Source organism: Nicotiana tabacum, chromosome 4 (assembly GCF_000715075.1).
Source record: "Nicotiana tabacum cultivar K326 chromosome 4, ASM71507v2, whole genome shotgun sequence".
Lineage (NCBI taxonomy): Eukaryota > Viridiplantae > Streptophyta > Magnoliopsida > Solanales > Solanaceae > Nicotiana > Nicotiana tabacum.
Window position 1 is genome coordinate 17402874 of NC_134083.1, and position 72089 is coordinate 17474962.

The 72089-nt window shown below is 37.1% G+C and overlaps 1 protein-coding gene and 1 non-coding gene across 4 annotated transcripts; both read right to left on the reverse strand.

Annotated features, from left to right (window-relative positions):
• Positions 1–42547: 42547 nt before the first annotated feature.
• LOC107805600 (uncharacterized) lies at positions 42548–46247 on the reverse strand. Of its 2 annotated transcripts, none has more exons than XM_016629667.2 (6): positions 45931–46247; positions 44861–45074; positions 44687–44723; positions 44455–44560; positions 44088–44198; positions 42548–42934 (listed from the first exon to the last, which is right to left on the reverse strand). In XM_016629667.2, the coding sequence occupies exons 1-6, from the start codon at positions 46123–46125 to the stop codon at positions 42818–42820; spliced, it is 780 nt and encodes a 259-aa protein (XP_016485153.1). In that variant the 5' UTR covers positions 46126–46247; the 3' UTR covers positions 42548–42817. The 2 variants fall into 2 exon arrangements, with proteins under 2 accessions (XP_016485153.1, XP_016485152.1); XM_016629666.2 differs by having other exon boundaries at positions 44813–45074.
• A 3762-nt stretch (positions 46248–50009) lies between these two features.
• LOC107805598 (uncharacterized) lies at positions 50010–54868 on the reverse strand. Of its 2 annotated transcripts, XR_012708549.1 has the most exons (6): positions 54710–54863; positions 53835–53881; positions 53652–53758; positions 52388–52422; positions 50799–50881; positions 50010–50324 (listed from the first exon to the last, which is right to left on the reverse strand). It is a non-coding gene; the product is annotated as an uncharacterized LOC107805598 (transcript). The 2 variants fall into 2 exon arrangements; XR_012708548.1 differs by lacking the exons at positions 50010–50324; positions 50799–50881; positions 52388–52422; positions 53652–53758 and adding an exon at positions 54478–54574 and having other exon boundaries at positions 53834–53881; positions 54710–54868.
• Between the last annotated feature and the right edge of the window lie 17221 nt (positions 54869–72089).

The window sequence follows — 72089 nt, forward strand, 5'->3', positions numbered from 1 at the left end:
TCCCAGGCCATTTTATTGAGCACTCCAGGCATCCCACGGTGCCTCAGGTGGTCGTAGCCCTCAGATGCATTATTCCAACCAGCTAGCCTACAGTGCACCATCAGTTCCTATTAGTACACCTCCACTCCAGAGTTATCAGGGTGATTATTCAGGTCAACAGGGTCAGTTTCAGGGTCAGCAGTCACATCAACCGAGGTTATGTTATACTTGTGGTGATCCGAGGCACATTGCTAGATTTTTCCCTCGGGCAACGGGTAGCGCATAGCATCAGAGTTCTCGTGCCATGGTTCCGGCACCAGTTGCTGCACCACCTGCTCAGCCAGCCAGAGGCAGGGGTCAGACAGCCAGAGGTAGAGGCCAGACTGTTAGAGGTGAAGGTTAGGCTGTTAGAGGTGGAGACCAGCCGGCTAGAGGTCGTCCTAGGGACATAGTTCAGGATGGTGGGGTCCAGCCCCGGTGTTATGCTTTCCTAGCTAGGCCTGAGGCTGGAGTCATCTGACGCTGTTATCATAGGTACTGTTTCAGTTTGCAGTAGAGATGCTTTAGTTCTATTTGATCCGGGATCTACTTACTCATATGTGTCATCTTATTTTGCTTCATATTTGGTTGTGCCTTGTGATTCTTTAAGTGCTCCTGTGTATGTGTCCACACCTATGGAAGATGCTATTATTATAGATCGTGTTTATCGTTCGTGTGTGGTCACCATTGGGAGTTTTGAGACTCGTGTAGATCTTCTACTTCTTGATATGGTTGATTTTAATGTCATACTAGGTATGGATTGGCTGTCACCCTATCATGCTCTATTATATTGTCACGCCAAGACGGTGACCTTAGCCTTGCAGGGGTTGCCTCGATTAGAATGGAGAGGGATTCTTTGCCATTTTTCCAGTAGGGTTATCTCTTATGTGAAGGCTCGACATATGGTCGAGAAGTGGTTTCTAGCTTATTTGGCTTATGTCCGCGATTCTAACGCGGGGGTTCTTTCCATGGATTCAGTGCCAGTTATTCGTGAGTTCCAGAGCTGTTTCCTGCAGACCTGTCGGGGATGCCACCCGATAGGGACATTGATTTCTGTATTGATTTGGCTCCGGGTACTCAACCCATTTCCATTCCGCCATACCGCATGGCCCCGCTAGAGTTGAAAGAATTAAAGGAACAATTACAAGATTTGCTTGATAAGGGCTTCATTAGACCTAGTGTATCACCCTGGGGTGCACCATCAAGAACAAGTACCCATTACCGAGGATTGATAATTTATTTGATCAGCTTCAGGGTGCCCAAATATTTTCAAAGATTGATTTGAGATCTGGCTACCATCAGTTGAGGATTAGGGCATGCGATGTCCCTAAGACAGCTTTTCGGTCTCGGTATTGGCATTATGAGTTTCTAGTTATGTCATTTGGGCTGACAAATGCCCCAACATCATTCATGGATTTGATGAACCGGGTGTTCAAGCCCTACTTAGATTCCTTTGTGATTATGCTTATTGATGATATCTTGGTCTAGTCCCACAACCGAGAGGAGCACGAGCAACACCTTCAGATCGTTCTTCAGACTCTGAGAGATAGTTAGTTATATGCTAAGTTCTCAAAATGTGAGTTTTGGTTGAGTTCAGGTGCTTTCTTGGGTCACGTTGTATCAGTAGAGGGTATTCAGGTGGATCCTAGGAAGATTGAGGCAGTTTAGAACTGGCCTAGACCCACATCAGCTATAGAGATCCGTAGTGTCCTGGGTTTGGCGGGCTACTACCGTCGATTTGTGGAGGGGTTTTCATCAATAGCAGCCCCGTTGACTAGGTTGACCCAGAAGGGTGCCCCGTTCGGGTGGTCAGATGAGTGTGAGGCGAGCTTCCAGAAGCTCAAGACAGCTTTGACTTCGGCACGGTATTGGTGTTACCCACAGGTTCAGGATCTTATACAGTATATTATGACGCATATCGTATTAGTCTGGGTGCGGTATTGATGCAGGGTGGTAAGGTTATTGCATATGCTTTGCGGCAGCTGAAGGTTCATGAGAAGAATTACCCTGTTCATGATCTAGAGCTGGCAGCCATTGTTCACGCACTGAAGATTTGGAGGCACTATATTTACGGCATGCCATGTGAGGTATTCATGGATCATCGGAGCTTGCAGTATTTGTTCAAGCAGAAGGAACTCAATTTGAGGCAGAGGAGGTGGTTGGAGCTATTGAAAGACTATGATATCACCGTATTGTATCATCCCGGGAAGGCTAATGTGGTGGTCGATGCTTTGAGTAGAAAGTCAGCTAGTATAGGTAGCCTTGCTTATATTCCAGTTGGTGAGAGACCGCTTGCATTGGATGTTCAGGCCCTTGCCAATCAGTTCGTGAGGTTGCATGTTTCTGCGCCCAGCCGTGTTCTAGCTTGTACAGTTGCTCGGTTTTCTTTGTTTGAGCATATTTGAGATCGGCAGTATGACGATCCTCATTTTCTTGTCCTTAGAGACACAATGCGGCATGGTGGGGCCAAGCAGGTTACTGTTGGAGATGATGGAGTTTTGAGGATACATGATCGTATTTGTATGCCTAATGTCGATGGACTTCGTGAGTTGATTCTTGAAGAGGCCACAGTTCCCGGTATTCTATTCATCCGGGCGTCGCCAAGATGTATAAGGACTTGCAGAAGCATTATTGGTGGAGGAGGATGAAGAAAGACATAGTTGCATATGTATCTCGGTGTCTAAATTGCTAGCAGGTAAAGTGTGAGCATTAGAGACCTGGTGGTTTTCTTCAGAAGATAGAGATTCCTGAGTGGATGTGGGAGCGTATCACTATGGATTTTGTCGTTGGACTCCCACGGACTCAGAGGAAGTTCGATGCAGTTTGGGTCATTGTGGACATGCTGACCAAGTCAGCACACATCATTCCTGTGGCAGTTACTTATTCTTCGGAGCGGTTGGCAGAGATTTACATTTGTGATATCGTCCATCTCCACGGTGTGCCCATGTCTATCATTTCTGATCAAGGTACACCATTCACCTCGCACTTCTGGAGGGCAGTACAACATGAGTTGGGTATGCGAGTTGAGTTGAGCACAACATTCCATCCTCAGATGGATGGGCAGTCCGAGCGTACTATTCAGATCTTGGAGGATATGCTCCACGCATGTGTTATAGATTTCGGAGGATCATGGGATCAGTTCTTGCCCCTTGCAGAGTTTGCCTACAACAACAACTACCAGTCGAGCATTCAGATGGCTCCCTATGAGGCATTATATGATAGGCGGTGCCGGTTGCCAGTTGGGTGGTGGTTCGAGCCGGGAGAGGCTTGGTTGTTGGGCACAGACTTAGTACAGGATGCCTTGGATAAGGTCAAGATTATTCAGGATCGACTTTGCACAGCTCAGTCCAGGCAAAAGAGTTATGCCGACCGTAGAGTTCGTGATGTTGCATTCATGGTCGGGGGGAGAGAGTGTTATTCGTGTATCACTTATGAAGGGTGTAATGAGGTTCGGAAAGAAGGGTAAGTTGAGCCCTAGGTATATCAGACCTTTTGAGATTATGGAGAGAGTGGGAGAGGTGGCTTACAGGCTTGCATTGCCACCTAGTTTAGCAGTTGTTCATCCGGTATTCCATGTATCCATGCTTCAAAAGTATCACCTTGATCCGTCCCATGTGTTAGATTTCAGCTCTGTCTAGTTGAACAAGGATTTGAATTACGAGGAGGAGTCGGTAGCTATTCTAGCCCGGCAAGTTCACCAGTTGAGATCAAAGAGTTACCCTTCAGTTCGAGTGCAGTGGAGAGGTCAGCCTATTGAGGTAGCTACTTGGGAGTCCGAGTCCGATATGCGGAGTAGATATCCCCACCTTTTCACCAGCCCAAGTACTTTTCTATGTCCGTTCGAGGACGAACAATTGTTTTAGAGGTGGAGAATGTGATGACCCAAAAGGTCATCATATGTTTTAGAACTCGATTCTGTGCTTTTAAGCTTTAAAAATCTCATTCTCACCCTCCTCGATTTATGTGCGCAGTCCGGACATGTTTTCGGAAAACTTTTATGTTGAAAATTGATGAAAATAAAACTTTTGCCTTAAAAGTTGATTTTAGTTGACTTCGGTCAACATTTTTGGTAAACGGGCTCAAATCCATGTTTTGACGGTCCTGGTGTGTCCGTATCGAATTATGGGACCTGGGCGTATGCCCGGAATTGAATTCGGAGGTCCCTAGCTTGAGTTATAAATATTTGATGAAAATTAAAAGTTTGAATTTTTTTTAAGACGGTGTTGATGTTTGGCCTTATTGATACCGGTCCGTATTTTGGTTCTGAATACCGGTATAGGTCCAATATAATATTTATGACTTACCTGTGAAATTTGGTGAGAAACAGAGTTGGTTTGTCGTGATTCAGACGTCTAGTTGAGAAGATAGGAATTTTAAAGTGTTCTTGAGAATTTCATTTGATTTGGTGCTAAATTCGTAGTTCTAGATATTATTTTGGCGATTTGATCGTGCGAGCAAGTGCGTATGATGTTTTTAGACTTGTGCGCATGTTTGGTTTGGAGCCCCGAGGGCTCGGGTGAGTTTCGGATAGGCTACGGGATGTTTTAGATTTAAGAAAATCTGGTATTTCTGTTGTATCTGCTATGCTGTGCTTCGCAATCGCGTAGTCACTCTTGCGATCGCGAAGGGGAACCTGGGCTGGGGGAGGATTTACTCTATGCAAATGCGAGACCATGAGGGGGAGTTGCTCTATGCGAATGTGACCTATCGAATGCGAACGCGTAGCTTTTGCTAGGCTGGGTAGGGGACCTGGGAAAGTTCTATGTAAACGCGAGCCCTTTCACGCGAACGCGAAGGTAAGGCGGGCTAAACCTTCGCGAACGCGTAGAGCCATCCGCGATCGTGTAGGTTTTTAGGAGGCTGCTCTTCGCGAATGCGACAGAGTCCACGCGATCGCGATGAACACTGTCGCCCAGCACTTAACAGAATCCAAACACGGGATTTAGCCAAAAAAATTCATTTTCTCAAAAACCAAACGGTGAGAGGCGATTTTCAAGAGTCATTTCTTCCCCCAAAGTGTTGGTAATGTGATTCTAAATCATTTTCTTTCAATTACCCATTACATTTCATGAATTATCAACCTAAAATCTAGAGTTTTCATGGTAGAATTTGGGGTTTGGGTAGAATCTAGGGATTTCAGAAATTTGGGGATTTAGACTTCAATTTGAAGTCGGATTCCAAAACCAATTATATATCTGTGCTCGGGGATGAATGGGTAAATGGATTTTGGTCCGAACCTCGGGTTTTGACCAAGCGGGCCCGGGGTCGATTTTCGACCTTTTGGAGGAAAATTTGGGAAATTTATTTTATGCAATGTAATTGATTCCTTTAGCAATATTTGATATTATTGAGTCATTCTTGAATAGATATGAGTGGTTTGGAGGTGAATTCTCGAGGATAAGCTGTGATTGAGAATTAAGTGGCTTTCGGAGCAAGGTAAGTGTTGTGTCTAACCCTGACTTGAGGGAATTAGGAACCTCAGATTATTTGCTATGTGAAACTCATGTGAGCGGCGTATATGTGAGGTGACGAGTACTTATGCGCCGCCAATTTACCTGTTTTCCCTCTTTTCTTCCATTTTTTTAATATTGTCTCTTTCCTATGCCTAATTATTACGTGTTTAGACTAGTATTGTTAAATTGATCGTTCTTATCATGATTACGAATTCTCTAGTGATAATTGAGTATTTATTTCAAAGTTGAGATTTATATTGTGGAACCAATTGTTGAAGTAAGGCTTGTACTTATTATTCTATCTCTCTGTTGTTATTTATGCATTGCATTATGGTAAGGGATAGTGTTAATGCACGAAGGGCGATGTCGTGCCATGTTGTGAGTGTTAATGCACGAAGGGTGATACTGTGCCATATTGTGAGTGTTAATGTACGAAGGGTGATGTCGTGACATGATATGAGAGTTAATGCACGAAGGGTGATGCCGTGCCGTTTCTATTGATTTATGGAGAGACTGAGAGTAAAAGCACGAAGGGTGATGCCGTGCATTTTTTTCTTTACTGTATTTGTGTTCCTGTTGATTCATAATATATTGGTTGTTCCAGTTATTATTCTACTGTAGTTCTTTATCTCGTATTTTCCCCAACATGTTTCCCTATCCCGATATCTCCTGTCTAATCCTTCATTACTGTTATTTGTATATATATTGTTAAACTGTACAGGTTGATTTGTAGGTGCCTTGCCTTAGCCTCGTCACTACTTCGTCGAGGTTAGGCTCGACACTTACCAGTACATGGGGTCAGTTGTACTGATACTGAACTCTGCACTTTCTGTGCATATTTTGGTATCGGCTCGAGTTGATCGAGATTTGGCTATTGGACCGCTATCCGGAGACTCAAGGTAAATCTGTCGGTGTTCACAGACCTTGAAGTCCCCGTCTATCTTTTCTGTTCTACTGTTTCTTTCATTCAGACAGTTGTATTTCTTTCAGACTATTACTTGTAGTAAATTCTAGAATGCTCGTGAATTGTGACTCCAGATCCGGATGGTAGTAATTAATAATAGTTTTTATATTATTCCGCACTTATTATATTTCACCTTAATTAATTTGCTGTTATTTACTGAATGGGATAAGAGTTGGTTTAATAATTCTCTAGCGTTGGCTTGCCTAGCAAGTGAAATGTTAGGCACCATCACGGTCCCGACGGTGGGAATTTCGGATCATGACAATGTCACTTTGAAATGACGTGACCTCGGGTTGCAGCTCACGGAAGGCCACGTTTCCACCTTGTCTAAAACACTTCTACTCCACCTGCTCATCTAAACTTCTCAACCATAACTAACAGAGTCCGTTCATCGAGGTCGCCTAGGGTCGACATCAATAAGTGGAGGGACTAAATGTATAGGTCAAAATCTACCTCAATCGAATTTAGCATGGAGTGGTACTATGGAGTGATGTGGCCGAGGTCGACTAGTAGACAACGGGAAAAAAGAGGGGCAGTCAATAATTGCCAAGGTCAAATATCAAGGACGGTACTAACTGCTAGTTTTTGTAACACAATATTTAAGGGAATATTCCATTGAATATTCTCTGTACAGGTACTTTTAGGGTTTACTGGGGATATGTCCCATATAAATAGAAAAAGAGATAAGGGGGAAGGGCATGTAAGTTATTCGGATAAGAGTTGTTTTTGAGAAGAAGACTCTCTAGAAAAGATACAAACACTACCTTTCTAATAAGATTCTACCATCCATTATTCCATACTTTACCATCAGATCCGAGAATAGTTCAAATATTCTAGGATTTGTCTATCACGCATCTCTGCCAGAAAGAAGAATCATCCACCTCATTCGATGTTGGGTGAATCATTCTCCTTATTTACGTTTATGCCATTTATTGTTATTTATTGCTTGATATTCTTCCATCATTACTTCTCTTGAAATATTAAATGCATACTGCATTTAATCCCTCACTAACACTATCCTGCATTATTAGTGTTAGCTAGTTATAAATTCAAGGATATTATTATCAACTAGGATTAATCCCTCATTACACAAAATTGATTAGTTTTTCCGAAGATTTGCACTTTTTGGTCAAATACAAAATCCTCTTCCAGGACTCAAGAAAAACTTGGTTGCCTAAAAATCGTGAAGGCGAGGTAGAGGCCATGGTAGTATGGTACTGTCATGGGTGGCAATGGAGGTTTTCGCTGGGAACAACATCTTGATGTGAAACCCCATTCTTTATAGATATGATAAAAAAACTAAAGGATCTAAGTTTGCTATAGAAATCAAAGTTGATTGATTGAATTTTAAATTCAACAGAGAAGATGATAACGCCGGAAACAAAGGAGAAAGGGGGAAAAAAGGAAAGATATAAAAAGTTAAAAATTTAGTGGGACCCACAAAATTTCCTTGATCTTAAATGATATATTTAAGGATTAAATAATAAAAATGCTGACATGTCAATTTATTTGAGGGATCCTGAGTGCCACAATGACAAAACGTTAGGGTTGTTGGTGTTTTTTCTTACTTTGTTAATGGTAAGGTTGGACTTGAACGAAAAGTATAACGGGGGACAAATATAAACTATATACAATAGTACAAGGAGAAATTCAGACTATTTCCCTTTTAATTCCCCTCAGCGGTCCCCCCTTTTTAACGCAAAAAAACTCTATTGGAGCCCATCGATTCCACAAAAAGTATAGATTCTCGGTATTGTAGCAAGCTAATATCGGATCTAAGGCATTATCGCATAGTGGATTGCTCGTTTCGGCGCCCAAATCATCAAATCTTCACCTTTCCAAAAATTTAAAATCGAGGTATTCCGACTTTTTTTTTGTTAAAACTCATGTATTAAAAATGCCTATTAGTTGTTTTTCACTATGATATATGTTTTTTTGTGATTGTTTTGCGATTTAATTAATTTATTATTTTTTTATCCAGATTAGATTATTATTGTGCTATAAAATAATTAGTAAAATAAATAAATTATTATTTTATGAATAATTAATGTTATTAGTTGTTATAAAAAATATTTATTAGTTATTTTTTACTGTGGTATATGTATTATTGTGATTGTTTTATGATTAAATTAATTTGTTATTTCTTATCCGGATTAGATTATTTATGTGCTAAAAGATTAGTAAAATAGATAAATTATTATTTTATAAATAATTAATGTTATTTAGTTTTCTTTAGTGTTATGTTGTGCCCGTAATTGTAATGTATTGCCAGTAATTATAATGTGGTACCCTTTAGCGTAGTACAATGTAGTGCCCTTTAGTGTAATATCTTTGTAGTTATTAAAATTAATTATTTAATTATTTGTCAACCCCAAAAATTATCTCGAATACTAGTCAACAAATGTAAGAAAATAACATAAAAACAACAATATTTGTCAAACTAATTATTTTGCATATGAATACTTATTAATTAAATCATGTATTCATATAAAAATTAATTATTTAATTCTTTTATACCCAAAAATAGGTGAGTAAGAAAGAAACATATAAAATAATAAACTAACATATAAAATAACAAACTAACATATAATATAATAAACTACCATATAAAATAAGAAACTAACATATAAAATAATAAACTAACATATAAAATTATAATATAGAAAATGTATCAACCTAACTAACAATATAGTAAAAATATCTACTAAATTAATATTGTTAAATTTACAGACATCGTCGTGGAGTTCCCCCTGTGTATCCCGGACTTGCATCTCTAGAGCTACTGTTGCTACAGGCCAACCATAGGTCTTCATACATATGGGATGGGCAGTGTTTGTCCCAGACATTCCGCCCGATGTATAGACGATATGTGGGAGTTCATTAGGGACCACCCATTGCATCCCCGTATAGTTAGACGCCTTCAGGATACGGGTTTCTATAGGATCATAGAGATCGGCCGGTTGCAGTTCGACTGGGTGTTGATCACGGCTATGATAGAGCGGTGGCAACCGGAGACGCACACGTTTTATGTACCCATCCGTGAGGCTACCATCACGCTTGAGGACGTGGAGGTTATTTTCGGGCTGCCGGTTGATGGATTACTTTTAGCTTACCTGCATGCTCTCAGAGACTACAGAGGTTTGCATTACCTGCATATATTGCAGCGGTTCACCGGATTCCAGCCAGCGAACGAGACTGCATGTGATGACCCAAAAGGTCATCTTTAAATTTAATAATTATTTATATGTTCTGAGACCTCAAATAGCACTATTCATCATTCCTCGACTTGCATGCGCAATCTGTATAATTTTCCGGAAAGTTTTTATATTTAAAATTGATTAAAATGTGAAATAAAGCCTTAAAACTCAACTGAGTTGCCTTTAGTCAATATTTTGAGCAAACGGACCCGGATCACTATTTTGACAGTTTCAGTAGGTCCGTATCGTGATTTATGACTTGTGCGTATGCCCGGAATTTAATTTGGAGGTACCTAGCTCAAGTTATGGCCATTTAACGGAAACTAGAAATTTAAAGGCTAAAGATTTCCAAAGTTTGACCACAGATTTGACTTTTTGATACCGGGGTTGTAATCCAATTCTGGAAATTTAAATAGCTTTGCTATGTCATTTATGACTTGTGTGCCAAATTTGAAGTCATTCCGGATTCGTGTAATATGTTTTGACACGAGTTTTACAAATTGAAAAGTTTGAAAATCTAAAGTTCGAATTGAGGTGTAAATTGTAATTTCAGTATTGTTTGATGTGATTTGAGACCCGGAGTAAGTCCGTATTATGTTATGGAACTGGTTGGTATAATTGGACGAGGTCCCGATGGGCTCGGGTCAGTTTCAGATCATTTTCGTAAAGGTTTGCAGGTCTGGTTCTGGTGTTTCGCACCTGCGACTTTTGGAGCGCAGGTGCGACCCCGCTTCTGCGGAGAGCCTCGTCGCTTCTGCAATTTTGGATATGGGCAGCCTACTCGCTTCTGCGAGAAAATGGTCGCAGATGCGACTACCGCTTCTGTGGTTAGGCCTTCGCAAATGCGGAAGGCACCGCTTCTGCGGCTCCTTCATGCGCTTCTACGCAGCCGCAAATGCGGCTCAACCTCCGCAGATGCGGACACACGCTGGGAAAGCCTATTTCGCAGATGCAAGATTTTTCTCGCAAATGCGAGCTCGCAGTTGCGAAAATATGTCTGCAGATCCGAAAATACTGGACAAAATGCTTAAAAATCAGGAGTTAGCCATTTTTACTCATTTTTGAGTTTTGAGTCACGGATTTGGGCGATTCCAAAGGGGTTTTTCACGACTTTGAATTGGGTAAGTGTTCTATAACTAAAAATGATTATATTTCATGAATCCATGTCTATATGCATCATTAATTTCAGATTTAGATGGAAGAAATTGGAATTTTTGTAAAACTTACCTAAAACGAAAAATTTAGATTTGAAGGTCCATTTGACATTGGAATTTGATAATTTTTGTATTGTTGGACTCACCTCGGAACGGGTGTTCGGATTTCATAAGTTTTTTTGAGATTCTAGACATGGGCCCCACTGTTGATTTTTGAGATGAATTTTGGAATTTAATCCGAAAAATTAATAAATTCATATGGAATTAATTCCTACGATTTGTATTGAGTATATTGAATTGTTTATGACTAGATTTGAGTATTTTGGACACGAATTCGTGAGGCAAAGGCTTATTGAATTCTTATATTTGGTTGCAAAGCGAGGTAAGTGTCGTGGTTAACCTTGACTTGAGGGAGTAGGACTTATTTGTCTATTTGCTACGTGATTTAATGTGCGGGTACACCGTATATGTGAGGTAACGAGTAATTATGCGTTGTGGTTGAGTCAAAACATGCGGGTGGAATTTGTTTATTGTGAATAATTGCCTATTTAATTAAGATATTCCTGCTTAAGTTTATTATTGATTATTTGATCATTATTCGTGAAATTATTATTCATTTAATTATTGGTGAATATTTTGGAAGGTGAAGTCGGTATTCTGGTATTGAATTGATTGATAAGTGTATATCCCCGCTTTTAAATACTCTTCCGAATTTATATTATTATTTTCATAGTAAGGAATAGTGTAAAAACACGAAAGGGTATTGTCGTGCCATTTGTGAGTGTAAAAGCACGAAGGGTGATGCCGTTTCATTTTCAGAGAGTGTAAAAGCACGAAGGGTTATGCCGTGCCAAAAGAGAGTTAAAGCACGAAGGGTGATGCCGTGCCAATTATTATTATTATTATTATTATTATTATTATTATTATTATTATTATTTATTATTATTATTATTATTATTATTATTATGACATTTATTATTATTTATTTATCAGTTTATGAGAGGAATGAGAGTAAAAGCACGAAGGGTGGTGCCGTGCCATTTTCATATCATCAGTTGCTCATTTTATTGTTGAGGAAATATTTGGCTGCTAAATGATAATTCTCCTGCTGAAATTATTATATCAACCCCCTTCGCATGTTCCCTCCTAAATTTATAAAGTGTTATTTACTGTTTTATTGTTGCTTCGTATTTGTATATACTTGTACAGGTTGTTTACGTAGGTGTCATGTCATAGCCTCGTCACTACTTCATCGAGGTTAGGCTCGACACTTACGGAGTACATGGGGTCGGTTGTACTCATACTACACTCTGCACTTCTTGTGCAGATTTTAGAGTTGGTCCCAGTAGCGTACCATAGACGTGCTCGAATTCAGCTACTCAGAGGATACTTGAGGTATAACTGCACAACGTTCGCAGTTCTGAAGTCCCCTTCTATCTTATCTCAGTTGTGTATTATCTTTCAAACAACTTGAAATTTATTTAGACCTTTATTTGTATTATCCTAGTATCTCGTGCACTTGTGACACCAGATTCGGGGATGTATTTTAATAATTCGATATTTATTGTCTTCTACATTTTATTTCAACAATTGACTTCTATTTAATTAAATTTGATTAAAAATAATTAAGATTATTTTAACATTGACTTGCCTAGCAAGTGAAATGTTAGGCGCCATCACGATCCTAAAGGTGGGAATTTTGGGTCGTGACAGTAGGTATTAGAGCACTAGGTTACTTAGGTCTCACGAGTCACGAGCAAGCTTAGTAGAGTCTGAAGGATCGGTACGAAGACGTCTGTACATATCTTTCAGAGCTATGAAGTTTAGGAACAATATCACTTCTTTTTTAATCTGTCGTGCAATCTTATTCTATCATCGATGATTGAACCATTCTATTCTTATTCTCTCGCAGATGGTGAGAATACGTAATACATCTACCGATGGACAGGGACCAGAGCCCCCGGTGGCAACTATGACCAGGGGTAAAGGTCGAGGCCGAGGTCGTGTCAGAGACCGAGGTAGATGCAGAGGCAGAGCTCAAGCTAGAGCTCAAGCAGCAGCACCCGTAGTAGAACCTCAGGTGGATATTCAGGAGGAGGTTCTAGTTCAAAATGTACCAGTTGGACCAGTTCAGGTCCCGGAAGGATTCATAGCTACTCCAGTGCTTCAGGACGCTCTAGTCCATTTGGTGAGTCTTATGGAGGGCGTGGCCCAGAATGGTACATTTACAATGGCACCAGCCGTTTCACAAGTTGGGGGAGGAGCACAAACTCCTACTACTCCCGCTCCGGAGCAGATGGCTCCCCAGTATCAGGCTCCAGCAGCCCCGCCAATTGGGGTAGTTCAGCCAGTTATTGCGGCACAGGCCGGTGATATGGCCGCCATGTCATCTGAAGCCTTATTGAGACTGGATAAATTTACTAAGCTCTTTCCAATTCACTTCAGTGGTACACTTTCTAAGGACCCACAGGATTATCTTGACTGCTGCCATGAGGTGCTGCGGATCATGGGTATAGTTGAGACCAATGAGGTCGATTTTGCTGTATTTCAGATGACGGGTTCCGCCAAGAGGTGGTGGAGAGATTTTATGTTGACCAGACCAGCTGGGTCACCTACACTGACTTAAGAGCAGTTCTCACGACTATTTCTAGAGAAGTTCCTCCCTATCACATTGAGAGAGGATTTTCGCAGGCAGTTTGAGCGTCTCCAGCAGGGCAGTATGATTGTTACTCAGTACGAGACCCGTTTTGTGGATCTAGTGAGGGAGAGAAAGTGAGGAGGTTTATTGAAGGACTTACTCACCCTATCAGGCTTCATATGGCCAAGGATACCGGAAGTGAGATTTTCTTTCAGGCGACTGCTAATGTTGCTAGGAGGATCGAGATGGTTCTTGCACAGGAAAGAGGGCAGGGTCTGATAAGAGGCCTCGCCAGTTTGGTGGGTTCAGTGGTGCCTCGTATGGGGGAAAGGGTAATTTTGGTAGGGGTCATCCTCCCAGGCCGTTTCATTCAGCACTCCAAGCATCCTACAGTGCACCACCATCTCCTATCAGTGCACCTCGGATCCAGAGTTTTTAGTATGGTTACTTAGGTAGACAAGGACAATTTTAGCATCAGCAGTCACAACAGTCGACGTCCTATTATACTTGTGGTGATCCGAGGCACATTGCTATATTCTGCCCCAGGTCTCAGGGCAGCATGCAGTAGCAGGGTTCTCGTGCTATGATTCCAGTACCGATTGCTTCACCACCTGCTTAGCCAGTTAGAGGTAGGGGTCAGGCAGCTAGAGGTGGAGGTTAGACCATTAGAGGTAGAGGTCAGGCCGTTAGAGGTGGATGCCAGCCAGTTAGAGGCCGTCCCAGGGACGCAATTCAGAGTGGTAGGGCCCAGCCTTGATTTTAAGCTTTTCCAGCTAGGCTTGAGGCCGAGTCTTCCGATGCCGTGATTACATCTATTCTTTCAGTTTGCCATAGAGATTCTTCAGTTCTATTTGATCCAGGATCTACTTATTCCTATGTGTCCTCCTATTTTGCTTCATATTTGGTGATGCGTCGTGATTCTCTGAGTGCTCCTATGTGTGTGTCCACTCCGGTGGGAGATTCTATCGTGGTAGATCATGTCTATCATTCATGTATGGTTACTATTGGGAGTCTTGAGACTAGTGTGGATCTTCAACTTCTTGATATGGTAGATTTTGATGTCATCTTGGGTATGGATTAGTTGTCACCTTATCGTGCTATATTGGATTGTCATGCCAAGACGGTGACCCTAGCCATGCCAGGGTTACCTCTATTAGAGTGGAAAGGAACTCCTGGTTATTCTACCAGCAGGGTTATTTCTTAAGGCTCGACGTATGGTAGAGAAGGGGTGTCTAGCCTATTTGGCTTATATTTGCAATTCCAGTGCGGATGTTCCTTCTATGGACTCAGTGTTAGTTGTTCGTGAATTTCCCGAACAGAGATATAGACTTCTGTATTGATTTGGCTTCGGGCACTCAGCCCATTTCTATTCCACCATACCATATGGCCCCGCCGGAACTGAAAGAGCTATTACAAGACTTGCTTGATCATGGATTTATTAGACATAATGTCTTGCCCTGGGGTGCACCAGTGTTATTTGTAAAGAAGAAAGATGGTTCAATGCGAATGTGTATAGATTATCGACAATTGAACAAGGCTACCGTCATGAAAAATTATCCACTACCAAGAATGTATGACTTATTCGATCAGCTTCAGGGTGCCAAGGTGTTTTCAAAGATCGACTTGAGGTCTGGTTACCATCAGTTAAATATTAGGGCATCTGATGTCCCTAAGATAACTTTTCGGACTCGGTATGGGCATTACGAATTCCTATTAATGTCATTTGGGCTGACAAATGCCCCAACAACATTTATGGATTTGATGAATCGGGTGTTCAAGACCTATTTGGATTATTTTATGGTTGTATTCATTGATGATATCTTGATTTACTCCAGCAAGTGAGAAGAGCATGAGCAGCATCTTCGGAGTGTGCTTCAGACTTTGAAGAATATTCAGTTATATTCCAAATTTTCAAAATGTAAATTCTAGTTAGACTTAGTTGCCTTTTGGGGGCATGTTGTATCGGCAGAAGGCATAAAATTGGATTCTAAGAAGATTGAGGTTGTTCATAATTGGCCTAGACCTACTTCAGTTATAGATATCCGGAGTTTCCTGGGTTTGGCAGGTTATTATCATCGGTTCGTGGATGGGTTTTCATCTATAACAAGCCCATTGACCAGACTGACCCAGAAAGGTGTTCCATTCGGATGGTCAGACGAGTGTGAGTTGAGCTTTGAGAAGTTCAAGACTGCTTTGACTACGGCGCTAGTGTTGGTATTACCCACATGTTCAGGATCTTATATGGTGTATTATGATGCATCTCAAGTTGGGCATAGTGCAGTATTGATGCAAGATGGCAAGGTGATTGCATATGTGTCGCGGCAGTTGAAAGTTCACGAGAAGAATTATTTTGTTCATGACTTAGAATTGGCAGGCATTGTTCATGCGCTGAAGATTTAGAGGCATTACTTGTACGGTGTCTCGTGTGAGGTATTTACTGATCATCGTAGCTTACAATATTTGTTCAAATAAAAGGATCTCAATTTGAGGCATAGAAGATGGTTGGAGCTATTGAAGGACTATGATATCACTATTTTGTATCACCCCGGAAAGGCCAATGTGGTGGTCGATGCTTTGAGTAGAAAGGCTGTGAGTCTGGGCAGCCTTGCGCATATTCCGGTTGGTGAGAGGCTGTTAGCTGCAGATGTTAAAACTTTGGCTAATCAGTTCGTGAGGTTAGAAGTTTCAGAACCCAGTCGGGTTCTAGCTTGCACAGTCGCTCGGTCTTCTTTATATGAGCGCATCAGAGAGCGGCAATATGAAGATCCTCATTTACTTGTCCTAAAGGACACGATGAGGAACAGTGATGCCAAACAAGTTACTGTAGGGGAAGATGGAGTTCTACGAATGCAGGATCGTATTTGTGTGCCTAATGTGGATGGACTTCGTGAATTAATTTTGGAAGAGGCTCACAGTTCCAGGTATTCTATTCATCCAGGTGCCGCCAAAATGTATCAAGATTTGCGGCAACATTATTGGTGGAGGAGAATAAAGAAGGATATGGTTGTATATGTTAGCTCCGTGTCTGAATTGTTAGCAAGTTAAGTACGAGCATCAGAGACCTGCTGGTTTGCTTCAGAAGTTAGAAATTCCTGAGTGGAAGTGGGAACGTATCACTATGGATTTTGTTGTTGGGCTTCCACGGAATCAGAGAGAATTTGACACAGTTTGGGTCATTGTGGACAGGTTGACCAGATCAGCACATTTCATTCCAGTGACAGTTACTTATTCTTCAGAGCGGTTAGTTGTAATTTACATTCGTGAGATTGCCTGCCTTCATGGTGTTCTCGTGTCTATCATTTTTGATCGAGGTACACAGTTTACTTCGCACTTCTGGAGGGCAGTACAACATGAGTTATGCACGCGGGTTGAGTTGAGTACAACATTTCATCCACAGACAGACAGACAGTCAGAACGCACAATTCAGATATTGGAAGATATGCTTCGCGCTTGTATTATAGACTTTGGAGGTTCTTGGGATCAATTATTTTCACTTGCGGAGTTTGCCTATAATAATAGCTACCAGTCGATCATTCAGACGACTTCATATAAGGCATTATACGGAAGGTGATGTCGTTCGCCGGTTGGCTGGTTTGAACCGGGAGAGGCTCGGTTATTGGGTACCAATTTGATACAGGATGCCTTGGATAAGGTCAAAATTATTCAGGATCAACTTCGCACAGCTCAGTCTAGGCAAAAGAGTTATGCCGACCGTAAATTTTGTGACATTGCATTCATGGTTGGAGAGATAGTATTTCTCGGGGTTTCACCTATGAAAGGTGTAATGAGATTCAGAAATAAGGGCAAGTTGAACCCTAGGTATATTGGACCCTTTGAAATTCTTGAAAATGTGGGTGAAGTAGCCTACATGTTTGCACTACCACCTAGTTTATCAGTAGTTCATCCGGTGTTCCATGTGTCTATGCTCCAGAAATATCATGGTGATCCTTCCCATGTGTTAGATTTCAGCTCAGCCCAATTGGACAAGGATTTAACTTACGAAGAGGAGCCGGTAGCCGTTCTAGCTCGGCAGGTCCGACAGTTGAGGTCTAAGAATTATCCTTCAGTTCGGGTGCAATGGAGAGGTCAATCAATTGAGACAGCTACCTGGGAGTCCGAGTCGGATATGAGGAGTAAATATCCACAACTTTTTACCAGCTCAGGTACTTTTCAAATTCCGTTCGAGGACGAACATTTGTTTTAGAGATGGAGAATGTGATGACCCAAAAGGTCATCTTTAAATTTAATAATTATTTATGTGTTCTGATCAAATAGCACTATTCATCATTCCTCGACTTGCGTTCATCTTTAAATTGAATAGCTCCGCTATGTTATTTATGACTTGTGTGCCAAATTTGAAGTCATTCCGCATTCGTTTAATATGTTTTGGCACGAGTTTTACAAATTAAAAAGTTTGAAAATCAAATGTTTGAATCGAGGTGTGAATTGTAATTTTGGTATTGTTTGATGTGATTTGAGACCCTGAGTAAGTCCGTATTATGTTATGGAACTGGTTGGTATAATTGGACGAGGTCCCTAGGGGCTCGGGTGAGTTTCAGACGTGTTTCAAATCATTTTCGTAAAAGTTTGCAGGTCTAGTTTTGGTGTTTCGCACCTGCGAATTTTGGAGCGCAGGTGCGGCCCCGCTTCTGCGGAGAGCCTCGTCGCTTCTGCGATTTTGGAGCTGGGCAGCCTACTCACTTCTGAGAGAAAATGGTCGCAAATGCGACTACCGCTCTGTGGTTAGGACTTCGCAAATGCGGAAGGCACCGCTTCTGCGACTCCTTCATGCGCTTCTATGCTGCCGCAAATGCGGCTTAACCTCCGCATATGTGGACACACACTGGGCAAGCCTATTTCGAAGATGTGAGATTTTTCTCGCAAATGCGAGCTCGCATATGTGAAAATATGTCCGCAGATGCGAAAATGCTCGAAAAAATGCTTTAAAATCGGGAGTTAGCCATTTTTACTCATTTTTGAGTTTTGAGTCTCGAATTTGGGCGATTCCAAAGGAGGTTTTTACGACTTTGAATTGGGTAAGTGTTCTATAATAAAAAATGATTATATTTCATGAATCCATATCTATATGCATCATTAATTTCGGATTTAGATGGAAGAAATTGGAATTTTTGTAAAACTTTCCAAAAACAAAAAATTTAGATTTGAAAGTCCATTTGACATCGGAATTTGATAATTTTTGTATGGTTGGACTCGCCTCGGAACGGGTGTTCAGATTTCATAAGTTTTTCCGAAATTCTAGACGTGGGCCCCACTGTTGATTTTTTAGATTAATTTCGGATTTTAATCCGAAAAATTAGTAAATTCATATGGAATTAATTCATACGATTTGTATTGAGTATATTGAATTGTTTATGACTATATTTGAGGATTTCGGACACGAATTCACGAGGCAAAGGTTTATTGGATTCTTGAATTTGGTTGCAAAGTGAGGTAAGTGTCGTGGTTAACCTTGACTTGAGGGAGTGGGACTTATTTGTCTATTTGCTACGTGATTTAATGTGCGGGTACAACGTATATGTGGGGTGACGAGTACTTATGCGTTGTGGTTGAGTCAAAGCAAGCAGGTGGAATTTGTTTATTGTGAGTAATTGCCTATTTAATTAAGATATTCCTGCTTAAGTTTATTATTGATTATTTGATCATTATTCATGAAATTATTATTTATTTAATTATTGGTGAATATTTTGGAAGGTGAAGTCGGTATTCTGGTATTGAATTGATTGATAAGTGTATATCCCCGCTTTTAAATACTCTTCCGAATTTATATTATTATTTTCATGGTAAGGAAAGAGTGTAAAAGCACGAAGGGTATTGTCGTGCCATTTGTGAGTGTAAAAGCACGAAGGGTGATGCCGTGTCATTTTCATAGAGTGTAAAAGCACGGAAGGGTGATGCCGTGCCAAAAGAGAGTTAAAGCACGAAGGGTGATGCCGTGCCAATTATTATTATTATTATTATTATTATTATTATTATTATTATTATTATTATTATTATTATTATTATTATTATTATTATTATTATTATTATTATTATTATTATTACTATTATTATTATTATTATTATTATTATTGTTTATTTATCAGTTTATTAGAGGAATGGGAATAAAAGCACGAAGGGCAGTGCCGTGCCATTTTCATATCAACAGTTGCTCCATTTATTGTTGAGGAAATATTTGTCTGCTAAGTGATAATTCTCCTGCTGAAATTATTATATCAACCCCCTTCGCATGTTCCCTCCTAAATTTATAAAGTGTTATTTACTGTTTTATTGTTGCTTCGTATTTGTATATACTTGTACAGGTTATTTACGTACGTGTCCTGTCATAGCTTCGTCACTACTTCGTCGAGGTTAGGTTCGACACTTACGGAGTACACGAGGTCGATTGTACTCATACTACACTCTGCATTTCTTATGCAGATTTTGGAGTTGAGGTATAACTGCACAACGTTCGCAGTTCTAGAACTCCCCTTCTATCTTATCTCATGTGTGTATTATCTTTCAAACAACTTGAATTTTATTCAGACCTTTATTTGTATTATTCTAGTAGCTCGTGTACTTGTGATACCAGATTCGGGGATGTATTTTGATAATTCGGTATTTATGGTCTTCCGCATTTTATTTCAGTAATTGACTTCTATTAATTAAATTTGATTAAAAATAATCTAGATTATTTTAACGTTGGCTTGCCTAGCAAATGAAATGTTAGGCACCATCATGATTCTGAAGGTAGGGCCAGTGTTTGTAGCTGACGCCCGTCCGGCAGCATCTGGAGGTGATGTATGCGGAGATTACGGATGATTCACCACCGGAGGTTATCGACCGACACACGAGATTGGTGTTGTTGCTGATGTTTGGTGGTGTACTGTTCCCAAACACACGAGACCTAGCCAGCTTGAGATTTCTACATCATCTTTAGCGGCTAGATGATTTACCTGGTTACAGCTCGGGTGTAGCTATTCTAGGTTACCTGTATAGCCAGATGTGTCGGGCTAGCATGGCCTCCCAGAGAGACGTTGCCGGATTTTTACCGCTACTGCAGGTGAAAACATAGTCAATTCTTTTCATGATTATAACATACATAGTAAAAGAATACCTTAAATGTTTTGTCCACAATCTTATTAGGTTTGGGCCTGGGAGCGATTCCTACAGTTCCAGCCACCTCTACTACCCATCGCTCCGGATGCACCACCTCCAGCGTTTCTCCCTTTAGCTTGGAGGTGGGTTGATAGACGAGGCTAGGGACGCGAGTTCGAGGCTCGACATCATATCCCCTATTACAGGGATTTGTTGGATTTTCTTGAAGGCGCACAGGTACATGTATTCTTAAGTTTACTTGGTTTGGCTTTATATGTGGTGTTTACTCACGATTCCTGTGTTTAATTAATAGTTCTTATGGAGGCCATACAACGACGCGCTCATAGCTGGTTTGCCCGATTATTGCTCCCGCGGCCGAGCTATGTGGAGCTCTTCTGTCCCACTGATATGTCTTGATATTGTCGAGCATCATGCCACCGAGCGAGTCCTTCGCCAGTTTGGTCAACCACAGCTTGTACTTATTCCGCCTGTTTGGCCTTAGGACACATTACCAGCGGGATGATCGTTCCAAGGCTGATCAGACATACTTGGACTGGCTAGAGGCCCGGATTGAGATTTGGGACCAGAGGTATGACCTGATTACGCCACCCCCTCCACCTGAGCATACGGATGGGGAGCATGAGTATATGGGCTGGTATCGCAGCGTTACCCGATTTTCCGTCGGGAATCCCGTTCATCGCACTAGTGGTCGGTACATTCCATACGCCGGGAGGCATGGGGCACTGGTATGTTATTTATATACTTACTTATAACGTTAAATTATCCTTCCTTAATTAATATTTGACATGTTATGCAGGCTATTGGCTTACATTAGTTCTACCAGTTGGGACTGCAGATGCAGCAATATACAGGCAAGAGAGCGACAACTTTGCATGAGTATGGCTGGCAGGTTACAAATCTGGCTGCACAGACATTGAGGCGTGCCCGAGATGATGAGTGATTAGGATACGAAGTTGCTTATGTGCGCCGCCACAGGAGTACCATCATGGGCCACCAGTGAAACTTCAACGTGGTAGACATGGCAGGCGTGGCCAGAGAGGAAGGAGTGTCCAACGAGGTTGTGGTGGTCGGCTAGGACAGAGTCCCCATCAAGGGGGCGTTGAGGAAACCGTGGAGGATATTAGAGATGATCAGCCGAGTGACCACCCTGAGCCACACGATGCTCCTCATGATATGCCACCATTCGGCCTTCAACTGTCTTCAGGGACTTTGCAGTTGACCTCGTCAGCTCCATTATTGATCGCGGGAACGTCCATTCCGCGACAGGAGTGGGATCAGTATTTTCCTGATCCCCCAAAGCCATCGACAGTTGCTCAGGATCGTCCGACACGAGACGTGCGTAGTGGGCGACGACTGAGTTATGGATCATCATCGAGGAATGCTGAGGATCTAGCACATACTTCATCTATTCCAGCACACCTCGATGTTCCGACAGAGCATTGCGGTGCTACTCAGGCGCATGTTTGTTTGTATTACTATCATTTCTATTTGTTTTTATCTCATTGATTAGTCAGTAATATCTAAAGCATTTTAATTTATTTTAAAGACTTCGGCATTGCCCGTCACAGAGGCCGCATTGTGCGTTACTAAGATGCCGGAGACAGATGATCTAATTTAGGAGCCCGCTGAGACCATGGTACGACCATTATAAGTTTTTCCCACGGTTCGTTAGTAATTATTATTTCATATAGTAAAATATCTTATTATTCTGTAGGTTACTGCCGGCCCGACGACCACTTCTACTGAGTTTGCTAGCCTTACCGAAGATCATGCTGCAGCGCATCCTCCGATAAAGAGGAGATGTAATGAGGATGATCCTGATAGCGTAGCCAGGCGGGATGGGATGCACCTCAGGCCAGCCAATGCTTTAAAGCATACAGGATGTGGGACACATTGACATTTATTATTATTTGTGTATATGACATTAAATATATAATAACAACATTATTTATGTTTTACATAATTTGCGCATGTGTTTTTATTTCTCGAGATATTTAGTAGTTTAACAGTACAACACACAAAAAATGACAGATTAACATAAAATTTAAATTCGTTACCAATTCGTTATCGCCATCTGCTTGAATGACATTTGCACAATGGAAGTGACTAGCAATCCACGTGCAAACTTCAATAACCCATTGAAAGACTGACACATTTGTAGTTAGGATTTCCTATCTTCTACCACCATCCGCATGCAAAGTCCACTTGTCAAGCTCATGTCACATCAACCAACGATAGGCTTCTGGGTCTTCTTGCCTGATCAATTCCATTCGCCTCCTGAATTTACACTCTTGGTAATCTGTTGGAGCCATCCACATTAAATCATGCAAGTCCTTATTAGCATAAGCCCTCTAGAAGTTGGCCTTCAAGTGCCTAACACAGTAATGGTGGTAGGCATACGGTTCTTGCGATGAATGCAAATTCTCTACAGAACTTAAAATACCGCCACACCGATTAGATATTAGACAAATACCTGAACATTATGTGACAATGTGCTCCTTTAAATGGTTCAAAAACAATGTCCATGTCTCTTGGCTTTCATTGGCACAAATAGCAAATGCTAGGGGAAATATACTTCCATTAGCATCTACTACAACGGCGATCAACAACTTAATATCGTACATTCCATAAACATGAGTACCATCTATGGATATTACCGATCGACGATACACAAAACCACCAATGGTTGGTTTAAATGCCCAGAACACATATCTGAATATGTGTTCCGGTATTCCCGGACTCCGCTCAAGCTTCCATTCAACAATAGTCCTGGGGTAAAGTGTTTCAATGCGGCCATATACCTGGGTAGATATGCAAAGTACTTATCCCAGTTACCATAAATAATTTCAAACGCACGTTTGCACCGGAGAAATGCCTTTCTTTTGGTAATGGTACTGTTACGGCCCAAACTGATGGGTTGTGGCGAGTGCCCGAGTTCTACCTACCGAACACCCCTAAGCATACGTCTATGATATAAACATGAAATAAGTATAGGTCATGCATAATATCTGACCCCAAACTGCTGAATCATGTGAATAACATACATGATGAGACAAACCCAAAAAGACATATATATACATATACATGCGGAATACAGTAGGGCAAGCCGACAAGGTCACATACTATCCAACTATACATGACTGTCTACAAACCTCGAATAGAGTGTAAATTTGTATAAAGTACGGGACTAGGCCCCGTCATACCCTTATATGTATACAAAAGTATCGTACCAAAAACCCAAAAGCAGCTCCATATCAAATGGAGCACACTAACTCTCGCTAAGCTAGGATCCTAAGGAGGGGGGCCGTCAACCTGTCTACCTGCACCTGCAGCCATGAAACGCAGCCCCCCAGGCAATAGGGGTGTTAATACGAATAGTGTACCGACTATGTAAGGCATAAAAATCAATATATAAAAGAAATGAAAGAAACATGGAGTAAAGAACTCAACCTGTAAGTCTAAATAGCTTTGTGAATCATGAAAATATTTATAATGTCATGCGTATGCATATAAATGTCATATCATGCATATGTATATGTGTACATAACATCATCAAGCTTTTTAGGGCATCCCATCATATCATCTCAGCCTCTGTGGGAGAAATATTAAACGTATACCAGCTGATAGGTGGTGGTGCATATAAAACGTCATAACCTTTCCTTATATCACATATACATATAATATACGCGTATATAACGTCATCTGGTCATGGGTCAATGTACATGTATAAATGAATGCAATGCATAAGGAATTAAGTCCATAAGATCTCTCTAAATATCATAAGACCCATAAACAGACGATATGATAGCAAGACATATAGGGAATCAAGAACATAGGCAACCCAAGTACTTTTAGGAATAGAATTATTTGTAAACGTTACGTGCTTTCTCGTTTTATTGCATTATATAGATCATGCCAAAAGGAAAGAAGTGATAGCCTTAACATGCCAGTATGATCTCTTCCTTATTACTCAACCAAGCTCAACACAACTTCTTTCATCTACAACAAGTGAAATGATATTGCCGTTAACATTTAATGTCGTACCATCGTATTTGGCTAGTCGTATGGCTTAAGAAAAATCGGGCAGCAACTCCCCTATTTTTAATACATCCCAAATACCACTAAGGGTCATCAACATCCCAACAACAACAACTATAACTAACAATAGCAACAACAACAATATAATCCAATATGAGTTTCTCCGATTATCTTTACAACCAAATTGAGCGGCAAACTCATTTTTACTTATAACAAGATATAAATTAAATCCAAATCTTAATCCATAAATTAGTTTATAACCTTCAGAACATCATACTTGTATGTACTATATTATTTCTAGTTCAAAATATCCACAAAATGCCTTCCAAAATAGCCCCATAAGTCTAACACCTTAATTTTTATCGTCAATCACTTGTTTTTCATCTTTTCTTCTTCAATTAACTTTATTAACACCTAGAAAAGCTTAAAAACAGCAGCCACAATATTATCAAATTATTTCTTATAATTTTCAGCCACAACAAACCATCTATTTAGCCACAAAACAGTCCAACCAAAAAGACAACTACATCTCATGTTCTTTCAAGTGCTATCTTATGATTTTTCACTCAACCAACACAACCAACACAAGATTAACCTTAGGCACAATCAAGAAGATATTATACATACCTTGGACAGCAGCTACAACTCGAAACCCTGTCTCAGCTTAGCTCACAATAGCCCTCAATCATACCACAACAAAAAAGCATTCTCTTGTAGTCTTTAACACCTTTGATGATGATTTGAGTTGATTTCCCTTGAGTTTGGTTTTTGGGATCTTGGGATATGTTAGGGAGGGTTTTGAAGAGCTGTTAGAAGAAATTTGGGTGAGAAATAACCCGAAATGAGGCTGAAACACCTTTAAAAAAACGTAAGGTCAGAGGTCATCTCAAGTGGGTCCCAACCGAGCTGCTTGCGCAGTCTTGCAAAAATGCAGATATCTCTCTTCCCCGATGTCGTATCAATGAATAGTTTAATGTATTGAAAACTAGACTGTAGACCTTCAATTTGGTATATAATGTGTCCCAAAAGACCCCATATAGCAGGCGAAATTCATTGTTCAAAAGGTTCTATTACAAGGCAAATCCTTAGTCGGTTTTTCCGCAACTTTAATCCGATTTTTCCCAAACTTGATATTTTCTATCCAAACATCATATATAGCCATATTATGACTTTAAACTCATTTAAATAATGATTAGCAAGTCTCATATTCATTACGTCACCTTGGGACGCACAGGGTGTAACAATCTCCCCCCTTAGAAACATCCGTCCCCGAATGTTAAACTCCCAGAAACCTATAGAAATTTTAGTAGAGTCTCCTCTATAATGGTACTACTACCAACCTGTCACATAGAAAACCCAACAATACAAAGCCACACAGGGCCACAATCAACAATAACACCAATGGCCTCAAGTATCATATACGTACCTAAAGGTTGTGATGTCTCAGTCTGAACCTCCTCCGGAAGCGGAAACAAGTGAGGATACCTAGTCTTCATTTCTTCTTCAGCTTCCCAAGTCATATCTTCCACATTATTGTTTCTCCAAAGTACTTTAACTGAAGCTATATCCTTAGTTCTCAATCTCCGAATTTGTCTATCTAGTATAACAATGGGAGCTTCCTTATATGACAACTGTTCTGTAACCCGAACATCGTCAACTGGAATGAATTTAGAGGGATCTCCAATACACTTACGGAGCATAGACACATGAAAGATTTAATGTATAGACTCCAAGTTGGAAGGCAAGTCTAACTCATATGCTATTTGGCCTACTCTACGTATAATCTTATAAGGTCCAATATACCGAGGGCTAAGCTTTCCTTTCTTACCGAATATTATAACGACTTTCATCGGTGATACCTTTAGGAATACCAGTCGTCTACTTGAAACTCCAAGTCTCGTCGTCGATTATCTGCATAAGACTTCAGACGACTATGAGATGCTAATAGCCTTTCCCTTATAAGCTTAATCTTCTCAACTTCCTGTTGTACCAACTCTGGTCCTACTAACTTAGTTTCCCCTATCTCGAACCATCCTCTAGGAGACCTACAATTCCATCTGTAAAGAGCTTTATATGGAGCCATCTGAATACTGGAATGATAACTATTATTATATGCGAGCTCAATAAGTGGAAGATGATCATCCCAGCTATCCCTGAAGTCCATCACACAAGCCCATATCATATCCTCCACTGTCTGAATAGTACGTTCAGCCTAACCGTCTGTCTGGATGAAATGCTTTACTAAGACTTACCTGAGTCCCCAATCCTTTTTGGAAGGACCTCCAGAAATTAGCTGTAAATTGAGCACCTCTATCTGAGATAATAGATATAGGGACACAATGAAGTTGTACTATCTCCTTAATGTAAAGCCTTGCATAATCCTCTGCTGAACACGTAGTCCTGACAGGTAGAAATTGGGTTGATTTTGTAAGTCTATCAACAATAACTCATGTAGAATCGAACTTACGCTGGGTACGAGGTAATCCTATGCTGAAATCCATGTTAATCACTTCCCATTTCCAAGTCGGAATCTCTATAGCCTGCAATAATCCACCGAGTTTCTGATGCTCAATCTTAACCTGTTGACAATTAGGTCACTAAGAAACAAACTTTGCTATATCCTTCTTCATTCCGTCCCACCAATATATTCCCCTGATATCATGATACATCTTCGTCGCTCCTGGATGAATAGAATAACGAGAATAGTGAGCTTCTCCCATAACCTGCTGGCGTAACCCTGCCACTTTAGGAAAACATAATCGACCTCGATATATGAGGACTACATCTCCTGTAATCTCAAATGGTGTCTTCTCCTTTTGAGGGGTTGCATATCTGTAGTGAGCTACCACAGGATCTTCATATTGACGTTCCTTCACTTCAGTTACTAGAGAGGATGTTGTCGTGTCCTGAATAGTAACTCTGGTACCACCTGAATCTAGTAATCGAACTCCAAGATTAGCTAAATGATGAATCTTATGAGCTATATCATTCTTCTCTGGCTGTAAATATGACAGACTACCCATAAATCTACGGCTGAGGGTGTCGGCTACTACATTCGCCTTCCCTGGATGGTATAAATATCAACATCATAGTCTTTCAGTATCTCCAACCATCGCCTCTAACGTATATTCAATTCCTTTTACTTGAATATATATTGAAGGCTCTTATGATCCGTATAGATATCAACATGAATGCCATACAAATAGTGCCTCCACATCTTTAGTGCATGAATCACCGTGGCTAACTCTAAATCATGGGTCGGGTAATTCTTCTCGTGGTTTCTTAGTTGTCTAAAAGAGTAAGCGACAACCTTACCATGCTGCGTCAATACACAACCCAATCTAACGCCCGAAGCATCACAATAGATAACATAACCATCGGTCCCTTCTGAAAATGTCAAAACCGGTGCTGAAGTCAATCTATACTTCAGTGCCTGGAAACTCTCTACAATTCTCCTGTAATATCCTGCCAAACCCACCTCCTGTATATAGTAGGGAAAGCTGACAATGCCATATACATGATGGGGTTGGAGCCACACTTTCAAGCAAATCCCTCAGTTGTTCTTTCAACTCACTCAGCTCTGCAGGTACCATTATATATAGAGGAATAGATATTATATGGGTATCTGGTAATATGTCAATAGCAAACTCAATCTCCTACTATGGCGGAAGGACTGGAAGCGTATCGGCAAAAACATCTAGAAACTCATTAACCACCGGGATAGACTGAAGGGTCGGTGACTCTACTTTCACATCCTGTACCCGAACTAAGTGATAAATATAGCTCTTTTTATCATCTTCCTTGCCTTGAGATCGAAAATAAACCTACCTCTTGGCGATGCGGTATTACTTTCCATTCCAGAATTGGTTCCCCTGGAAACTAGAACCGAATCATCTTTGATCTACAATCAACGTTAGCATAACAAGAAGCCAACAATCCATACCCATTATAACATCAAATTCCACCATATCTAACTTCATTAGGTCTGCTCTTCTAGAATGACTATGAACTACTACTATACAGTCTTTATATACCCGTCTAGCTATCACTGGATCCCCAATAGGTGTAGATACCTCAAAAGGTTCAATCAACTCAGGTTCTATCCCAAACTTACTAGCAACCAACGGATTGACGTACGATAAGGTGGAACCTGGATCAATCAATGCATATACATCATATGAGGAGACTAATAATATACCTGCAACAACATCGGGTGATGACTCCTAATCATGTCGACCCGCTAATGCATAAATACGATTCTGAGGATCGCTCAAGCTAGATGCTCCACTTCTACCTCTACCACGACCAGCTGGTGCCTGTGAACCTTGCCCGGGGGGCGTACTGATGATGACGAACTGGCTGCAGATCTCGCTGACTGAACTATACCTGCACCATCTCTCATCGGACAATCTCTCATAACGTGGCCTGGATAACCACAAGTATAACAAATACCCAACCCTACAAGGCACTGCCCAGCATGCTTCTTACCTCACTCAGCACTTCGTGGCAAGGGCGGCCTCATCTGGCTTGACTCACACCTATACTGAGAACTAGAGGCCCTAGAACTCTGGTTGGGCTCTAAATATATAGAACGATCAAATCTACTACCGGCAAACTGAGGTGGTGCACTAGCCGATGGCTGGGCTGGATACCTCGGGTACTGTTATCGCTGACCACCTCGAAACTCACTAGAAGTACCTTAAGATCTCGCTCTCTTACTCTGGCCCCTATCATGCTCACGACCGGCCCTCTGCTTCTGCTTACGCTCCTCTACGCCCAGAGCGTATGCCTGAATACGAGAAATGTCTATGCTTGGCTGAAGTGAGACCGACATACAGTCATTAAGAATGTGTGGCTCCAACCCTATCACGAACCGGTGAACCCGATCCTCCATTTTAGCTACAATAGTGGGATCATACCTAGCCAAAGAATCAAACTGAAGGTTGTACTCCCAAACACTCATATTACCCTGCCGAAGGGTCAAGAACCTATCAACTCTGGCCCGTCTAAGCTCTGGTGGCAAATAATGATGAAGAAAAGCCTCTGTAAAATCTTTCCATACTGCTGGAGGGCCATCCTCACCTCTGGACAACTCCCAAGATTCGTACCAATTAATTGCAACATCCCGAAGTCTATAGGAAGCCAACTCAACTGACTTAGTTGCAGTGGCCTTCATTACCCTCAAAGTTATCTGCATCCTATTAATAAATACTTGAGGGTCCTCGTTTGGATATACTCCAATGAATATGGGAGGGTCCAAATTAATGAAATCGTGAACCCTTGCATTGATGGCCCTATCTGCATGACCGATACCTACCTCCTGGCTTCGAGCCTGTGCGGTCACTAATCGAGTCAATAGCTGAATAACATCTCTCATCTCCTGACCCGGTACATCCGGCTGAGGAACTAGGGGTACTGGGGCTGGCGCTTGAGCTCGTGCCACTCAGATCTCCTCCGGAGAGGGTATGGTATGTGAAGTCTGAGATGGAGTCTCACTATATGACTCTCCCCGAGCCCTGGAAACTCGTGGCGCTCGGCTTGTGGTCTCATCATCCACAGGCTTGCCCTTTTGGGCGGCAGTAGCCTTCTTGGGCATCGCTGAAAACATAATGTATCATTAGGAAAATGAATTCTTACATCGCACGATCTAAGATAAGAAGGGAAGGTAACATCCTATATGTCCTACCGCCTCCTGTTTATAAGTGTGGTGCACAACACACTCATAAACAAGACTCTACTAGACACGGTCTGTAGACACCCCCAGGATGGAACTGCTCTGATACCACTTTTGTCACGACCCAAACCGATGGGCTGTGACGAGTGCCCGAGTTCTACCTACCGAACACCCCTAAGCATACGTCTAAGATATAAACATGAAATAAGTATAGGTTATGCATAACATCTGCCCAAAATTGCTGAATCATGTGAATAACATACGTGACGAGACATACTCAAAAGACATATATATATACACACACACACACACACACACATGCGGAATACAGTAGGGAAAGCTGACAAGGCCACATACTATCCAACTATACATGACTGTCTATAGACCTCTAATAAAGTGTAAAACTGTATAAAGGATGGGACTGAGCCCCGTCATACCCTTATATGTATACAAAACTATCGTACCAAAACCCAATAGCAGCTCCGGATCAAATGGAGCACCCAACTCTCGCTAAGCTAGGATCCTAAGGAGGGAGCCGTCAGCCTGTCTACCTGCACCCGCGGGCTTGAATAGCTGGCCCCCAGGCAATAGGGGCGTCAGTACGACAAATGTATCGAGTATGTAAGGCATAAAAATCAATATATAAATGACATGGAAGAAACATGGAGTAAAGAACTCAACCTGTAAGTCTGAATAGCTCTGTGAATCATGAAAATATTTATAATGTCATACGTATGCGTATAAATGTCATATAATGCATAGGTATATGTATACATAACATCATCAAGCTTCTGAAGGCATCCCATCATATCATCTCTGCCTCTGTGGGCGAAATCATAAACGTATATCAGCTGATCAGGTGGTGGTACGTATATAACACCATAACCTTTCCACATATCTCATATACATATAATATACGCGTATATAACGCCATCTGGTCATAGGTCAATGCATATGTATAAATGAATACAATGCATAAGAAAGTAATTTTATAAGATCTCTCAGAATATCATAATACCCATGAACAAACGATATGATAGTAGGACATATGGAGAATCAAGAACATAGGAAACCCTAGTACTTCTAGGAATAGAATTATTTGTGAAAGTTGCGTGCTTGCTCGTTTCATTGCATCATATGGATCGTGCCAAAAGGAAAGAAGGGATAGCCTTAACATACTAGTATGATCTCTTCCTTATTACTCAACCAAGCTCAATAGAATTTGTTTCATCTACAACAAGTGAAATGATATTGCCGTTAACATATAATGTCTTACCATCGTATTTTGTTAGTCGTATGGCTTAAGAAAAATCGGGCAGAAACTCCCCTATTTTTAATATATCCCAAAGACCACTAAGGGTCATCAACAACCCAACAACAACAACTATAACCAAAAATAGCAATAATAACAATATAATTCGATATGAGTTTCTCTGATTATCTTAACAACCAAATTGAGCGGCAAGCTTGTTTTTACTCATAACAAGATATAAATTGAATCCAAATCTTATTCCATAAATTAGTTTATAACCTTCATAACATCATACTTATATGTGCTATATTATTTCTAGTTCAAGACATCCACAAAATGCCTTCCAAAACAGCCCCATACGTCTAGCACCTTAATATTTATCGTCAATCACTTGTTTTTCATCTTTTCTTCTTCAATCAACTTAATTAACACCTAGAAAAGCTTAACAACAGCAGCAACAACATTATCAAATTATTTCTTACAATTTCTAGCTACCACAAACCATCTATTTAGCCACAAAACAGTCCAACCAAAAAGATAACTACATCCCATGTTCTTTTAAGTGCTATCTTATGGTTTCTCACTCAAACAACACAACCAACACAAGATTAACCTTAGGCACAATCAATAAGATGTAATACATACCTTGGACAGTAGCTACCACTCGAAACCCTATCTCAACTTAGCTCACAATAGCCCTCAATCACACCACAACATCATAGAAGCATTCTCTTGTAGTCTTTAATACCTTTGATGCTGATTTGAGTTGATTTCCCTTGAGTTTGGTTCTTGGGATATGTCAGGGAGGGTTTTGGAGAGCTGTTAGATGAAATTTGGGTGATAAATGACCCGAAATGAGACTGAAACACCTTTAAAAAAAGTAAGGTCGGAGGTCGTCTCAAGTGGGTCCCAACCGAGCTGCTTGCGCAGTCTTGCAAAAATGCAGATATCTCTCTTCCCCGACGTCGTATCAATGAACAGTTTAATGTATTGGAAACTAGACTATAGACCTTCAATTTGGTATATAATATGTCCCAAAAAGACCCCATATAGCAGGCGAAATTCATTGTTCAAAAGGTTCTATTACAAGGAAAATCCTTAGTCGGTTTTTCCGCAACTTTAATCCGATATTTCCCAAACTTTATATTTTCTATCCAAACATCATATATAGCCATATTATGGCTTTAAACTCATTTAAATAATGATTAACAAGTTTCATATTCATTACGTCACCTTGGGATGCATAGGGTGTAACAGGTACACCCATATACCTGGTGGACAGATGTTATACACTCTTTGATCTTGTACCTTATGGACGCTTCAATGTGTGGAATCAACACAAGAGAAATTAAGTCAACATTCAAGTTAAAATGATTCCTAGTGAACGTGTCCATTTCACAATTGTGGGTGCCAATGAATTTACCCATAATCCACATATTTGTTTTCAACTTTCACGAACGCAACATTCAATTACAACCTTGAAACCATCAACAACAAATAACCTTGTATACATATGGATATGACTCATGAACCACAATATCACGACACTCGTTTTTGCTGTACATTCGGGCCGCCCTGCTTAGATGCACTTTTTCAGCAAAAAGCATGCCTTTTGATAGCACCGTTGCTCTAGACTCATCCCACATTGCTATCCGAATTTCATCAAGATCCCTTGTGAGGGTATCCACATCCGGCATACTTGGCAACTGATCAAGGTTGGGAATCTCCCTTGAATGAAACGGCACATGAGACTAGTACACTCTTGGTCTAACGGAGGGTGGAGCATGCTCCCTCATCAAATCAGGTTCATCATTCTCAGCCTCATAATCATCACCCTCATCAGAGAAGGGTGTGTCATCTCCAGACTCATCAACATTATTGTCATAATAACTATTATCTTCCTAACTCTACTCATCTACCAGATCCTGATTAAATATGTCGTCTTCGGGCAATTGAGTAAGGACAGGTCCTTCAAGTTGCTCGTTTTCACTGCACAACCAATAATATAAAATGAGTTTCTCAAATTCATCCAAACTTTACATATAAACTTTATCACTTCACTTACAAATCATAATGTGTTTATATCCCATGATGCATCCTATCTTGTTGGTTGTGACTCCCTGATGGACCACCATCATCCAACACACCAAAACTAGCCATATTCTAACTGTCCGTTGGTATATAACTTGTAAAATTCATATTTGGCTCGTATATGAGTATTAATACAAATACAATACATAAAAATAAATATCGTACCACAAAGGAAAATTGAAGCTTACCACTCGGCTTGTGGATTATGTAAACTTGGGGAGAAATTATGTCCTCGGTTGTCATGACCCAAATCTCCCTCCGTAAGATGTCGTGATGGCACCTAGTCTTAGGGACTAGGTAAGCTTAACAATTACCGAAATAATAACAATATTAAATAACGACTGACAAATGTGAAGTAGAATTTTTATACAATACTTGAAATCCCAAAACCGGTAGTATAAGTAATAAGCTCAAATGAGTTACTAGAAAGCCTACAAATACAACTGTTTGAAGTATAGATAAAATAGTGCGAGTACAATATTAGAAGGTGACTCTGAAGTCTGCGAACGCAACAACAGGTTTACCTTGAGTCTCCACAGCAAGTTTCGTACTGCTAGCGAGCGGTGAACTAACTCCACCATACCTAGCTTTGCACAAAAATGTGCAGAAGTACAGTATAAGTACACCACAGTCAGTACCCAGTAAGTATCAAGACTAACCTTCGTGGAGTAGTGAAGAGGTGTGGTCAAGACACTCACTAGTCAAATAACCTGTGCAATATAGCATACAAAAATAATATAAAACAAATAGCAGTGGTAGCAACAATAATCAACTAGTGATGTAAACATCAAGGCAACAAGAACAATATAATTATTACTCAGACGAATAAGAAACACAAGTACAACCAATTAAATAAGTCCTTCAAATATAAATCTTCAAATAAGTATCCTTCGAATATAAAACTCTTTCAAATAAATATCTTATATCATAATCATAGAATATGGTTACAATTTTAAACCAAGTAAGAATTCAACAAAGAAATGAGTTTATTTTAGAAATAGTTTGATGAATAAAATGACATTTCAATATAAATAAACATCAGATAAGCTGCTGATTTGGATGTAAAACTTATTAAATTAAAACATAATAGCAATTTCATTTATTTAAAACAACTCAATCATCAAGAACAAGTACAAACCAGAAATACAAATCCTCAGAGTCTAGTACGAAAAAGCCAAATCCAACATAATACTACAAGAAATAAAAACACTTAATATTGAGTCAAATAATACATCATGGAGAACACATGAATTTACATATTATGAAAAAATAAAATAATCAAAGGCAAGTGCAACCACAGAGAAATATCAACAAAAGGACATTCCCGAGGTACCGCCTCGTAGTCCCAACACAAATATCAACAACAACAACAACAACAACAATGCCCCTATGCCGTCACAAGTCATCACAAATCAATCCCCTACATAGCCCACCTTGTCTCACCACCTGCGCAATAATAAAGTGAATGTCCGCCTTGTCTCGCCGCACACGCATAATAATATTCTCACCTTGTCTTGCCACATGCGCAAACCCACATATATAGCACGTCTTGTCACGCCGCATGTGCATATATCAATAGTAATAACAGCATGGAATAAACCCCGTGCAAATACCCGAAATAACCTCTCAACAATATCACGTGCCAATATCACAACATATTATAAATTGCACCTCAAGTGCTCAAATATTACAACATATCACAAATTACACATCAAATACTCAAATATTACAACTTGCCATGAAAATCAATAATACATTAATTTCCAAAATATGGAGCTCATGGCTCGACCATAATGTGCATAAAATCATAACAAAAATATCCGGGAGTGAACAACTCAACAGAAAAATATTTCATAATTTAACACTGAATATGATCACGACAACACAATACAATAATTCATATCACAATTTGCCCATAGGCCACAACAAATCCCAAAGATATAATAAAATCAATAAATTTCTCATCAAATAGCCCAAGGCTCCAAACAACGTATATAAAACCTCAAAACAACAACAGAGATGGAAAAGTAACCTAGCATAGGACAACGCCTTCTTTAATCCAAAATATTAATAAATATATATATATCAATGCCTCATTTTAAACTTATTAAATAATTATTTGCAGATAAGCAATGAGGCATAACAATTCAAGGATTTACTATGTTCCAACAATTTTCCAATTACATAATGACGTCTACGAATTTCAACCGATATAATTTGCACATATAAATCAAGTATGTACTCGTTACCTCACGTACATGATTTTCAATTACACAATTTCCACATAAGACTCAATGCATAAGGGGTATTTCCCTCACTCAAGGTTAGACAAGATACTTACCTCAAACCGTGAAATTCTTTACTCCGCTGTGTCTTTCCCTGGCGAATGGGCCTCCGAAAGCCTTGTATCTAGACACAATTAATTTGATTCAGTTAATATAAATTATTGGAATTAATTCCAAATAAAAATACAAATTTTCCAAAAAATTCCGAAATTTAACTCAAAAATCTCCCGTGGGACACACGTCTCGGAACCCGACAAAAGTTACAAATATGAACGCCCGTTCAACCACGAGTCCAACCATACAAAATTACTAAATTTAGCCATCAACTCGACCTCCAAATCTCAAATTCGTATTTTGAAATCCCTAGGCCCAAATCCTTTAATTTCACCTCAGAAAAATGTAATCTAGTCTAAATACTCAATGATAATCCAATATTATTAACTAACAATGATCACACGTGACTTACCTCAAGTTTCCCCGTGAAGTATCTCTCACAAATCTCCCAAAACTGTGTGTTTAAACTCCAAAATGGCAAAATTGTCGGTCCCTTCTGTTTTTGTAGCTTGTCTGGTGTTTTCACTTCTACGGAATATTTAACCGCATCTATGCTTCCTCTTTTGCGGATTATCTATCGATTCTGCGGTTTTCCAAGGTCCCTCTACCTCCCGCTCTGTGATTAAACGACCGCTTCTGCAGGCTTTCTTCTGCGAGAAGTAGTCCGCTTCTGCGGTCACGTAGATAAGGAACTTTCCTCCGCACCTGCGGCCACTGCTCCAGTCTCCCTTTTCCGCTTCTGCGCTCCCATTCTCGCTTATGCGAGCCACTTCCGCAGGTACAGTTGCATCAGATGACAGAAGGTTTCCAGCTTTGTTATAAGTCCAAATTTTGATCCGTTAACCATCTGAAACTCACCTAAGGCCCCCGGGACTTCAACCAACTACACCAACAAGTCCTAAAACATCCTACGAACTTAGTGGAAATGCCAAACATTTTCAAAAGGCCTCATTTTCACATCAACACAGGGTATTAGTTTCAACCAGCTATAGCAACTCGTGCCTACGCACATGTCATATGTAAACCACACCTCTGGTCATAGTAGTTGTTCATAATTAATTCCATCATCCTCAATTAACCTCATATTAATCAAACCCTCGTTTCAAAATTTCATAATACCGACAGCAATTTATCCGAATTTACGAGTCACATTTAACGCTACCTGGGTACTCACATCGTGGGGGCTAAAACTCAATAATTACAGCATAATTATGGCTAAATATGCACAAAATAACATAAAAGAATCATCAATTAAGCCTAACAGGCATTACTCCATAATAGTACTAATATGGAGTAATGCCTGTTAGGCTTAATTGATGATTCTTTTATGTTATTTTGTGCATATTAGTCTGAGTCCCTCCCCCGATCTATGAAGTAGCTGGTGCAATCGAAATCAACCCCGCCTGAGCCAATGTACCAAACATGCTCAGGAATTATGCTAAGGTCTCATGAAGTCCAGGGGTAACAGTATGTGCCTCTGGTACCTGTCCCTCAATCAGAGCTACTAGTAGCTCCTCAACTACTGCTCTAGTAGGTGCCCTAGCTGCGGCACGTGCTCCCTTTCGGCCTCTGCCTCTGCGTTACCTGCCCCGGGGCGTTACCTGCCCCGGGAACAGCGTCATCGATAACTGAAGCTCGTGTCCTCACCATCTGTGAGAGAATAGAATGGTAAAACTCAAACTCCGAGATCAATAAACTCACACGATAGGAATGAAGAAAGTGAAACTGTCCTAATAGTTCCGTAGCCTCTCGAAGATAAGTACAAACGTCTCTGTACCGATCCCTAAGACTACTAAACTCGCTTATGACTCGTAGCACCTATGAACCTAGAGCTCTGATACCAACTTGTCACGACCCAAATCTCCCTCTGTAGGATGTCGTGATAGCACCTAGTCTTAGAGACTAGGTAAGCCTAAAGATTACCGAAATAATATGCAGAAGTATAGTATGAGTACATCACAGTCGGTACCCAATAAGTATTAAGACTAACCTCCGTGGAGTAGTGACGAGGTACAATCAAGATACTCACTAGTCAAATAACCTGTGCAATATAACATACAAAAATAATATGAAACAAATAGCAGTGGTAGCAATAATAATCAACTAGTGATGTAAACAGCAAGGCAACAAGAACAACATAATTATTACTCAGACGAATAAGAAACACAAGTACAACCAATTAAACAAGTCCTTCAAATATAAATCTTCAAATAAGTATCCTTCGAATATAAAAATCTTTCAAATAAATATCTTATATCATAATCATAGAATATGGTTCTCAGCCCCCTTTGATATTCTCACGGCACCTCGTACCCATATCTATATCATAACCGCACGGACAACTCTCGTGCTAAATATGTCAAAACATAAAATTTGCACGATTAATTTATTTCCAATAAAGTAAGGTTACAATTTTAAACCAAGTAAGAATTCAACAAAGAAATGAGTTTATTTTAGAAATAGTTTGAGTGAATAAAATGACATTTCAATTTAAATAAATATCAGATAAGCTGCTGATTTGGATGTAAAACTTATTATATTAAGACATAATGGCAATTTCTTTTATTTAAAACAACTCAATTATCGAGAACAAGTACATACCAGAAATACAAATACTCAGAGTCTCATACGAAAAAGTCAAAGCCAATACAATACTACAAGAAATACAAAAACACTTAATATTGAGTCAAATAATACATCACAGAGAACATAGAAATTTATATATTATGGAAAAATAAAATAACCAAAGGCAAGTGCAGCCATAGAGAAATATCAATAAAAGGGCACACACGAGGTACCTCCTCGCAGTCCCAACACAAATATAAACAACAACAATGTCCCCAAGCCGTTACAAGACATCACAAATCAATCCCCGACATAGTTCACCTTGTCTAGCCATGTGCGCAATAATAAAGTAAATGCCTGTCTTGTCTCGCCGCACGTGCATAAAAATATTCCCACCTTGTCTCGCCACATGCGCAAACCCACATATATAGCCCGTCTTGTCACGCCACATGTGCATATATCAATAGTAACAAAAGCAGGGCAGAAACCTCGCGCAACCACCCGAACTAACCTCTCAACAATATCACGTGCCAATATCACAACATCTCATAAATTGCACCTCAAGTGCTCAAATATTACAACATATCACAAATTGCACATCAAGTGCTCAAATGTTACAACTTGCCACGAAAATCAACATTACATTATTTTTCATAATAAGGAGCCAATGGCTCGACCATAATGGGCACAAAAACCTAACAAAATATCCGGGAGTGAACAACTCCACAGAATAATATTTCACATTTTAACACTGAATATGATCACGACAACACAATACAATAATTCATATCACAATTTTCTCATTGGCCACAACCAATCCCAAAGATATAACAAAATCAATAAATTTCTCAACAAATAGCCCAAGACTCCACACAACATATTTAAAACCTTAAAACAACAACAGAGATGGAAAAGTAACCCAGCATAGGACAAGGCCTTCTTTATTCCAAATACTCAATGATAATCTAGTATTATTGACTAACAATGATCACAAGTGACTTACCTCAAGTTTTTCCGTGAATTCTCTTTGAAACATTGCCCAAAATCATGTGTTTAAATACCAAAATGGCAAAAATATCGGACCCTTCTGTTTTTGTAGCATGTCCAGTGTTTTCGCTTCTGCGGAACATTTAATCGCATCTGCAGTTCCACTTTTGCGGAATACCTACCGCTCCTGCGGTTTGCCAAGGTCCCTCTACCTCCCACTTCTGCGATTAAACGACTGCTTCTGCGGACTCGTTTCTGCGAGAAGCAGTTCGCTTCTGCGATCCCTCGTGAGCATTTGCGGTCACGCAGATGCGGAATTTTCCTCCGTACCCGCGGCTACTGTTCCACTCTCCCTTTTTCGCTTCTGCGCTCCTATTCTCGCTTTTGCGAGATCGCACCTACGAGCCATTTCCGCTGGTGCGGTTGCATCGGATGACAGAAGGTTTCCACCTTTGTTCTAAGTCTAAATTTCTATCCGTTAACCATTCGAAACTCATCCGAGGCCCCCGGGACCTCAACCAACTACACCAACAAGTCCTAAAACATCATACGAACTTAGTCGAAACTTCAAATCATATCAAATAATGCTAAAACCACGAATCATACCCCGATCCAAGTTTAATGAAACTAAGAAATTTCAACTTCTATATTCGATGCCGAAACCTATTAAATCAAGTCCGATTGACCTCAAATTTTGCACACAAGTCATAAATGACATAACAGACTCCCCGGTATCAAAAAGTCAACTCCTCGGTCAAACCTTAAGTTTTTATTTTAGTCATTTCAAGCCTAATTGAACTATGTAGTTTCAAATAATTTTTCGGACATGCTCCTAAGTCCAAAATCACCATACGGAGTTATTGGAATCATCGAAACTCTATTCTGGGGACATTTACAAATAAGTCAACTCCGGTTAACTCTTTTTGTTTAACCTTCAAAAATAAGAATTGTTCTTTCAATTAAATTCTGAATCTTCCGAAAACCAAACTCGACCATACCCGCAAGTCATAATACACATCACAAAGCTGCTTGTGACTTTAAGTCGTTAAACGAGACGTTAATTCTTAAAATGACAAGTCGGGTTATTACATCGGTCCTTATTCACCCGTGGAGATAAGTTTAGATCAGGCCAAACTCTTTCACCAGAAACCTGTTCAGCTAAAACTACTCCAAAATAACCACCCGATGATTGAGGGATATTTCTACTTTGCAAAACCTCATTATTGTGAACGTCTTCCGCCTTGACATACATTTCCAAGTCGCACCCTCCTTAAAAGGAGGAAAAAGACGAGAAAATTTAGGGTGGTTTTTGAAAAGCTAATTATTAAAGAAGTCGTCGGAAAAAAAATTGAGAAAAGTTGTATGTGTGGATTAATTCAGATTTTTTGTTTCAAAAGCACTGCTTGTTTTTGGATAGAGATATAATTTCGGGAAATCAAAATTTGCTTTTTCCAACTAAACAAAATTGATTTTTAGTTTCAAAAATATGTTTTTGAATCTTTTTCCTAAAATAAATAGTTAATTCGTGTAACTCACAAATTGAGAAATACAAATCTACCATGCTCCTAGTTAACGGATGTAAAATATCTTTAAAAAATTAACTTCCTATAAAAAAATTATATTTAGCCTTTGATTAACACTGGAATTTTATTAAAACATCAAATTGCTGAAACGGAAGATCTAATATAAACAAAGTAATTAAATTTGGATGTCATTTAATCTTTTGTCTAAATTAAGCATAATTAATTAGTCACGGCGTTTAGTGTTTGTTGATCATGAAATTCTTGCCAAATATTTATTTATTTTTTACTGATAAAATCAGAAATTAATTTTTTAAATTATTTAATTTTGACTCATAAAACTAATTTGAGCTACATACAACAATAACAACAACGTACTCAGTCTAGAGATGATAGTATATTCACCGTCTTTATACCTACTTTGTGAAAGTAAGAAATGTTTCCAGATTTGAGCTTACAACTTACATAGTGTATTGATATTTGCTGTAACTCTATCTGATATTCAATAAAAGGAAACAAAAATGTTTGGCTTCGTCATTTTAAGCCTGATCCAGGCCCACATATTTCTCCTAGAATGGGGGTGATAGAAGAAAATTTTATGTAAAAATATACGTCATATTGGTTAAGGAGACAAAATGAAGGTGGAACAAGAAATTTATATTGCAATATGAAAAAGATGGACAATAAGAAAGGGATGGGGAAACTTATATTGTAATTGTTACGATAACTTCTATTATGTTGGATATGATTTATGTCTTCAATTTTTTCGACTTCAGAAAACTATTGTAGTTCTTAATTACTCTGTCTAAACATGCAGGCCAATCGTGTATGACAGTGTCATGAGCTGTAAGCCAGAGCAGCATAATTATACTGCATATGTAAGTTAAAATGATAAGTTATTTACGGGGTAAAGTTCTGCCTATTTTATTTATCAAAATTAAATAAAGACTACCATGTGTGGTTTATTTAATTCTTTTTCATTCTAAAGAATTTTCTAATAAAATAAATCTTAAAACTTAAATTTTGTGTAGAAAAAAACAACTAACCTTAAAAGCAATATTTTAATTAAATGTTATTTCTTAAATAAATTTTATAATTTAAAAATCAAGCCCTACAAAAATTTATTCAACAAAAGCGCTCTACAAACTACAAACTTTCTCGACTCTCTCATACTTTTGGTTTTATGTTTACTTTTATCAGTAAATTTTCTAACATTGTCTTTTTGTTATTTTAATTTTAATTTATAAAATTATAGTTCTATTAAAAGTTTTTTTTATGGTTTAGCTAAATATTGCGTAGTTTGATTTAAAAAATTGATACATTATTCATGGACAAAAAAAATATTGAGTTGTTTAAAATTTGAACACCCTTGACGGTATTCCTAGTTATGTCACTGAGCATATGCGTACTAGATGTATAACCTCGACAGTGTATTATATCCAGGAGCGAAGCCACCTTTTGCTAAGGGTGGTAAATTCGTCAGAAATATTACGAAAAATTACATTGTATATATAAGTAAATTATTAGATTTTAGATGTATATAACATATATTGAACACCTTTTATTAGAATATTTTTTTACTTTTTTCAAGGCTGAACACCCTTAGGAAATATTCTGGCTTTGCTACTGATTACATCATAACGTTAGGGGAGAATAATTCAATTCTCTTTTATGTAAAAGCTAAGTATTTATGAATGCATAATGTATACAAATGTTTAATCGCAGTTACAAACTTTGTCTTATTTTCGAGAGTAATTACCATATCGATTAGGTTGAAACTCCTCGAAAAGGAGCTCTAAATAATTACTTGCTTAGGCTTCATGGATAGGAACTAATGGCATTTTTCCTCCATAAATCTCTGGCAGCTGACTTTCATCAATGTCTTGAAGTAGAGTTGTCATTAGTCGTTTGTTTTCCACAAACATGATCTGATGAGAGGAAGGATAAAAATTAATTTTGTAAAGATAATTAATCTAATACAAGGTTTAACCAGGGGCGGCTCAACGGTATCCGGGGCCTAAAGCTAAACTTCAACGAGGGGGACTAAGTTTTTTCATATTTAAAAACTCATTTAATAAATTTTTATTTTAAAGTTAATTTTTCTAGCTTTTTGAGATGTAATTTTTAATAATTTATTTATAATCGATTTCTTAATTTTATTTATAATCGATTTTTTAACTAGGATTATATATATTTCTACTTTCTAGGATTATTATTCAATTCTTTTAGGATTTCCTAATTTTCTAAAAGATCTTTGTTAAACTCTTACCAACTTCTTCTTCTTCTTGGATTTCATTCTCTTCTACCTCAATTATATTAGTGATTTGTTTATCTACCATAAATTCTTCCTATTTTTGGGGACTGTATTAAAGTTTCAATTCTTCTCTCCTTTTTTGGTATTTTTAATATGGGGATTCATATTTTCTTGTTGACATATTAAAATTTTAATAAATTTAAAAAGGTAATGCATATACTTACAAACAAAAGATATATATAAAAAAAATTAGATGCAAAGTAATAAGAAAAGTATAGAACAATTGAACCTGGTTTAACAAATAGTCATGGATAACTTGATATATTACTTTTGCTGTTTCAATATTTTTGGTGCAATTCCGAGAAAGCTTGACAAAAAAAAAGTTCGCAATTGCTTTCTACTATCATATTTGACAGAATATTTTATGAGACTGTGGACTTATAAGTTTGAAAAGGAATATAAAAGATTAAGTAAAAACCAGTTTAAAGAGAAAGTAATAAAATTAACGTGGGTCATGCGATAATAATGATAATATATAAAGGATGCAAAATAAATATTCACACGTAAGTAACTATTGTTATTCCCAAATTATCTCTATTGGTCTCATAGTTCCCTTATTTATGAAAAATATACTTTTTTTATATACTAAATATTTTTTTAAAAATTTATCAAATACAAATACAACTATTTAATACAGTATCAGAAAATTTTGGGCCCCTAGATGTGGGGGTGCTTTACCATTGAGCCGCCCCTGGGTTTAACCAATAGCTTAACTGCAGCTTGACTAAATTCTAGCATTGTTTCATCAAACCTTAGTAGAGTCTCACCTTCTTTTTGGTCTTGTTATCAATAAAAGGAGACACAATTTTCCACAATGTCCAGAATAGGTAAGGAATTTTAACTCCAAGTATCTTTTCAAGTCTTTCAGGGTAGCAGTCCTGCAATTAATAGTATAGTAAACTTCAAGATTATGGACTAGAATACGGTGAGCCGTTTTCCCATGACAATTACAGAGGAAAAAAATTATAAGGATTTCATATATATATATATATATTTGCAGTGTCAAGTACTTTTACGCTATAAATGTTTTGATTTTTATTAGATAAGCTACCTTGTTTTTCAGGTTACTAATTCATATGAGCTTACAATTGTCCGTATATAGAAGTTAAACTCAACGAAAATAGATAATTAAACCTGTAAAATGGATAGAGCCCAAATGTATGCACGAGCATCGCTGTTGGCATAGCCAAAACCTTGGAGATCCACAATTACCACAAACTTTTCCCTACCTGGTGAGGTCCTGATTAATCAAGAAAATCCCAAAATAAAAATAATTACTGTATTAAGGCTGCATGATCTCGACTGCTTCTTTGAAAAGGCAAATTTGCCAAGTGAGAATATTATATTAATTAATTAGATAGTGTACCTTGAACACAGTTTGTCTAAAGCCAAGACCACAAATCCTGTAAATGAAAACAAAGTCTTGACTATAAATTAAGTAGCAGGCCAAGTACGTAGAACGGAATAAAGAGAAAGAAAACAAAAATCATACGTTTTAACTCGTCAAGACCACCTAGTTTATTCTGAAAATGTCTGCTACCTAAAATGACAGCAATAGGGCGTCCTTGTTTGTCCACTCCTTGCAAGAACATTTTGTTGTGTGCTATCTCATTTGGAGCCTCACTCGCTGAAATAGAACCATTTGGTGCAATGTGTTTCTTCCATTTAAGGCATTTCAACAACATTGCCGAAGCTTTGTCCACGTCCAGATCCATAGCATGAAGAAACCTTCTTATCTCAAAATCATCTACTTCCTGAAAACAATTGACGGAAAAAAAAAAATGAATTACAAAATGGATTTTGAACCTAACTCAATCCAAAAATTAGCTTATGAAGTGAGGATGGTTCAAAACCATATAAGGAGTTTTCAATTAATGTTGGCCAGAAAGGTACATCAATTGCATGAACAATATAACATAGGAGCTCAACATGGAATAAATCAAGAATACTGATGGGTCTAACTCTAACCAGAAGCGGATGTAGAGTGGTGGTACAAAATTCACCTGAACCCAGTACTTTCGACGCGAAACATAAATTTATGTATAAAAATTTATTATAATTGCAAAATTTATAGTTATGAACTCATAATTTAAACATACTAACGCTAAGAAACTTAAATATTGAACTCATCGAATTTAAATTCTGAATCTACCTCTAACATAGTAATTTAGAAAAATAAACATTACGCCAAATACATGCGCAAACGCCTGCTCCTAAGGTGAATATTTCCAAGACCCACAACATCTCATTCCTTTAAATAAAAGCGGTACACTTAAAAACCTCTTGCACTTGATCATTTTAACATAGAAAAATCTTGATGTTTTACTTGTAAACGGAAGGAAGAGAACTAATAAAGAGTGAGTCCTTGCTTTTCACTTTGCTTAATAGTAATATTCTTTTATTAATCTGTTTAAAAATTGATAAATTTTTATATTTCCTTAATAAAAAGCTTTTACAACATACAAATATTATTATAACTATAAATTTCAAAAGTCTTACTATAATTATACAAATGTTAACGACATGTTTAAGATTATAAATGTTAAAGTCTTTTTTTTAAAAATATTTATATCGAGTCAAACGAATTGAGAGAGAATACTATTCAATTACCTTGGATGAAGGATCTTGCTTTTCGACAAGAGCTCTCATAAGGCGAATCTTGTTCTTCTCTTCTTCACTGATTTTGTCATCGCATTGTACTTGGATATCCTGTGTTACTGATTCTTCTTCCTGCTGCAATTTTGTTTCAAAATGAATTCCATTATTGTTTAACTCCTTTGATACTGCCTTAACCTTTCCCTCCATCACTTTCTTTCTTGCACCAATAACAAAGTGATCTGCCTCAATTCATGGCTAACTTGGAGGAGGAATTTAAAAGGAGGAATATGGGGAGGCTAGAAAAATTAAGACTAATTAAGACTTTGCTGGAACCAGTAATAGCAATATGTTTGGTCAAATTTCTAATATCAACTTATTTTGAAACGAATTTTTTTTTGTAAAGTGTTTTTCAAAATAATACTTTTGGTGGAAATCAATCTGTATTTGACTAATTAATCTTAAAAGAACTTTTGAGCAACAATTAATATATGACTAATCTTTTAAAAAGTGCTTCTATATTTTTTTTTTAAAAGTACTTTTTAAAAATATTTTTTTTTTTTCAAAAGAAACTACTTTTTTCTATTTATTAGAAACTGCTTTCTTCTCAAAAGTATTTTTGGCAACAACAAAAGAAAGTCAAACACGCTATTATCAAATGGGACCGCAGTAAATGTAATTGAGTATCTATATACTTGTATTCTAGCTCGTATGGCATCCGAATATTATATGTTGTATATGATAGGATTTCTCTATCCTGTTAGAGAATGCAAAAAATTCTGATAGGAGGTACAAATCCGAATTAATTGGTTTTGGATACCATATGATGGTAAAAAAAATAAAAAAATCATGCTAGATAAAGGTAGAACTGCAATTTAAGTGCACTATATATATATATATTATTTTATTTTTATTTTTTTGGGTATGTACGTGTTTGTTTTCGTGTGTTAACTCATCCAACCTAACTTAAAATTGAGGATATTTGATATGTTCTTGGAAGAAAGATGTTGCTTTTCAACTCGAGCTCTCATCCACATGTTATATGTTAGATCAGATCTGCCTCTAATATTAATGCAATTGGAAACCATATATAAGCAGAGGCGCAGCCAGGATTTCAATCTTATGAGTTTTGAATTTTGAAACTACGATTTCAAGTGTTAATGATTGAGTTCTAAATTTAATATTATACATATTTTATGAATTCAAAATACTAAATACACTGTTTGAACAAAATTTACTGGGTTCGGCCGAACTCATAGGTCAGCTTGTGCCTCTGTCCCTGTATATAAGTCTATCCTGGAAAGATATATCGTACAAATATAGGGTTGGCTGGGAAGTGAGAGTTCACCTACTTACCTAACTCATACTAGTAGCTTTAACTAAAGAGTCTAAGACCACTTCGTCGAACCTCTTTTTGCATTCAATGTTCATGTTCTATGGTGTTGTATCTAAGGCCTATGAGTGTAAATATATTCAAAAGAGTAATCATGATAATTTTGATCTGTTTTCTATAGATCTAACGTAGATCACAACCAAGTCGCACCCTCCCTAAAAGGAGGAAAAAGAAAAGAAAATTTAGGAGAGTTTTTGAAAAGCTAATTATTCAAGAAGTCTTCGGGGAAAAAAATTGAGAAAACTTGTGTGTCAGGATTAATTCTGATTTTTTGCTTCAAAAGCATTGCTTGTTTTTGGATAGAGATCTAATTTCGGGAAATCAAATTTTGCTTTTTCTAACTAAACAAAATTGATTTTTTTTTAGTTTCAAAAAATGTTTTTGAATCTTTTTCCTAAAATAAATAGTTAATTCGTGTAACTCAGAAGTTGAGAAATACAAATCTACCATGCTCCTAGTTAACGGATGTAAATGTCTTTAAAAAATTATTTTCCTACAAAAATAATTATATTTAGCCTTTGATTAACACTGGAATTTTATTAAAACATCAAATTGCTGAAACGAAAAAACTAACATCTATAATATAAACAAAATAAGTTTCCGTTCTCATGACTAACTGAAGGCTGTCAAGGCACCCAACTATCTTCTACTCCTATTACATTAATACCTTACTGAACCACAAATAATGGTTTTAAAATATCTTATAGTATTACATTGCAAAATGAGAAGAAAAAAAAAGTAATAAATGGTAAAAGGGTAAAAACATACTCGCATCCATTATTTACACCACACCAATAAATACATATACATGACATTTATTTCCTAGCACAAGGCATCCAAGGAGATGGCAGAAAGAACACAACGTATGGAGATTTTCTGGCCAATATGGGAAAGTAGTTGAAGACGGATTCTCTTGGCAAGAATGGGAGCACGTAGCCGCACGTTGAGGCAAGTAAACCAATTTGGTAAAAGAGAAAGAATGAAGTTGGAGAATACAAGAAAGGAAAGCCCTTTGTTTATGGATAATTTGGCTAGTTTCTGTCATGTTAAAGGCACCAGGCTTTAACTTTCCATTTCAAGTTCCAAATTACCAGAAAAAGAAGCAAAATTAGAAAAAGAAAGACAAAAAAGAACAAACAAAGGACACAAAGTTAGAAAGAAAATCAAAAGGAGAACACATCATGTGCACTTAATGGCAGTTAGCTTACTGTTGGCCAGTAGAGGAAAGCAATTAATGCGATCACAATGTCGATACAATCAAATCTGCCTAGTGTAAAAAAATTATATCATTTGAAAAAGGCAAAAGGGTCAAATATACCCCCATCTACTATCGAATATTGTCTACGTTTAACCTCTGTTATACTATCCAACCAAATTTACCCCTACCATTATACTATCTGGCCAAATTTACCCCTATCATCAGCAAACATTTAAAAATTACCTCTTGATCTGTTAAGTAATCCAAAATCTCCTAAATTCATTTTATTTAAATCACTTGTTGTTTTTCTTGCTCCATTATTTTCAGAAATTTTCATTGATGTAAATGCTAAAGTTACTAGACTATACAAATTATTCATAATTTTTTTTAATTACCAATGCACCCACTTCTCTTCTTGTAATAATGAGTTTGGAATTGGTTTAAAATTTTATTTACTTTTTCAATCATATACATACCGTAGAATTCAGTGGGTTTATTTATTGTGTATTATATGCAGCTGATTATCATGTATGTACATGTATATTCAAATATATTTTGTCATTGCATGATTAGTATAGAGTTCGATCGACTAACTTAAGAGTGCACAATGTGTAGGCATTTGATTAAAGCAAAGTGGAATTCGACAATGTAAAGTCTCTGAGGAATTTCAACTTCAATCACTAATACTTGCAAAGTCTTCATACATTTGGTGCAACAAATTCATTAAATTGGGGATGTTATAAATACTTTTAGAATTTAGAAAAGTTACCTAATTTAGATTTTTCAATTTACTATACTTTGTTTATTAACAGTTGTATTATTTAATATATTTTTTTCTCTCTTTTTTTTTTTTTCCAATTCAGAAAGCAGGTAAATGCCAATTATTTCGAAAATAGTGGACCAAAAAGAAGAATCGGTAACTTAATTAAAATGATTTGGGAGATTCCGGGTCATCTAACGGACTGAGGGGTAATTTTTTAAAGTTTACTGATTGTAGGGGTAAATTTGACCCGATAATATAACGATAGGAGTAAATTTGACCCGATAGTATAATGAATGTTAAATGTAGACAATATCTGAAAGCAAAGGAATATATTTGACTCTTTTCCCTTTGAAAAATAACTACAAGTAACCGTCAAGAAAGAATGAGATTAATAATCTAGTTATTTGCTCCAAAAGGTTAAATTACACTATAAAAAAAAAAGATTTAGTTTTTTTTTAGTGGCAGGCAGTAGCAAAACTAGAAATTTCTCTAAGGGTGTTCAGACTTGAAAGAAGTAAAAAAAATTCCAATAAAGAATGTTCAATATATGTTATATACATCTAAAATCTAATATTTTACGTATATACACAATATAATTTTTCATAATATTTTAACGAAGGGTGGTCAATTGACTACTCTTAGCAAAAAGGGGCTTCGCCCCTGGTGGCACGGTTTCGGGATCACAAGCAAGTTCTGGCATATGTAGATTAAGGTATACATAGCATAATCATCAACGGATATAATGCAGCATGGGATTTTTTGGATTCTTTGGCCAGTTAAGGTTTCAAGTCGAGTGAGTGTTACAAAGGCCAGAATGGATAACATTGACAATCGTCATAACTAGACCATCTCACAAGCAAAAGCTCAGTTCCAGATCAAAGTAGTGCCACAACAATTCAGTGCTCAAGTTTGATCAAAGAAGGCATTTGATGCAAAAAACAAGCTGAAGCAGTAAATTAGCTCCCAACTTTCAAGAAACTGTTCGCCTTAGAAGAAGATTATTGAAACACCCATTGTCAAGCAGCCCACAGCCACCCAAGGACTCAACCGCTCACCTGCCACATCAAAGCACACTATATTAGTAACATCTTGTCAAATCTAAGCATTCTAGCCATATGAAAGCACAAAAGATTTACTTGCTATGCTACAATGAACAAATGATTTCCCTGTTTTCTGTTATTTGCTCTCTAAACAAACAACCCTTCTTTTTCCTCGGATAGATAGCAAGGTATTTGCAATATTGTATACTCTTTAATTTCAAAAAAAAAAATTTGCTCTACTTACATATACTGTCAAAGTTTAGGTAAGGGATAGAAGTTCAAGATAACTTCTATTTTATTGAAAATGTGATGAACATTTTATAAAAGAATATCATCCAGAGAGTGCAATGGATGAGTAGCACAACAATCTGCAATATGCATCTCAGCGCACTAGTCAAATGTGAAAAGAACGGAGGAAATTAATTATCCTATCTAGTTTATCTAGATTTCCTTTTTACATCAAAAGAATAAGAGAGCTAAACATCTGACCTTTAAGTTACAAATAGTTTCCTTTTTGCCTTTAAAGTATCTCTTACTTCGCTCATTCGGCCAGTAGATCTTGTGTCTGCCTTCTGACTTTTGAAAAAGGTGGCCATTCAGAAGATGTTATGAAAAAGCTTCCGGAAAGAAGTAGGAGCGAAAGGAAACAGGAACCTCCATGAAGACAATTAAGGTGCACAAATGACATGTGGTCAGGTGGATGAAGCTTCTAAAAATTTTGATCAAAGATGAGGCTGATAAAACATTATCAATCAGCCAAGTGACAGAGAACACCCTAAAATATCAATTCCTGTCAAAATGATGCATATACGAGAAATAATTCTTAGCCATGTTGTGCAATAGTATCCATTCATTGGATGTCTAATCTTTAAGTTTCAAATGTAGGTTCTCTCAAGCAGCAATTCTGCATTAGTCCACAGCCCATATTCGCTTCCATTTTTAATGGGACTACGTGCAAGCAATTCAGTTGAAGAGAGATACATGCAGTGTTTAGGGGTGGATATTTGCGCCCAAACCCATTTAACCCGTCCCGAGTGTAACGGGTTGGGCAAGAAACATTTCAACTCGTGGGTTTATTTGGGTTGTGGCCAAGTTAAGCCATCACTTTTTCGCAGCCCATTCTGACCCGCGAAGAGGCCAAATTTCAACCCGTGTAGCTCCCCTAAATAAAGAGGCCCCAACACAGCTGAAGATTGCTTGCGTGGAAATTTATTCAGCTGCCCAATCGTTAGAATTACTTTTTTATACAAGTACCAAAAAGGCAAAAACATGAGAAGTTTGTGTTACTTTCCGTTCGATAAAGTTCTCTTCGAATTAATCTAGCAAAAATGATTCCTCTGTATTTTTTATCTTTAAAAAAAGACATGCAAGAGAATACTAACATTTTAATGCATTTTCTCGTAATAAACATTATCTTTATTTTCAAACTTGTATTCAATTTGTTACTGCTCGTAGAAATAAAGTTTGACCAAGTTTTGAAAATTAAAAATAAAGAAGAAAATGTGTTAATTTGTATTCAATTTGTTACTGCTCGTAGAAATAAAGTTTGACCAAGTTTTGAAAATTAAAAATAAAGAAGAAGAAAATGTGTTAATTACACGAACAATCCATCTAAATTGAAAAGCTTGAAAAATATCTATCAGGTTTATATATATATCACAACTCATCGCCAGTGCATTAAATGAAAGAATTATTATAAGGAAGTTGCAAAATTAGAGAATATAGGTGTATAAGTAAATAGGTTTCTTTATACTAGATGGAGTGTGGTTCTAATTGTAGAAAGATGGGTCAAGTTGGACGGGCTGGGCTATGACCCATTGTTTAGCCCATCTTAGCCCGAGTAAACTTTGGGCTAGGTAGGGCAATGATCATTTATTGATTCGGCCCATGTTGGCCTGCCCATATTCAGCCCAACCCCCTCATTTGCCACCCTAGCGGTGTTATTAATCACCAAACCAAGAAAACTTCAATTACGTAAGAAAAGTTAGTAATCAAGGCAGCATAATAGAAGGAAAAAAAAAACAGATAGTAAATTAGAGCTCTACCAACAATACCAGCATGATAGGAAATAACTTTACCTATTCTAGCAGCCTTCCAAAAGAAGCCTCGGAACCTGCCATATGTAGTATCTAATTAGGAAGCGAAAAGGAGAATACAAGATAAAACATTGATCACTTCCAAACTGTCAAATGAGGCTATAGGAGAAAAGCTTATTGATTGGTCCACCATTCACGATTAAGGTTGTAGCCCATAAAAAGCCAAGAGAACATAGTAGATCCAAAAAAAATGCACTTCTATCATTTTCCAGAATTGTAGCATTTATATTCTATAAGAAACACTAAATTATCAAAGAGAAAAATTTCGAGTGAAATGTCATTCTACCAAGTGAAACCACGGTTTTCACGAAAAGTATACCAGACTAAATCCAGAACAGTTGAATCTTCGCCATAATGCAAACAAAAAAGAAAAGGCAGCCCTGTGCATAAAGCATCCCGCATTCACGCAGGGTACAGGAAAGGGCCGCACCCCAAGGGGTGTGATGTAGACAGTCTACTCTAATGCAAGCATTAGTGGTGTCCTTACCATAATGTATATACATAAAATAAAACAAAAAATAGGAAAAATGTGTCCTCACATGAAACAACAGTAGAAATGTTGAGCCTAAGTACATACACCATGTAAAAACCTACAGCTTTTAAGAGGTTTGTTCGTAAATGAAGAAGTAAAAATGAGGGCCACAAATATTTTCTTGCATGTGAAATATCGCAACAGCCTATCCAAAACATTGAAGGGGATGTTCCGTAGAAATATTTTGTGCTGACATGTATGTGCCCCTTTCACTACCACCTTCACTTCATGGCAGATTTCCTCCATCCTTTACCGGTCTCTCCTGTCCCCTCCCACCACCCATCTAATAATGGAGATTGGGGCAAGTGACAGAGGAGAAAGGAGGGAAGGTGGCTAAATGGTTGTTGCGGCCCACATGCACCAAGTTAGAGAACAAGATTGCCAGTTCAAAGCAATAAAGGGAGCATAATCCAGAAATGTACCAGAACAAGAAGATCTTCTCAAACCATAAATCTAAGGAATACGACAACACCACTAACAACAACAACAACTGCTACACCACAGTCCCAAACAACCATAAATCTAAAGGAAAGAGAAAATAAAAGAACCAATATCATACAAGCGGAAGAAATAATGACGGCAGCACTATATGGATATCAAGTTTAAACGTAGGTAAGATTGACATCAATAGCATATCCTGTCACCTGAGCTATAGACACCCACTACTTAATAACTTCTCAAGAAAATTGTAGTTAAAATTTCATGGAGACTTACCCAGTTCTCTGTTCAAGAAGAGCTGGAAAATGCATCTTCACGTAAGTGCATGTACAAATCCATAACAGCACTACCGTCAAAAAGGAATGGAAATTAAAGAGCGCTGACTGAAAATACCAATACAAAAGTATTAGTGTCTATTTACACATCCAATAACAGAATTCGCATTCCAATGCAACTCACCATATCTGAACTTTTCCTGTCTTAATCGGTTTTCGCTTCCACCAACTCTACAAAGTAAAGAAACATCAGTTAGATTCCCCTCACACAAAAGGGAATACAATGCAATTGAGAAAATGGTAGTAATTCCTCGTTTTATTTTTGAATCATTCAGCACAACAACCTCATATTGATGAAACAAATTAATACTATAGGAAGCCAGTGAACAACTTTCCGACCACATTTGGGAAATGTATATTTCAAAATTGAAGTGTTAACTACACTTTGACATCATTCATAGAGTGGCCTTACAAATAAACTACAAAATAAACAATGTAAGAGAAGCACAAATCAATAACATCTCTATCTTATTACGAATTACCCCTGTGAAATCAATAACATGTGCGAATGGACTCCAACAAAATTTAACTCACTTTTGAACCTCCAAATTCAACCCAATTTTGTGTTCCAACCAATAATTCTCCTTATTAAAGAACTTCTCTTTTTCTCAAGAGAACAAACACAACCCAACTCTACATCCCATACATAGCAGTAATCAAAGTTTAGTGAGACCAAAATTTTAATATTTCCCTTTATCCCATATCTTTGAGCATTATAGAACAAGAAATTATAACTGAACTTTTCTATACAATAGCAAAGGAATAACCTTTCTTATCAGTTGGCCCTTTACAATCACTGTTGACTTTCAGCAATTGACTCTCCTTCAATGATAAAGCTGATAGCACAAATTTCTACACCGTACGCTACAATGACAGCACAAAAAGTGCAAAGAGAATGAAGATCATGCGAACTTCCTATAAAAAGTTTAACTATATTTCACGGCAAAACATGTAATTAAACAGAAAAAAAGGGGGAAATAGATTGAAGAGGCGGATTACCTAAATCGAGAGAGTCGCGGGAGTTTCAGATCGCTAGACTTTGGAAACAATAGATGGAAAGAAAAAGATCCCCTTTGTTTGGTTTTGATGTACAAAAAGTGGAAGGAAATTTTGGGAGAGAATGACAAAAATGATCCTTTAAATATATTTATGAGCAGTTTTGGTGCTTTAAATTAACCAAAAAGAGTATTTTTGGCCTATAATTCCATCAAATCCACAAAATTAAAACATAAAATTTTACACACCAGAAATAGATTTTGAAGAAAAAAAAAGAAATTGCACCTCAAAAATTTGTACATGCAAAATATAAAAAATTGACCAAAAAAATGAAGAAACTACACCTCAAGATGTGAGCTCATGTTAATTTTTTATATATAATTTTTGCTAAATCTAACAATACAAAGTTGATTTTGATGTACAAAAAGTGGAAGGAAATTTTATGAGAGAATGACAAAAATGATCCTTTAAATATATTTATGAGCAGTTTTGGTGCTTTAAATTAACCAAAAAGAGTATTTTTGGCCTATAATTCCATCAAATCCACGAAATTGCAACATAAAATTTTACACACCAGAAATAAATTTTGAAGAAAAAAAACGAAATTGCACCTCAAAAATTTGTACATGCAAAATATAAAAAATTGACCAAAAAATGAAGAAACTACACCTCTAGATGTGAGCTCATGTTAATTTTTTATATATAATTTTTGCTAAATCTAACAATACAAAGTTGATTTTGATGTACAAAAAGTGGAAGGAAATTTTGGGAGAGAATGACAAAAATGATCCTTTAAATATATTTATGAGCAGTTTTGGTGCTTTAAATTAACCAAAAAGAGTATTTTTGGCCTATAATTCCATCAAATCCACGAAATTGCAACATAAAATTTTACACACCAGAAATAGATTTTGAAGAAAAAAAACGAAATTGCACCTCAAAAATTTGTACATGCAAAATATAAAAAATTGACCAAAAAATGAAGAAACTACACCTCTAGATGTGAGCTCATGTTAATTTTTTATATATATTTTTTGCTAAATCTAACAATACAAAGTTTATTAAATATTTGACGTGAGACCACTTAAGTGTTAACTTTTGGCGAACCGAAACTAATCAAAAGTATATTTGAAGGACTTTTTGAATTTACCCTCCATAAAAAAAGGACCATTTTGTCATTTTCTTAACATTTTGGGGGAATTCTAATGGCAAGAGATTATTTAACAAGTCCTTTATGGCGACACAAGGTGCGGGATCCGCATGATGGGGGAAAGGAATTGCCTAAAACAAAGATACGTAGCCTGATTCCATCTCTTTTCATTGTGTTTGAGCTTTTACCCCAATTTTTAAGTGGATGAGATCGATCGAGTGGTCTCAGTTTGAGACGGAATTGCACGTGTTTATAGATTAAATGTAAGAGCCCAAATAAATTATCTGATTGGGAGTTTTAAGAGCAAATTTTTTCTAGTACCACCAGCGATAAAATGTCCGAAATATATAACTTTATTTGGGACGAAGGTCCGGAGTGAATTAACCTTGTCTGCAGTACCACCTTAGTTTACTAGACCCGAAACTAAAATAAAATAAGACTGTAAATTAATCAGATTGAAGCCTCTTAATTTGGATATCTTTTGATTTTTCTAAATTGTTTTGTCACGACCATATATTTAGTCAACTCTTTCACTTCTTAATTATACTTTTATTCTTGAAGCAGAAAAGATACTACCTTTATTCTATTCATGATCAAGGCAATTTCTTATTAAAAAAATCTCTGGCTAAATTTTACTATATCGAGAATTACTGTTTATTAATTAGATCTGGTTGTGTCAGAAATTACTCGGTTTGAAGATTAAAAACTTCACTGTTTATTAATTCTGGATGTATCGTGACACAAACATAAGTCACTGTTTATTAATTTTGAAGAAATATATTTTATATATGACATTATTCATCAAACAACGACCCCTTACTCGCAATTCAATGGAACTGCGAAAAGAAAGAATATAACATTAAAGGAGATGATGAATGTCCTGTTGATAAGTTCTGGTATAATTTAATCCAGAACTTGTGGGGGAAGCTATTCTTATAGCTAACCAAATACTCAATCGAGTTTCCCATAGCAAAACGCAATCCATTTTATATGAAAAATGTAAAGGAAAGAAGCCCAACTTAAAATATTTTAAAGTGTGGAGGTGCTTAATTAAAGTGCAAGTTCCTAAACCCAAAAGGGTAAAGATCGGACCGAAAATCATTGATTGTGTTTTCATATGTTATGCAATAATAGTTTGGCATATCGTTTTCTGGTTCATAAATCAGAAAATTTCGATATTCATATTAATACGGTAATCGAATCAGATAATGCTGAATATTTTGAGAATATTTATCTATATAAAAATGAATATAAGTCGTCTAGTGAAATTATCTAAGCGACCTTGAGAAGAAGCAAAGGAAAGTGCGTTGAATTAGGAAAATCCTAGACGTAGTAAATGTCAAAGGATAACTACTTCGTTTGGACCAAATTTTCTGACATTCTTGTTGGAAAATGAGTATCAAAGTTTAAAGAAACAATGTCTTTCTTGGAAGCACAATATTAGAAAGAGGCACTCAATAGTGAGATAGAATCCATATTAAGTAACCATACTTGGTAATTGGTTGATCTTCCTCCAGGAAATAATCCTTTGGGTTCTAAGTGAATTTCTGTCACGACCCAAAATCCCACCACAGGCGTCGTGATAGCACTTAGTCTCTAAGACTAGGTAAACCGATTACAATTACATTTCGAACCATTTTTTTAAACATATAATTTAATACAAGTGTCGAAACCAAAAGCGGAAATAAATATAAAAACCTCCCAAGACTGGTAATACTGAGTCACGAACTCTAACTGAGTACATGCAGTGATCCCAAGGATCGAATATACAATATTGTTCGAATAAGAGTGGACAGTACAATAAAAATGGAAAGACTCCAAGGGACTGCGACGACCAAGCAGCCCTACTTTGAATCCTTGCGATTATACTCTAATCTCTGTCTGAATCTGATATCTCCACCTGACTCTGCACAAAAATATGCAGAAGTGTAGTATGAGTACATCACAGTCGGTACCCAGCAAGTATCAAGACTAACCTCGGTGGAGTAGTGACGAGGTACATTCAAGACACTCACTAGTCATTTAACCTGTGCAATATAGTAATATATAGGGATAATAGAAAACAAGTAGAAGTGACGGCAACAAAGATCAATCAAGGATGTGAATAACAAGGCAACAAGAACACCATAAATATTGCTCAAACGAATAAGGAACACAAGTACAACCAATTAATCAAGTCCTTCAAATATAAATCTTTCACATATAAGTTTTTCAAATAAAAATCTTTCGAATATAATTCCTTCAAATAAATATCCTTCGAGTATAATTCTTTCAAATAAAAGTCACCCATGTGATACCTTAAATCATAAAATATGGGTCTCAGCCTACTTTCATATTTTCACGGCACATCGTGCCCATATCTCTATTACAACCTCACGGATAACTCACGTACCAAAATATCAGCGTATATAAGATCCGCAGGATCAATTTATTTTCAATAAAGTAAGTTTATAATTTTTAAACCAAGTAAGAAATCAACAAAGAAATTAGTTTATTTTTGAACTCGTTTGGGTGAAGAAAATGATACTTCAATTAAAATGAAGCATCTGATAGCTACAGATTTGGATGTAAAATTTATTAAATTAAAACATAATAGCAATTTCTTTTATTCGAAATAACTCAAACCTCGAAATCCAATAAAAACCAGAAACACAAATCCTCAGAGTCTTGTACAAAGAGCCAAAGCCAACACAATATAACAAGGAATACAAAACACATAATAAAATTAAATAATACATCACGGAAGAACACAAGAATTTATATATCACGGAAAAATAAAATAACCAAAGGCAAGTGCATCCATAGAGAAATATCAACAAAGGGCACTTCAGAGGTACCGCCTCGTAGTCCCAAATCATAAATAAATTTCAACAAAGGGAACTTCTGAGGTACCGCCTCGTATCCCCAAATTATAAATAAATTTCAATCTTTCCTTATATCACTGCGGGAGCCTTCACAATTAGTTTTAAAATTATTTTTTTTCGAAATAGTATCCCGCATTTTAGCCACCCTTATCACACTGCATGGCTTCTAGTAATTCCCCTACTAGCCACGCGTATCAAGCCCACACCTTATACCACCGCATGCGTTTCAACACCCACACCTTATACCACCGCATGCGTATCAATATCACAATATATTACAATTCGCACCTCAAGTGCCCGATTATCACAGCAGAACATAATTTGCACCTCAAGTGCTCAAATATCACAACATATTATAAATTGCACATAAAGTTCTCAAATACCAAAACATATCACAAATTGCACCTCAAGTACTCAAATATTACAACATATCACAAATTGCACATCAAGTGCTCAAATATCAAAACTTACCACAGAAATCAACAATACATTATTTTCCACAATAAGGAGCCCATGACTCGACTATAATGTGCACAAAATCTTAATAAAAATATCCGGGAGTGAACAACTCAACAAAATAATATTTCACAATTTAATACTTTGCCTCAATATGATTTACGGTCTTTATAACTCAATACTAATTTCAACAACATGAACTGGAAAGTAATTCATCAAGGAACAACGCCTTCTTTAATCCAATTTTTTGGCAAATAGATTAATGCTTCCTTTTAAATTTATTTAATAAATTATTTACAAATGAATAATCCATAATAAAATTATCTGCAGAAAATATCAACTCAATAAAAATACGGGATTCACATAAAAATCAAGGTGGCAATCACATCAAATTATCATATAAAGACAAATTTAACAAACAAGTATTTACTATGTTCCAATAATTTTTCAGTTTAATACATAAGGGCGTCTATGAATATCAACCAATGTAATTTGTACATATAAACTAAGTATGTACTCACCTCGCGTACATGATTTTTAATTACACAATTTTCACATAAAACTCAATGCCTAAGGGGTAAATTTTCTCACTCAAGGTTAGGCAAGATACTTACCTTTTTGAAGTTAGGAAGATATTCCAAAATAGCTTTCTTGCGTGAAATGACCTCCGGACGGCTCAAATTTAGCCAAATAAATTATATAACTTCATTAAAATTCATCGAAAATAAATTCTGGATAATAAAACGTCGACTTAAAAATTCACATTAAAAAGTCAATCAAAAGTCAACGCGGGGCCTACCTCTGGGAACCCGACAGAATTTGTACGAAATCCGAACACCCATTCCGATACGAGTTCAACCATACCAATTTTATCACATTCTAATAACGAATCGACCTCAAAATCCTCAATTTTAAAGTCTATAAAATTTCTACCATTTCCAATCCAAAATACTAATTTAATAATAAAAATAATAATAAATTCGGGTAATTTAACCAAAATTGAGTTAAGAACTCTTACCCCGATGTTTCCCATAAAAATCTCCCGAAAATCACCTCAAAAATCGCTTCAATCCGAGCTACATAGCTCCAAATATATTAAAATAGCCGAAACCTCGAAATATAGCTTCTGTCCAGGCATTTACTCTTCGCAATCGCGAAGCACAAAATTTTTCAGCTCAAAATTTGCTCTTCGCAATCGCGGAAAACTAATCACGATCGTGAAGCACTAACTCCCTAACTCTTCCAAACAGCCTCTAGTTTAATAGTCATAACTTTTTGTACAAAACTTCAAATGACAAATTGTTTGACGTTTTGAAAACTAGACATCAAGTGCTACAACTTTCATGCTTTGCTTATCTCCCAATTCCTTATAGATTTCGAGATATAAGCTTCCAAAGTTAGCCCTATGCAGCAGCCATTTCTTCTTCGCGATTTTCAAACTCTTCCCAGATAGCCTGTAGTGTATCCATCATAACTTTTTGTACACAACTTCAATTAATTTAAATTTCTAAAAACTAGACACAAAGGGATACAACTTTCAGTTTTGGATCATCTCCAAATTCCTTATAGATTGCGAGATATAAGCTTCCAAAGTCAGGTCAGTGCAGCAGAATTTTCCTCTACGCAATCGCGAAAAGGCTTCCGCAATTGCGATTCACAGTGTCCAAACAACAAAATTGCTCTTTGCGATCACGACCGTTTATATCCGTGATCGTGATGCATACCTCTGTGGCAAAAAAACAACAACTAAAAATGGCCTAGAAATGGTCCGAAATCACTCCGAAACTCACCCGAGCCCCTCGGGACCCCGTCCGAACATACCAACAAGTCCCAAAACATATTACAGACCTACTTGATGCCTCAAATAACATATAACAATATCGAAACGATGAATCGCACCTCAATTCAAACTTAATGAAACTAAAAAAATTCAACTTCTACATTTGATACCGAAACCTATCAAATCAAGTTCGATTGACTTCGAATTTTGCACACAAGTCATAAATGACATAACGGACCTATTTCAATTTCCAGAATCGGATTCCGACCCAGATATCAAAAAGTTAAATCCCCGGTCAAACTTTCAAACCTTCAATTTCTTATTCCAAATTCAACTACGGACTTCAAAATAAATACCCAGACACACTCCTAAGTCCGAAATTACCATACGAAATTATTGGAATTATCGAAATTCCATTCCGGAGTCGTTTGCTCAAAAGTCAAACTCTGGTTAACTCTTTTTGTTTAACCTTCAAAAATAAGAATTGCTCTTTCAATTTAATCCCGAATCATCCGAAAACCAAACTTGACCACACACGCAAGTCATAATGCATATCATAAAGCTGCTCGTGACCTTAAGTCGCTGAACGAGACGCTAATTCTTAAAACGACAAGTCAGGTCGTTACAATTTCTAAAAGAAAAATGAAAGCTGATGGTACTATTAACAAATATAAGAAAGGATTAGTTGTCTAATGATTTAGACAACGAGAAGGTCTTGATTATTTTGATACATACTCGCCGGTAACGAGGATTACATTTATTCGGGTGTTAATTGCATTAGCCGCCGTGTGTGGCCTTGAAATCCATCAGATGGACGTAAAGACAGCTTTCTTAAATGGAGATTTGGAGGAAGAAATTTATATGGAACAACCTTAAGGGTTTGTGGTTCCTGAAAAAGAAAAGAAGGTGTGTCGACTTGTTAAATTACTTTACGGACTAAAACAAGTACCCAAACAATGGCATGCGAAATTTGACTAGAAATTATTGTCAAATGATTTCAAACTAGTATATTTACATTAAGAATACTCTAAATTATGTAGTCATTGTTTGTTTATATATGGATGATATGTTGATAGAAAAGGCATGTGAAACATGTGAAATGTGGGGGCATTTAGCTTATGCATATATAACAAAAGCTAATGTTAGACATGATGTCTATACTATTTAGAAGAACTTGATGATATGATTCTTCGAACCCCACGAATCCTTAATGGATATTGATATGGTAGTCGATGAATTCATTACTTGTTCAGTCTTAGTGATGACTAGTGATGAAACTAAAAATTCGAAAGTCGTTTACGTGTCTTTCCAGAAAGGATGTATTCTTTCTTGAATATTTATAATATTTAGCTCTTTTATGAAAGGGTGTCACCTGGAAGGCTGTGAATTTTCATGAAAAGATACATTTGTACGTTTTTGTATAGACATGACTGTTCAAGAACGGATGTATTAATCGTTGGTCTATAATGTGGTGAACCAACTAATGAAAATGATAAAAATCCATAGCAAGTTGGATTTATTTTATGAATGAAAGTGCTATAATTTGCACATCATATGGACATGTATTGCATTTTGGAATAAGCGTAAATAGCATACAAATGCTAGAAAAAAGGCAGAGTGGTTGCGAAATATGTTATATATTAAAAGGTTGTAGCCACAACTAATGCCAATCATTCCAGCTGTTGTTATAATATAATATTGCTACATTAAGTGTAGTCAATAATCTGACATGTAATAGAAAGTCGAGACATATTAGTTTACGATACAAGGAAGTTCGCATTGAACTGTCATGACAATAAAATGAGTTTTGGAATATTTAAAATATATCCATGACTATGCATTGCACTATAATAAGTATCATGTGGTTATTGAGGGACCACATCAACCTAAACTAAATCCACAAGTGGATATATTCTTACAATCAGTGGAGGAGCGGTGTTTTGAAACTGTCCAAACAAAAGTGCATTGTCGTTCTACAATGGAGGCTGAGTTTATAGCATTAGACAAGGACGGTGAAGAAGCTGAATGGTTCCAGAATTTCTTGAAGAAATTCCATCTTAGCCCAAAATATTGGCACCTATATGCATACATTGCGATGGTCAAGCGACAATAGGAAGAGCTGGGAGCATTATGTATAACGGAAAATCTTTTCATATAAGACGAAGACATAAAAACGTTAGGCAACTACTCTCTAGGGGAATTATCATAATTAACTATGTGAAGTCAAGCGATAATGTGTCAGATCCACTTATAAAAGGCCTAACTAGAGAGGTTGTTGAAAAATCATCAAAGAGAATGGGACTATGGCCGAGGACAAGTCATTATAGTGGTAACTCTACCTAGAAGACCGGAGATCCCAAGATCTAGGTTTAAGGAGCTCAAACAAAGTCATTAATGATAGTTCAACATTGTCAGATAAAATTTCTTTTTGGTCCATTCTCGGGATGACACAATGTTCAGTACCAAGGATAAAACGTTAAGGCTTTTTAATGATTTTTACATTTGGTACGGGTATATCAAATAGTGTATCTATGTGATAACACATTTAGAAATCACCGATGTAAGTGTGAAGTGTAATCCGCTTCAAGGAGAATTCTGTAAGGCCAATTCTTTATGCACTTATGAAACCATGTTGTGTTCATGGATGAAACGAACACAACAATGAGAACCAAAGACGAGGTTGATTGTGTGACTTATAGTTGTCTAGTATACACCAAAGCTCGACGGTTCAAAGATATTAAATCTACCGATTGACCGAGTATATCCGACATATGTTCACTACGGAAAGTTCAAATGAAAACCTACTTATCCAGATACGATTAATCCTTAATTGTGAATCACACAAGTTTTTTTTGCATGTTTTTAAATATATTGCCATTCCCCATTCATGTGGGAGATTGTTAGGTTTTGTGAATGGGTATGAATGGGAAATGAAAGAGACACCTTTTGAATTGCACCTCTTCATCTTACCATTTCATTGTCTATATATTTAGAGGCTTAGCCTCATTTTTTATACATGAAAAATGTGAAAACTTGTCCCATCTTTTCTACATTGTTGTATTATTTTTCCAAATAAACACAAGTGTCAAGTGTGATTTGCTCCGTTTGTTGAGTTCGCCGAAGTTATGTGATTTGTAGTGCCGCTATCACATAATAGTTATTCAATTCTATCATGGGAGGAATTAATCCATAACCTTGGGCAACAGTGAAGGGATTAAATTCCTTAAGGATACACAAGCACTTGTGGGCTTGGAATTATTTTATGTTTTATTTATTGAACTAACGTTTTTCCTTCTCTGATTTTTTGATTTTGAATATAGATTACTAACAAAGTTGTCATGGATAAATTTGACAACTTTAAAATAAGTAGTTAAGGATCAAAACAACAATTTACTCACAAATAATACAATGCTTATTTGTATGCTTTTGTACGAGGTCCTTTTTCTTTTATTATTTGTGATAAAATCCAGTATTGCAGTAAGCCAGTAATCATTGTTCTAAAACACGCTCAAACCGAAATTCGTCAATTGAAGTGGACATCAATTTAATAATAATAATAATAATTAAAAGAAAAAAAGAAGAAGACGGTGATGAAGATGAAGAAGAAAGAAGAAACCTCTTTTTGTAATTTAAATTATAAATCGATCGGAAATTAAAATATAACCCTAATCTCAGGAATTGAAAAAAAAAAAAAAAAAGGGAAAAAAAGATCTCATTTTTGGGGACATGCGTCTATATTGAGGGTACATTGGCAATAAACGAAATCGTCCTCATCTACACATTTTGCTTCACAAATTTGGAGAGGTCCAAATCGTTCAGTGCAAAAAGCTTTGCATGTATTATCACTTCGATGATCTCTGCATATTCCCTTGTAGCTCTCCGTACATGACTCTCCACAACGTCCTTGCGCTACACAAACTGACATATACACACACAGTTATATCGGAGTCGGATCATAAATACAGTCAAATTTTTCTGTAATGATCTGATTTGTTCAGATATTTTTATTTGCTATAGTAAAATACTTATATAATATAATATAACATGAAAAATTAATTCCAAATAAAACTTGATGATTATAGTAAAATATTGTCATGAAGTATGTAAATACAAAATTTAGGTAAACACAAGTTAATTCGAATTTCAGTATTATAAGAAAATTAATAATAATAATAACTACTAGGGTATAGCAATTTATTGTAGAAAAAAAGAAGAAGGGTACCTGATACAATAGCAATAAACACGACAAAAGTCAAAAGGATTTTTGAGGACATTGCCATCTTTCAATCACAAAAACAAAGAGTAGTTATGTAGTATGATTTGTGAGTTTTATGTGTGCTTCCTCTGTCTTTATATACAAGTTAGAGTATCTTTATTAAAATCCTAACATGGGCACTTCATTAAAGACTTGACGAAATAGCAAATAGTCAAATTTAATTGTCACTTTTTTTAGAAGGTCAGTTAATTTCTTACTGAAAATATTCTAACAAAATATTGAGAGAGATCTACAATAAATAGAAAGTATATACAAATTAAATTTATTGAGAGATCGATATTATTTTCACAGTAATTTATTAAATAGTGATTGGATAGAATATGTGCTAGATCCTACTTCCTAAATTAGCTCCAAAAGGAGTGTTTTTTCAGCAACCAAATCATGGTTTTATGTTTTTTTCTTTATGTGTCATAGGGAACTTCTACCGAGTGATTGTGGTGTGAAATAATTATTCACGTAATTGTAATATACCTCCGATTAAAAAGTTAGAAAGTTATATTATTAACATAATTTTATAAAGTTATATTTTTACCATACTTAAATAAAGTTATATTGTTACCATACTAAAACTTAACACATTCCATAGAATTTTCAGTTGTGCTCGTTTCACATTTCTTTATCCTCTCGAGAAAAAAAGGAAGAAATTTCTTAATATCCCAAGAAATTATTGTTTACCATTTTGTGTAAACTAAGTGACAAACACGGGCGGACCCACTTAGAGCCAAGAGAGTTCATATGAACGAAATTTTTTAATATTTTATATAGGTTAAATTCTGTAAAATATAAATATAACCCTTTGTTGAACCCACTTGACAGAAGATTGATCCTTTGGAAAGATGGTCAAGCACTTTTCGAAACATGGCTGCAGCACTTGGACAGCTTTTTTCCCCTAGTTTTTGTAGGCTTAAGGGACTAATAAATAGTTACCCTTGTTAGTTGATTCTTCCTTTTCCTCTATGTGCTTTAGTTTTTATCTCTATTTTTGTACTTTATTTTTATTTTACATTTCATCTCTTTACTAAAATCTAATAGGAAATATTTTACAGTTTATTTTACTTTATAAGGATCAAACTTTTCTGCAAAATGAAATCTTACATTATTTTTGCTAAAATATGCAAGTGAAATCTTTAAATTGTTTATAAATTGTTACATTAAAATTATTAATTTACTTTATAAGCTCTCTTCTCTTATAAATTTGTATTAGTTTAGCTTAAGTCATAACTCTTTATTTTTTCGTTGTCTTTTGTTTGTAAATTAGCAACTTTTTTCGTTACACATTTTAGATTTTTTCCAATTTCTAGAGTCTAGAAGGTTTCTAAATCGGGTAAATAGATTTTTAGTTAAAGTAACAAAGGTGAAATTCTTTGAAATAAATTTTTTAAATTAAATAGATAAATTGTTAATATATTTACTTAAAGTAAGTAGACTTTGTTAAATATTTTAAATTTTTTGTTCAACTTTCTTTTATAGAAAAAGGGATGTTGACGGCAGCTTTTTTAAGTTGTTCATTTTGTGATAGCATTATGAATTTAATGTAAAAAAGGTATTGGACAAATCTTACTTGTCGATATTAATATTTTTTTTTGAACCCGCTTGCTTGAAATCATGGGTTCGTCACCGGTGACAAATAAATTATACTTCAATAAGAGTGTTATTCTTCTTTTTCCTTCTTGAGTTTAAACCAGCCTTATTTAAAAAATTTGGACCTTATGTTTCCTTTTTTTGTTAAAGATTTCTTCTTAATTATACTCCTTTTTTTTTGTCAGCGAGTACTAGTCAAACTTAATTGCTTGATTTTTAATCAGCTTCTTAAAAGAAGAAGAAAAAAACAATTATGCAGATTACATGATCTGTTAGTCATAGGGGAGGCTGAAAAGAACATTCAATCATCAATAGGAGATGATTTAACTTCAAAAACGTTTTTACGTGCACAATCTATGTGTTTTACTGGCATCCTAACTTTTGGATACGTGCGTTTACGCACTAGTATCCCATGTCAATTAGCTAAAAAATTTAAAATCACACAAATATTATTAAAACATGTCAACTACTAGCTTTAGGCCCCAAATATTTTACTTGTCACAACCCAAAAATCACTAGTCGTAATGGTACCTAACTCGACCCGCTAGGTAAGCCAACTAATAGTCAATACAATCCAAATGAAATTGTAGGAAAATAATGAAGAATCATCTGAACTTTTACAAATTAACCCAAGAACTGGTAGTACGAATCATGAGCTTCTATGACTTGAAATTTACAAAACTGATACAAATAATTACACGATCTGTTTGAAAGTTACATAAACAGATTAACAAAATCAAAAGCTACAAAGGACAAGTGGCAGCTATATCCGGAATGCCCGAACATCTTCAGGGTCAGCTCCCGACATCACTAGCAGCTCCGCTCCAAAAATCTGCACACAAGGTACAGAAGTGTAGTATGAGTACAACCGACCCCATGTACCCAGTAAGTATTTTGTCTAACCTCGTCGAAGTAATGACGGGGCTTTTTAGTAAAAAGATGCTCACTAACAAAAATCTATACCGAAATCTAGCAATAGAACTATACTACAATATAACAGAATAGAGTACACGAAACGAATGTATAAAGCAATAACAGAGTACTAGAAAAGATCACAATTCAACAGTTTCCAATATCTCAACCAATCTTTTCCTTAGAGAGAAACCAATAAACCACAATAGTCACCCCATAACTTTCATAACGTGAGGAATATACTCTGATATCAAGTCAATTGCACGGCAATACCCTTCGTGCATTTATCTCATCCTTACCAAATATGCATACAACAGTACCAACCGGATGGCAGAAATGCCGATAACAGAAATGACAAGTAGGAAATACGCAAGTAGCAATAATGAACGAGAATGTACATAAGGGCATCAGTAACAGACTAGGCGGAAAACATAGATGTGATGACAACAATCAGGAAAAGGAATGTAACATTAAATAACTAGCATGGTGGATGCATAAATACAAATATAATGAATAAGAGGGGAACAGATGATCTTTGTGCGTTAACAAGTAGAAGCATGAATGAATAACACGGTAGAAGACATGTACTAAGTGAAACCAAAATAAATACGACAAAGATATAATTATGACATCAGGAAGTAGGCATGGTATTTGCAAGTTTAGCAAGTAGATGGCATGAGTGCAACAATAACAAATAAGATAAAGAACAAGAATAGGGCATTAACGACAAGTCACATAAGAACCATAAATACAACAATAACAGCTCAATGTAACGGTATGAACATATACACAAAGGAAAGATATTACAACATAATGCATGTCCCTCGTCCTCACCTGCACGGAAACACCCATCGTGCCATGAACTCATGATAATTTAAAATATGATAATATAAATGAAATGGCACGACATCACCCTTCGTGCTTTTACTCACAAATGATATGGCACGGCATCACCCTTCATGCTTTTACTCTCAATAATATGGCACGGCATCACCCTTCGTGCTTTTACTCTCAATAATATGGCACGGCATCACCGTTCGTGATTTACACTCTCCCTCACATGATAATGTATAAACAAAGGCACGACATCACCCTCACATGATAATGTATAAACAAAGGCACGACATCACCCTTCGTGCTTTACACTCTTCCTTACCAAGCATATGTATATCAATAACAAACAAGGCAGGAAGCATAAATAATGTCAAGGAGAGTGTTTAAATGAATATTTCAAATGAATCTCAATCACAACTTTTCAAGCCAACAATAGTTCAATAAATCCGCAAGAACCTTATTATTCAAGTATTCCAACAAATCTCACAAATGATCTACAACACAAGTATAGAATCTAGTATCTCAAGAATATCGGCTGTAGCAATGTATTAATGATTATGCATATTGATGACCGAACTAAACACACCAATATATTCTTATAATTCCGTCAAATTCGACCAAGTTATAATAAGCTAAGTCTTAGTTCTAACATTTAATACTATGTTCTTAGTATCTAGGAGTCAAGTAAGGCATGAGGCAAGAAGGTCACGTGATTCTACAAGACACAATTTATAACATAATTTACCCTCAAGCATGGTTAAAACTAGCACATGCATATATGCTCGTCACCTCATATATGTATCACCTCCGCATGTAGCAACCAATGTTAAATAGTAGAAAACATTCCCTCAACAAAGTTAGGCAAGACACTTACCTCGCTCCAAAGATCAACTCAAAGCTCAACCACAGCTTTTTCCTTTCAAACAAGCCTCTGAACCAATAGAATCTAGTAATTTACCAACCAAACGATTCACATTAAGCCTTATGAACTACCCACGATTGCAAAAGATTCAATTTAGGCCATTATTGAAAAAGATAATAAAAGTTAACTCATGGGCTCGCTTGGTCCAAACCCGAAATTCGGACCAAAACTCGAGTACCCATTCATATCCGAGCCCGGTTATGTAATTTGTTTTAAAATCCGACCTCAATTTGAGGTCTAAATCTCAATTTTACAAAAATCTGTAATTCTACCCAAACCCCCAATTTTCACCATGAAAACACTAGATTTTAGGTTGAAAACTTATGAAATGTAATGAAAGATTGAAAGGAAATAGGTTAGAATCACTTACCAATGGATTGGGGGAGAAGAGTTCTTTGAAAAATCGCCTCTAGGGTTTTCTAGTTTTGAAAATTTGAAGAATGAACAAAAATCCCATTTTTCCTTCTTTTACCCAGCTGCAGTTATCGCAATTGAGATACAAAGTTTGCAATTGCGATAATTCCTCGCAAATGCGAAGAATCTCTGAGCCTGCTATCTTCGCAAATGCGACGCATATGTCGCAAATGCGAGCCAAGGTCCTTCGCAAAAGCGAACTTATGACTCGCAAATGCGAGTCTGCCTTGATCTGATTCCAGTAGCAAATGCGACAATATTCCCGCAAATGCGAACCCTGCCCCCATCGCATTTGCGGGCTTCTCTTCGCAAAAGCGAAGCTGACCCAGTCCCCTCCCTCTTTGCAAATGCGAGCCTGACTTCGCATTTGCGAGGCTCGCATTTGCGATCAAGTCCTCGCAAATACGAGATCTGCAGACCTGATGCACCAGCTATATTTTTTTCTAAGCCTAAACCACTTCATAGCCTATCCGAAACTCACCCAAGCCCTCAGGGCTCTAAACCAACTATGCACACAAGTCTAAAAACATCATACGAACTTGCTCGCGCGATTAAATCGCCAAAATAACACCTAGAACTACGAATTAAACACCAAAATCAAATGATATTTTCAAGAAAACTTTAAAACTTCTATTTCAACAACCGGACGTCCGAGTCACGTCAAACTAACTCCGTTTCTCACCAAATTTGACAGACAAGTCATAAATATAGAAATGAACCTATACCGATTCCGAAACTAAAATACGGACCCGGTAACAATAATTTCAAATATCGATCAAACCTTTAGATTCATTAAGCCTTTAAACATCCAAATTTCAACAAAATGCGATAACTCGAGTTAGGGACTTTCAAAATCGATTTCGGGCATAAGCCCAAGTCCCAAATCACGATGCGGATCCATCGGGACCGTCAAAATACGGATCCGAATCTGTTTTCTTAAAACGTTGACCAAAGTCACCTCAAATGGGTTTTAAGGCAAAGATTTCATTTTTTTAATCAGTTTTTAACATAAAAGCTTTTCGAAAAAATACTCGGACTATGCACGCAAATCGAGAAGGGCTAAAATGAGGTATTTGAGGCTTTGTAATACAGAATTAGGTTCTAAAATATAAAATGACCTATCAGTTAATCACATAATATATCATAACGACCAGTCGGGGCGTTACATCCTCCACCACTTAAACATGCGTTCGTCATCGAACGCGCCGGGAGTCATTCTAAAGCTATCAAATCACAGTGTAACCTACTATGCATATATCTGGGGGTGATCCCACGTCACCCTGCTCCATATAGGCCTGCCAATGTAACATAACTAGAGATCCTTACTTCAACCTTGGTCCTTAAATCTTAGAACCCAATCTCTAACATCCCGAATTCATTACAAGACCCGAATCTCACATCTACACACTGTATTAGCCTGAACAAGCTGTATTAGGTCATAACCACAACCCCAAGATATAATCACATGGTACACCCCATCACTCAGACACTCACAGCAGGAGTTGCTGACCACTATTACTGCCCAAAAACAAATCTGGTGCTGGTAGCAAACCTCATATCAATTGGAGCCTCGTTCAAAACCTTCATACCCTGCCGATGATGAAAGAAACACGCATAACCTCTTAACCACTCATCTGATCAATAAGCCAAGAAACTCACTTGTCCGACCAGGGCCATTGCCTAAATCCTCAGCAAAATATGGTATTATTCTCCCAAACCTTCCTCATCCCAATACAATAGTGCAAATCTCAAGTCTAGAAACCTCATCCCAGCCAATACAAGCAGCCCCACCGGCAAGTATCAACAATAATCATATGGAACCCCACACAACACGGTCCCGAACACCAACAAGTAATAATTCAGACATGACATATAACAGTAAGAGAGTTAAATAAGAAGACTACTAAACAAGTTAAGCAGGCAGAGAAATTTTAGCATTTTTCTATGAACTATTTTCAACAAGGTGGAAGCAAAACTACACGAAGTAAGCATTAGAGGTTACATTTCATCATAGTACCGTTGCAGCGTGCAACCCGATTCCATCATATCAATCCACATAGGATACCTATCGAGCCATAATACTCGAGCTCGCTGATCACATGTTGCGTATAGGGATTTCCTCCCGGATGAGATCAAATAGAAGGTTTCTGACCGATCGGGATTAAGTTTTGCATGTGCAGGGTCACAATTCAGT

Coding starts and splice junctions, on each gene's coding strand:
- LOC107805600 (XM_016629666.2), bottom strand. CDS start 46,125: ATGGAGGGAAAGGTTAAGGCAGTATCAAAGGAGTTAAACAATAATGGA. Junction 44,724..44,812: donor TGGTCTTGACGAGTTAAAAC/GTATGATTTTTG, acceptor TTTCATTTACAG/GATTTGTGGTCTTGGCTTTA. Junction 42,935..44,087: donor ATAACAAGACCAAAAAGAAG/GTGAGACTCTAC, acceptor TCCTCTCATCAG/ATCATGTTTGTGGAAAACAA.